Raw genomic sequence first — 72,089 nt, forward strand, 5'->3', positions numbered from 1 at the left:
TGAAAAAGCTTCATTTGCTTACTGTAGAAACTGGCTTAATAATATACTTTTATTTTTGTCTTTCATTCATTCTTTCTCTTTTTCTTTCTTTTTTTTTTTTAAATGTTAATCCCTACTTCCCTGCAAGGATTTCGCTTGCATATCTAGATTTGTAGAAAACAATAAGAAGAGATTTGGCCCCAAAATTGGTCTTAAAAATAAATCTTCATCTTCTGTAGCTGGATTTTCTAGCCAGATTGCATGAGCTGTTATACAGACTGATGATAGGATACCAGTCTAGGCATATTGTAAAATCACAATTACTAGTTACCTCATTGTGAAGAATTGTGTTTTATATGCATAGGGGGTATACTGGCTTACCAAATATCTCATTCATTTGAAGAATTTGGTGACAATAATATGGAGAAAATCTGACAAGCTGGCTGTATTTTGTTCAGCACCATCAATGTTCTGAAGGAAGAAAATAGTTTTTTTAAGTGAGCTAACCAGTGACTCAGAGACCTGGTAAGAAAGACCAAAGACCACAATGGAAGCATTTTTTAAAAGGCCTTTGTTTTCAAAACAGGATCTGCAATTAGGCAGAAAACCAATTTCAAGAATTTGGTGGAATGAAGTGAAATTATTACCCTAGGAACATGTATGACTGTACTTGTGGTGTGACTCTACATCATGTACAACAAGAGAAATAAAAATGTTGTACATAATTTGTGTACAATGAATTGAAATGCATTCTGCTATCAAGTACAGCTAATTAGAAAAAATTTAAATAAAAAGAATTGATTGTGACAATATCAAGGGAAGGCTCTATTCACAGTCACAACATGTCTCCAATGCTAAAACCAAGACACTATCAGGATGTGGGATCCTGAATCCTAACATGGGAACATCTGGGTAGATGCACTTGAGGCTATTGGAAATACACATTTACTCTTTGTTAGAAAAAAGGAGCCCTTTCTAGTCTTCAGACCTGACAGAACCATACTTGAGGAGAGAGAATGAACTGTGTTATGTAATCTCTCCAAGATAACCCATTTATCCTTTCAAGAGTTCTAGATCAATAAATTATGAAGAGTCTACAAAGCCTAATTGCAGAAATACTTTTCTTGCATTGAGGGGAAATATAATATGCACAAAATGATCTGGAAGCTAATAAGATAATAAATATTGACAAGAACTATGAGAAAATGTTTTGAGGTGTGTATGACAAAGTATCAGGCTAGTTAAGGGAAATTTTACTAATTGTGTTACTCATATGCAAATCAAGGTTTATATTGTTAAAAACATACTGAAATCCAATCTAAATGCACTAACTGGATATCTATATGAAATTTATAGAGAATGATGACTCATTGGAAATGAGGTTTGATGAGTTTCCTTGACAGAACAAGAGGAGAAAGGACTCAGAAATGTGAAAATGTTAAAATAAATTTATGTCTTAAATATAGAAAAACCACCAGCTGTGTTCCCCAAGGCATTCCAGAAAATTCTTCACTTAATCAAAAGAAAAAAAATGTTATTAAGGGGTTCCAAGATGGTAAGTCAGAAGGAGACAGCATCCTGTGCTGCTCTGTGACTTGGGGTTTAAGTTGTGAGAAGAAGGCTTCTCTGCAGGCGACATTCCTGCCCCCATGCAGGAAGCACCATGCCCTACAGGTCTCAGTGTCAGAGTAGGTCTCCCAACTACTTGCCCAAGCAGAACCACTGGACACCTGAGTGAGACCAGCAGCAGCAGCTGCAGCACCTGCGAAGAACTTTCGGCCACCCACTAGAGCAGAAATCATGGACATCGCTCCCATGGAGGACACCCAGCAGCTTCCCATGAGTAAGAACTCTGGCTGCCACCCCCATGTGGACCCCTTCTACTAATGTGGGGAATCCACTGGTCACCACCACCTTGGGACTCTGCAGCAGCGGAAATAATTCCCTAAGCTCAGTAGGCTGCCTGCACCTGGGGACTTCGCACAGGCTCTGAAATCAGCTAACACTGCAAGCCATAGAGTGTGCCACTAAACTCATCATCCAACACCATCACCCAGCTCCCCCAACCCAACCGGACACCTCACCACTGAAAGCAGAAACCTCCATCTTGGGTCACCTTCATAACCATCTTCCAGGTACCCAGTTTTTAACTCCCCACTCTACCCAGAAGCCACTAACCTAGCACATTGACACCCTGGTTACCTTTACCATTCTGAGGGTGGAGATACCAGCTACAGATGATCCCACCTATTGGATGAGAATGGAAAAAGGAAAGATACTGATAACCAATCAGAATAAGCCCTGTGTCTTCCTTCAAGATTCTCTCTCTCTCTCTCCTCTCTCTCTCTCTCTCTCTCTCTCTCTCTCTCTCTCTCTCTCTCTCTCTCTCTCTCCCCCTTTCCTTCTTCTTTCTTCTGCCCTCATATCCCCAACATATGTCAAACCAATTACTTTGCATGAACTTGAATTTTTAGGTCTGGAGCATCCGAACAGTATATTACATTGTGTTGTACATTTTTAAAATTATTTTTTTAAAATTTTATCTTTTCTTTTTTTACCACCAATTTCTGCTATTTTAACATTTTTAAAAAACAAATATATATATATATATATATATATATATATATATATATATAGGGTGGGTGTGTGTGTTTTATGTACTTTACTGTCTTCCCACTTACTTGTCTACACAAAGGTACTTCTTCTCCTTTGTCCTTCTACTAATTTTCCTGTTTAGATTTCTCTTTCACACTTCCTAAGATATAACAACTCTTTATCCTCCCCTCCTTCCTCCTTAGCATATCATCTTACTTCTCACCCCTGGTTCTTTATCTACCATCACAAACTGTAAATGCTTTTATAAACCTATTGGATATATTGTAGATAATAATTGAATTCACACTTTCTGTACTTTGTGAATTGCAAATGTCTTACTAGCAAATATTTGTTTTTATTAGGGTGTATATGTTTTTTATACTGGGGTCAGATAACATTGTCCTTCACCTCAAAGGAGAGGTATTGGATTCCTACAGGGGCACAATAAGCTTATAGGGTAAAATCTGTAATGCCTAGGATCCACAGTGCTAGAAGGGAAGACATAAAAGCAATATGAAGAGACAAAGAGAGAAAGTGCCCCAAATAAATCAAGATACACATTATTAGAATCCATGGTCACTACAGCAGAAGATAAGACAGAGAAGGAGTGGAGGATGTACATGATTAAAATGTTCTGTGAATTAAAAAATGATACAAGAGAGCAAATACACGCAGCAAAAGATCATTTTGACAAACAGCTACATAAACAAATACCGGAAGCAAAAAAAAATACTTTGATAGGGAGATAGAGGTTTTTTGTTTGTTTGTTTGTTTTGTTTTGTTTTATTCCAACAGATATCCTTGAAATGAAAGAATTAATAAAACAAATTAAAAGTTCAATTGAAATCATCACCAACAAATTAGACCACTTGGAAGACAGGACCTCAGACAATGAAGACAAAACATATAATCCTGAAAAGAATGTGGACTGTAGGGTTTCTGTGTTTGGGATTGGGGTTCCTGATGACTTCATGACTGTGGCATTTTACAGTAGATCACACAAATAAAAATGGTAAGAAACCATGAGCAGAACATACAAGAAATTTGGGATAGCATAAAAATGCCAAATTTAAGAGTTATTAAGAGAGGAAGGAACCTAGTTCAAAACAAAAGAAGTGAGCAATATATCCAATAAATAATATCAGAGAATTTTCCAAACATGAAGAATGAATTGGAAAACCAAATTTAAGAGGCTTACAGGATGCTAAATGTACAATAGATCCACATAAAGGCACATTATAATGAAAATGCCTAGCATACAGAATAAGGAGAGAATATATCCCAGACCCTGAAAGCTAGAAAGTCCTAGAAAAACATATATCAAGCTCTGGAAGGAAATGAATGCCAATCAAGTATCTTACATCCAACAAAATTAACCTTTAGATTTGATGATGAAATTAAAACTTTCCATAATAAACAGAAGTTAAAAGATTTTACATGTCAAAAGCCTGCACTATAGAATTTAGGCAGCAAAATATTCCATGAGGAGGAAGTGAAAAACAACAATGAAAATCAGCAAAGGGAGGTATTACACTAAAGGAAAAATGAATCAAAGGACAAATCAAGTCAAGTTAAATACCAAAAATAAACACAAATGGCTGGAAATATAAATAATGTATCAATAATTACCCTTAATGTTAATGGCTTAAACTTACCAATCAAAAGACATTGACTATGAGATTGGATTTAAAAAGAAGACCCTACAATATGCTGCCTCCAAGAGACACATCTCATAGGAAAAGACATCCATAGACTGAAGGTGAAAGGTTGGGAAAAATCATACCACTCACATGGACTGCGGAAACAAACAGGGGTTTCCATCCTCATATCAACCAAAGTAGACTTCAAGCCAAAGTTAATCAAAAGAGATATGGAATGATTTTACATACTGCCTAAGGGAACCATACACCAACAAGACATAACAAATATAAATATATATGCCCCAAACAATGGAGCATTATGTTCATCAAATAAACCCTTCTCAATTTCAAGAGTCAAATAGACCACAATGCAATAAATCTGAGTGAGTTTAATATACCTCTTTCATCACTGGATAGATTGTCCAAACAAAAGCTGAACAAAGAAACTATGGATCTCAATAATACAATCAATAACTAAGACTTAACTGACATATATTGAATATTTCATCCTTCAATGGACAAATACACTTTCTTCTCAGCAGCACATGAATCTTTCTCTAAAATAGACCATATATTATGTGATAAAGCTACTCTTATCAAATATAAAATAATAGAGATTCTACCCAGCATTCTATCAGCTCATAATGGAATGAAACTAGAAATAAATGGTAAAGTTAAAAAATAAAAGCTACTCCAACTCCTGGAGAATAACTAATGCACTACTGGATGAACAATGGGTTGCAAAAGACATCAAGGAGGAGATTAAAAGATTCTTGGAGGTGAATGACAGCACAGATACAAAGTATTGGAATCTCTTTGACAATATGAAGGCAGCACTAAGAGGAAAGTTTATTGCATGGAGTTCATTCCTTAAAAGAAGAAAAAGTCAACAAATAAGTGACCTCACATTGCCTAGAAAAAGAAGAACAAATCAAAACCAAAAGCAGGAAAAGATAAGAAATAATTAAAATTAGAGCTGAAATCAATGAAATTGAAACAAAATTTAAAATTAAAAATTTTGACAAAACAAAAAGTTGTGTTTTTTTGAAAAAATAAATAAAATGGACAGACCCTTAGCAATGCTAATGAAGAGAAGGAGAGAGAAAACTCAATTTACTAACATACATGATGAAAAAAATCACAACAGACACTACAGAAATACAGAAGAAAATTAGAAATTATTTGAAGACTTGAACTCCAATAAAATAGAAAATAGAAAAGGCATTGACAAATTTATAGAATCGTATGATTTGCCCAAATTGAATCAGGATGATATACACAATTTAAACACATCAATTGCAAGTGAAGAAATAGAAAATGCCATCAGAAGCCTACCAACTAAGAAACTCACAGGACCAGAAGGACACATATCTGAGTTCTATGAGACCTTTAAAGAAAAACTAATACCAATACTTTTCAACTTATTTCAGGAAATAGAAAAAGAGGGATCACTTCCAAACTCATTCTAAAAGGCCAGTGTCACCAAAATCATGGCAAAGACACAGCAAAGAAAGAAAACTTCAGACCAATATATCTAATGAACATAGATGCAAAACTTCTCAATAAAATTCTGACAAATCAAATACAAAGACATATCAAAACAATAGTGCACAATGAGCAAGCGTGGTTTATCCCAGGGATGCAAGGTTGGTTTAACATACAGAAATCAATAAATATAATTCATCATATTAATAGACTTCAAGATAAAAACCATATGATTCTCTCAGTAGACAGTGAAAAAGCATTTGACAAAATACAACACCCCTTCATGTTTTAAATACTAGAAAAACTAGGGATAACAGGAACATATCTCAACATTGTAAAAAGCTATCTATGCTAAGCCCCAGACCAACATCATTCTAAATGAAGAAAAATTGAAGGCATTCCCTCTAAAAACTGGAACAAATTAGGTGTGTCTTCTTTCACCACTTCTATTTAACATATTTCTTAAAAACTGGCCAGAGCAATTAGAAAGATGAAAGAAATTAAAGGGATACACATAAGAAATGAAGAACTCAAATTATCACTATTTTCTGACAATATGATTCTATATCTAGAAGTCCCAAAAAATTCCACCAGAAAAATTCTAGAACTAATAAAAGGAATTCAGCAAAGTAGCAGGATAGAGAATTAACACCAATAAATCAAAGGCATTCCTGTATATCCGTGAAAATCCTTTCAAAAAGAAACTAGAAAACCTACCTCATTTACAATAGCCTCAAAAAATTAAATAAATAAAATAAAATTCTTGGGAATCAACGAAAGAGTTGAAAAACCTCTACAAAAAGAAAGAAAGAAAGAAAGAAAGAAAGAAAGAAAGAAAGAAAGAAAGAAAGAAAGAAAGAACGCTAAAGAAGGAAATTAAAGAGACCTTAGAAGAAGGAAAGATCTCCCTTTTTCTTGGATAGGCAGAATGAATATTTTCAAAATGACCATATTCCCAAAAGTAATATACAGATTTAATGCAATTTCAATCAATATTACAATGACATTCCTCATAGAAATAGAAAAGGCTATCATGAAATTCATCTGGAAAAATAAGAGACACAGAATAGCTAAAGCAAACCTTAGCAAGAAGAATTAAGGAGGTGACATCACTATTCCAAACTTTAAACTATACTATAGGGCAATAGAAACAAAAACAACATGGTATTGGCATCAAAATAGACTGATAGACCAATGGTATAGAATAGAGGACACAGAGACCAACCCACAAAATTACAGTTATCCTATATTAGACAAGGCTGCCAAAAACATAGATTGGAGAAAAGATAGCCTCTTCAACAAATGGTGCTGGAAGAACTAGAAATCTATATGCAACAAAATGAATTTAAACCCCTATCTCTCACCATGCACAAAACTCAACTCAAAGTGGATCAAGGACCTAGGATTAAAACCAGAGATCTTGAGTCTCATAGAAGAAAAAGTAGGCCCCAATCTCCATCATATCAGATGGGGCCCCTACTTCTTTAATAAGATTCCTAAAGCACAAGAATTAAAATCAAGAATTAATAATTGAGATGGGTTCAAAGTATAAAGTTTCTTCTCAGCAAAAAAAAAAGAAAAAATCAGTGAGGTGAATAGAGAGCCTACAGCTTAGGAGCAAATTTTTTCCACTTGTACATCAGACAGAGCACTAATCTTTAGGGTATATAAAGAACTCAAAAAGCTAAACACCAAAATAACAAATAACTCAATCAATAAATGGGCCTAGGAAATGAACAGACACTTCTCAGAAGGTGATATACAATCAATCAACAAATATATGAAAAAAAAATGTTCAACATCTCTGGCTATTAAAGAAATGCAAGTCAAAACTACTCTAAGATTTCATCTCACCCCAGTCAAAATGGTGGCTATTAAGAATACAAACAACAATAAATGTTGGAGAGGGTATGGGGGCAAAGACGCTCATACATTGTTTGTGGGACTGCAAATTGGTTCAGCCAATATGGAAAGCAGTATGGAGATTCTTTGGAAAACTTGGAATGGAACCACCATTTGACCCACATGTGCCACTCCTTGGTCTATACTCAAGGCACTTAAAAACAGCATACTACAGGGACACAGCCACATCAGTGTTTATTGCAGCACAATTCACAATAGCTAAACTTTGGAACCAACCTAGATGGTTGGTGAAGCAATGGATAAAAAAATTGTGGTATTTATACACAATGGAATATTACTCAGCAATAAAAGGGAATGTAATCATGATATTTGCAGGTAAATGCATGGAGTTGGAAAATATAATGCTAAGTGAAGTTTGCCAATCCCCAAATAACAAATGCTGAAGGTTTTCTCTGAAATAAGGAGGCTGATTCATAGTGGGGTTGAGAGCAGAAGCATGTGAAGATGAGAGGAACTATAGATAGGGCAAAGGGGAGGGAGGGAAAGGAAGGGGGTAAAGGGTGTAAAAAAGTTGGTGGAATGAGATGGACATCATTTCCCTAAGTACATGTATAAAGACATGGATTGTGTGAATATAATTTGTATTCAACCAGAGATACGAACACTTGTGTTGTATATGTGTAATATGAATTGTAATGCATTCTGCTGTCATATATAACAAATTAGAATTAAAAACAAAAACGGTGTTTTTAATACTACCATCATGATTTAGGTTTGTAGTAGCTGATCTCTCTATGCGAGGCTTGGTATTTCTTTATCTCCAGAGACAAGATGAGCATAATTATCAGTGAGCAACAAAACCAGAAAGGTGACCCAGAGATATTGACCTTCACAGATTTGTGGCCACAGATTTCTCACAGAAGTCATTTTTTTCAGATTTAACCCATTTTTAAAGGGAAAGTTAGGAACCCTGAAGCAAGGACTGTACCATGCTGAAGCATGTGCTTAGAGTAGCAACTCAAAGGGAACCAAAATGCCATTATGCTTCATCACACAGCTAGAAAGGAACACATGGAGTCCAGGAGATAGAGTTTCAACTTAGGTCTACCTCAAAGCAATTTAAAGAGGTCTAAGAACATGATTTATGCTTATATTGCTCTTGGGGTCATAATGGGTTGTAGATATACATCATAGCTATCAGAGCACAAATTTTGTTTCTGACTTGCGTTAGAAAATCTAGTGTGTTAGAATGTTCAAATGGAAATTCCAGAAACCAATCCATAATCAAGATAGGAAACAAGAAGCAGTGGGAAATCTCAGAATGTCAGAGATTTATGTGACAACTGAAGACTTCAAACATACAGCACAATGGTTCCCATCAATACCTGACTAAGTACTGGTTATTTTTTTATTTTTAGTCATGTACATGTAGGAGTCATTCAATTGACTATTAATAAGATCCAACAATTTTTAGAAGTGCAATAAATATTCAAAATGGCTTTGTGTATGTCTTTTTACTTGCTGAGAAATAGTAAAATTTCTATTTGCAAGCATTATTTTTAACTGTGGTTGAAGTGAAAATACTAAATCTGTGAATTCAAGAGATAAGTGCCATTTCTGAAAATGGAAAATAGTTTTCTTTTGTAAAATCAAAATATATAAAAAATATTAAGCATGCGATTGAAAGTGTTATCTTTTTTTTAAGCGTTACACTTGAATAGAATGTAAAAAGTGATCAGTCTTCCTTTGAAGACCCAGAAACTGCTTATCTGTAGTTGACGTAAAAGCTAGCTATTTTTATATGCAAGAACTAGAGCTAGTGCAAATGACTAACAGAGGACCATTGTGTGGGGCTATACTTTTACAACTGCATTTTAACTTCTTGCAGAGTTCTTAAAGAAAGTACTATAATGTGCATTGCCCACGTAGAGGAAAAGAGCCTACTTCTATTCTTAGATGAGTGTTTCATAAAAGCTCTTTATTTTTCCTTCCTTGGAACAGTTTGTGGTGGCTGTACTCCAAATCAATTATGGGTGTAATGGTTAACTAGGCTGAAATATGTCATATGCCATTTAAAAAGTTCCTTTTTGATTCTTAAAATTGGACAATATTTTAAAAACATGAATTATGAGAGGAAACCTATACCATAGAACCAACAGTTCATCAGAAATGTACATTGTTACCTTTAGAAGAAGATGTAGCTGGCTGCCTCTTTTCTAGTAGAACCCTCGTTTGGCTCAGGTAACCATTTATCCATCTTAATGCCTTGTGCATCAGAGGAAGCCAAGCTACCACTAACTACAGATGAGGCCCCAGTGTTTTAAAGAAAAGCCCATTTGCCTTGATAGTATTGGGATGGGATTAAATTCTGATCAGTAAAACATGAGGGGAATTCTCCCTAGAGCATCTGGGAAAAGTTTTCTAGTTCTTTACAGAAAACTATATGAAGAGATGGTCTCCCGCTCTTGTCATCCTGAAAGGTGACTCTGGAAACAGCTTTAAATATTTTAATAGACTCCTAAACATTCAGCCAATATAGAGTATAACTCACAGAAGAGATGGAAAGACCAAGCAATTAAGCTTACCATATTTTTAATGTGTGAGGTAATATATTTTCTTATAATAAAGTTAACTTGGGTAGTCTGCTACTTACAGATAAAAAGAATCTTGCATGTCTAATAACTGCATGTTCTATAACAATATTTCTTTTTTATTTCCCTTTCTTATTTTCCATTATTTCATTTATTTCAGGTACTTTTATATTCACCTACAAAGTCAATAGTGTCTTGATGGCATTACAGCACACTAAAATGAAAATTAAAATCAGAAAGATTGTAATTCAATATTACCCAGAATCATTTTTCTTTTTGAAAAATAGTAAATACATGTCAATATTAATAATAATTAATGATTGTTGAACTTATAATGTACCATAAACTGTATTGGGCACTTTTCATATTTTATTTGTATTACATTATTTATTTATGTAAAAGATGCTATAAAGTTCATAGAAGTTAGGCAAATTGTTTAAATTAATCAGACTATTAAATGGAAGAACCAGGATGTGCTCACCAGTGTCATTCATTTGCAAGGCCATATAACTTCCTCAATGTAATTAATTAAGTAAAACTATAAAAAGATGCATTATTTTAAGATAACCCTTAACCATTTTGGTAATAAGAAATTTTTTTCCCTAACCTATTTGGGGAAGTAAAGTATACTTATCTACTGTGGCAAAAATGATAACAAGATTATATTTTCTGTATTTTGCTGCAATAACATTTCAAAGAAATTTAAATGTTTCATTAGCTTATAATAAGAAAGATTTATTTCTTGCTCAAACTAGCTTTTCTAAAATTAAAATTCTATGGAAAGACTGAGGTAGTTTTACTTTAGGCCACTGGTGAATCCAGATATGTTCTGCAGTCTCACTTTCAGGAATTAGCAGCTACCCAGTTCAGCTCTGTATATGGCAGATGGCAAAGCACAAGGCCCGAAAAGTTTCTTCATCTTTTAAAGCTGAAACTGAGAAATGCCACATTGAGGCAATCCATTGGGTAAGGAAAGTCACATGGAAGTGCAAATCAAAGTGGCAAGGACCTGCACTATATTTTTAGTAGTAATGGAAGGAATCTAAGAATGAAAAGTTGCAGAATAATAATAAATACCAGCTTTTCTTATATATATTAACTACTATTTCTACAAACCAATGATTCATTTGTATTCATTACTGAAATACATATTTGCTCATGTACATATATACAAAATGAAATATACCCCAAAAGCTATAATATAAAACCTAATTTTCCAATTTTCTAGATAAAATACTGATTTTTTTCATATTTATTTTTCTTAATTTATCTAAAAAACTATATTTATATAACTATTCAGTCTGTTTGAAAATATTATGTATTAATCTCTTGATTCCCAGCCATGAAAAGTGAGACACATGAACACTTAACAACTTCCTCTCTACTATTTATTTTAAAGAACAACAGCCACAGAAATCCAGTTTGTATTATGCACACATAATTATATGAGTTTAATAACTTGAAATTATGTTATTTAAGTATAGTTTATGCAGTTCTTATATAAAAATTCTTCGGTTAGAACAGTTAGTGTGTCTCTTCATTTCTGTCAAAAGAAAAACTTTATAAAAACTAAATTTAGCAGGTGTTACATCTCAAAAAACCAAGTAGAGTTCAGAGCGCTCCCTGCCTCTAGCACTATTTATAGACAGAAAAAGGAAGTGACAGAGTAACAACCTGATTGGTTGTAGTTTGGCATTTACTTTATATGGATATGATCTGAACAGTTGGCAGCCTGTGGTTAGCTAAAGCCTGCCTACTTTGTTTGGCTGAGACTCAACTAGATGTTATAAGAATATACTTTAGTTAGGTTGCAGTTTGTTTTTTACTAAATTAGGTTGCAGTTTTCTATATACAAAGGGAGAATTAGGTTAAATTTAGCTAAACAATTTTAAAGTCATCTTAGGTTATTTTCCTGTGCTTTTCCATCTTCACCTCTATTATTTCATGTGACTGAGTGGAGTCGGTGTGTGATCTTCTTGAGGATATTTCCATCCATTTCCATTTGTCTTGGAATCTTTTCTACCTGGACACGCTGGACCAGGACTTCCATTTTAGGTAGGCATGGCGTGATTGGAGGAGGTAGATATTGTCCTTTACTAAAACATAAAAATGAACTATAATAAAGGAACTCTGAAGCACAATCCAATAGAGTCAGGAAACATCCTTTTCACACCTTGGATGATTGCAAATGAAATTCTGTACCTAGAGAAGAAACCAACAAAAGATACAATGCCTAACAAGTTCCTGTAATTTTTGTGTTGAAATGTTTTTAATATTGGGATGGATAAAGATGCTTTTGCTATTAACCCAGACCAATTTGGTTAAAGGATGTTTGGAGGAAACAAATACAATACAAATTATTCTAGCTTAAAAACTGACATATGATTCCACTTGAAGTCAAAATGGAATAATATATGCATACAGAGCCTATGTGTAGATCCATTTTTTTTCCTTCTAAATTTTCTTTGAAAAGATAGAAAATGGTAGTATGTGTGGCTTACTTTGTACATAGGTGAACTGTTGCTGAATTTTGTGATAAATTTCTCAAATGATAGTTCAGTATTAATTCATTTCAACATCTGGATTAATATAGATACAAATATACTATACATTAGGACCTACTGAGTAGATTATCCTGAATAAGCCAATTAAATTCATTGTGCCTACTATATTATTGCAATAATTGAAATTTATTGTCAAATTTCATCCTGACATGTATACCAAAGAAGGAGATTTTAAAAACAAAATATGACAAGTAAGTACAAGAATTTAGACAAATAAATATAAAATTATCTCTAGCAATAATTTTTATTAGAATTTTATAATATACAGCAAAAAATCCACCTACTTATTCACATTTATGCTTCTACTAAATTTATTATTTAATTTAATTAACTCTGTAGCATAAGAATTATTTTAATAATCCCATTTAGACACTGTAAATCATCCTATAATTTTTATTAGGTCAAAAGAAAGAAAATATTTTCAGATTGTATTCATCTTTTCTAAAATTTATGTTATTTTGTACATGATTAACTACTTTTACCAGTGATACCCTGTCTTTTCATTTCTCTCTGTCTCCATCTTGCCAGGAATTTTAAATAATTCAAGATTAAAACAAGTAAGTGCTTCCTGGGAGATGGAAGGGAAGATGTGAAGTAGGGTGCACTTGTTCTCAGGAGGTGGAGGATTTTCCACACATTAGAGACCCAGATTCTGAAGTGTTAGGTAAAATATGTACATGTTGAAACCAAAACAATGTAAGGAAGTCCTGAGAGTGGGTAGTACAGAAGAGATCGATTTAAAGAAATTCATGCCTTTGCAAAAGGAGTCTTTGAGCCATCAAACACACACACACACACACACACACACACACACACACAAGTGTGCATCTATTCTAATAACAAACTAGATATGAACCAAGGTTCCCACAGAAGGATAGGGCTTTGGCAAAGGAGTTTAGAATTTGAACTTTAATTTAAGGCCTCTCTGAAGAAATTCTTCAGCCAAGCCCTGCCTATCTATCCAGTAGTCCATTCAAATTACTAATCAATCAAATGGATTTATCCACCCATAAGAGTACAATTCTCACAATCTAATCATCTTAACTGTGAATAGTACTGCATTGCTTAACACATGAGATTCTGGGGAGAACACCTCATACTCAAACTATCATAGTATTTCAGTACCTATAAGTTATCACTAGAACAATTATTCCCTCCTTTTTATTATTGATATGAATTTTAACATTTCAAACTATTTTTTAAGTCACACTCCATTGTCAATATATATTCAAGTTTTTTTCTGATTTCTTATTTTATTGTTGTTTTTAGTTATACATGATAGTACAATATATTTTGCAAGGATGGCATATATCTTATTCTAGTTAGGATCCCAGTCTTATGGATGTACATGATTTTTTTTTTTGAGAGAGAGAGAGAGAGAGAGAGAGAGAGAGAGAGATCTTTTTTGTAGATGGACACAACACAATGCCTTTATATGTGGTGCTGAGAATCGAACCCGGGTCCCACCCGTGCTATGTGAGCACTCTACCGCTGAGTCACAATCCCAGCCCAATGTACATGATTTTGAGATTCACTGTGGTATATTCACATAAGAACTAGGAAAATGATGTCACATTCATTCTACTGTCTTTCCTGTTCCTATCCCTGCTTTGTTCTGTTATGTCTTTCCCTCTTTTCCTGTGGTAGTGATTTTTTTACTTTCATATTTCCTGTTCAAACAGCTTGTTTAAATATCTTGGATCAAGAGATACTTCATGATGGTACTATTGACGTTATGAACAGATGATTCTTATTGCAAAAAAAAAAATGTTGTACACTCGATGATGTTTATCTCTGGTGGCTACCAGTTAGATGCCAGTAGCATTCTACTGATATTAGTTATCACTCAAAAGTTTCTCTAAATATTGCTGAATATCTTCTCCTTCAAAAGGGGCAGATATTTCTGTGCTGAGAACCACTGGTATATAATAAGAAGTTTCAGGATTATACTGATGTCAATTATTTTTCTCATTTTCCTATATTTAGGACCATCTAACTTAATTGGACATACAGTCTATGGACATATCATATGAGACTGAAAATGTTTGGCTGTGAAGTGACAGGACCTACTGAAAGGGAGAATGATCACTTGTGATTTTTATGCTTTTGTTCTTCCCATTAAATATAGGTTTTGCATGTCTAAAATAAGAACTTAAATATCACAAAATCCAATCATGTAAACTTCCATTGGGATCAAAGTCAAGTCAGTAATTAGTGGATGTCCTTTACCACTACATTTGAGAAACTTAAGTAGAGTAATGAAAATTATTCCAGAATGTTAAGAAAGTTCATAACCTTAGGCCTTGGTACAAAGCTTACTTCAGGCATCGATTTCCACTGATTTCATTGAATTTAATTCCCACCAAGTAAGGTTTCAGGTTTCAAAGTGCATTTCCATCTTTACCAGTGCTTCTCACAAGTAATTGCTATTTTTATAGGTAATTACCATTTATATAATTAGATTAGGAAAGCTGGTAATTTAAAAGATGGCTAGATTTGAACAGTGACATTCTAAAGAATGACACTGCCATCATGCTTCTGTCATCCTCTTAAACTTCTTGAAGGAGTAGAAAAAATGAGATTGAAGTTATGGAAACAGCAGTATGGTTTCAAAGAGCCTCAGCTTTAACATGGAAGTCCAATAATAATTTTACTTTGCAATTTGCTGAGAGTAAAACCCTTATATCTGAATATTCTGTAACTGTTTTTCAAATAAATATAGTATACATTAATTGTGATTGTATTTCTTTGTGGAATTATTTTTTTTTCTTTTTTTTATTGGTTGTTCACAACATTACAAAGCTCTTGACATATCATATTTCATACATTAGATTGAAGTGGGTTATGAACTCCCAATTTTTACCCCAAATGCAGATTGCAGAATCATGTTGGTTACACATCCACAGTTTTACATAATGCCCTATTAGTAACTGTTGTTTTCTTTGTGGAATTAATTGCCAGGCTCTAAATAAATGCGAGAGCAGCACTGTCCATTATGGTTTGTGTGCTGGCATCTGCCTGATGGAGCTCCCCTGTTGTCTCACCCACCTGTTCCAAATTAACATCCAAATGCTCTTTTCCCTGGGGTTTCTTTCAAAAATATTTGCTTAGAAGAAAGGTGATACCTACTCCACCTTTTGACATTCTTCTAATATCCTCACTGAGTTCTTAGGTCATTATATAGTCCTTTCAGTGATGATTGGGGTTGCTGTACTCACACTCCAGGAGTTTTCTGTTAATATATCCCCTTAGAAAATATAATGACACAAGATGTTCATATATATCCACACTGTTTATGATTAAATTTAAAAATTATCAATTAAAACTTTCATTCTGTTTTCTTCAAAGTATGTATTTCTAGAAATGTAGGATTGTAGGATATAACAGTGAAAAAATAAATGAAGGGCTTTATGATTTACATTTCAATAAATGAGATACTCATTCTAATTCAAGTGCTTTTTTGTCTTTATAGTGAAATTTGCAACCCATTCTCTTTCTGCTGAATGTATTTTCCTCTTAAAAAATTAAGAGGGAAATAACATTTAATCACCAGACTCTGTGAATCTAGCAAAATTTCACATTCACTCCAAGAAAGTTTTTAGTATACAGTGGTTGCTCAGTGACCTGCCTTCCATAGATACCAAAATCTTCACCTACTCAAGTTCCTTACATCAAATGTATTATTTGCATGTAACCTAACCACACCCTCTTCTGTTCTTCAAATCATCTCTATGTCACCTATAACTAATGCACTGTAAATGCAATATAAATAGTTGTTATACTGTATTGTTTAGAGAATAATGACAAGAAAAGTCTATTCATATTCAGTACAGTTGTAATTCTGCTTTCATTCCACCTCAGTTGAACTGAAGGTTATGGAATTCATTGTTAGATATCTCTCTCTCTCTCTCTCTCTCTCTCTCTCTCTCTCTCTCTCTCTCTCTCTCTCTCTCTCTCTCCCCCCTCTGTGTGTGTATATATACATATATATAGATAGATAGATATAGATACCTTTGTCTATCTATCCTATCTATCTATTGAGAGTCAGCTCTCTCTTTCTACACACACACACGCACACACACACACACACACACACACATTCTGTTGTTTTGGTCAGTCATTCAAAATGTTTTTTAACAATTGAAGTAATTATTGGCTTTAGTTAGATGTCTTACCTTTCTCTGTATTTTATAGGTCACCTAATTTAGTCAAAAGTAAGGCTGGTTTTATTTGTAAGTGAAATGTAAAGACAGATATAGGGTACTGATTAAAGAAACAGAAAATTTGCCAAATACATCAAATTACTGATGACCCTTAGTCCAGAATCACTATACTTAGTTAATTCATTTAATGTGAAATAAGCTGAAAGCAACTTGGAAACACAAAGATATTATAAAATTGGGTATATGCTAAATAATGTTCATTCTTCAATAGCAGGTTTAGATAAACATGTAATAATCTGACATTGATGGTTATTTTAAATTATTTTAAATTGTTTGAACAGAGGAAAAATATATTTCCACGGAATTTCTTAATTAAACAGAAAGCAAACCAAGGGCTTTATTGGCAGTTTTAGTAAAAAGATGGCAAATATTTACAATTTGTTTTTCTTATTTACCATTAATATTAAGGGACATGATTCAAGTTACTTAAGTATGAAACACAAGGTCATCTGACCATTCTTTTTGGCTTTCTATTAATAGAACATCACCAGTGAATCCACATATTAACCTTGTTTATTATGCCCTTTTCTCAATAGGAGGAAAATTAATTCCTGTGTTAGCAGTAGATATATCTATGAGAAACAGTATAATAATTACTTTAGATTCCATTTTTAAATTTCCTTAATAATATTGTAGAACAAATACAATTTTATGATTTAGACAAGTGATTTTTTATTAATTTTGAAAAATATATTATTATTTGCTACCTTTAACTGAAACTGTAACAAAGCAATATTATGAGAGTGTGTGCAAGAATATAATTATGCATTTATTAAAAGTTACATATTTTCTATTTATCAATTTTATATTGCCTTGTTCTTTGACTTTCCCACAGAGTCTGGCATTCTTATTATCTCAAGAAAGGAGCATAAGAAATTAAAAGATGGGTAATTTTGGGTCTTAAATTTTAAATTTTTGTGCTTAGAAAGAAATAAAATGGATTCAAAAGTTTAAAAAAATATATTAAGAGCAAGGATTCTGTTATTCTTGATGACTGCCCTCTTATACCTTTTCTCACACACCCAAGAAAACAGAAAGGTTTTCCTACACAACAACCAAAGTGGAAGGAAGAAACTGGCATGATATTATAGAAAATAGTCTTGTACCCCTCAACACACACACACCCACACACACACACTTTGTTTGTCAAATTCTAAGTAAATATTTTATATTTAAGCATAAAAAGAAACTGATTCTAAATTTCCCATGAAAAGCCACCAAGAGAATGGATTAGAAAAGAATGCATGATATCTGTAGGCACATAAGACCAAAAAATATTTAGAGAGTTTTTCAATGCATGAAAATTCTTTTAAAAAAGGATTGTTCACCAGTTTCAGAGAACTGATGTGACTGATGGTCACATCAGGAGATATTAGAATACACATGATTACTTAGACAATTATCTACTGAATGACTATTTATAGCAAATATTTTTATAGACAGTAAGTCATGACTGTGAAGAATGGTCATAGAAATCTTTGCTTTTGTGAGAATTACACTCTAAAACAGTTCAATGGTATTAAGAACCAGTTCTTCATCTCTAATTCTTTAGCTTGATGTAATACTTCCAGAACATAAATTCAACTGTCTAGTGAATGAAAATCTGTTAAATCATCTCAGAGAACGGACTGTGATAAAAGTAACATCAAACTTGAAGATAATATTACAATTAAGTTGTTACAGAAAACCAAGTCAAATTCACTGAACCATGCTGAGTTTGTGGGCAGAGGATTATATCTACTCCTGAATATGTGAAACAGATAATGTTTAAGAACTAGGCATATGGAACATTTCTCTTACACATTAGTTTACGTTTCTGATGTTGTTATTGATTATTGAAATTAACAATAAAAAGTATACAAGTATGGAAGGAAGAATTCAGTTTTCCAATGTTCATTAATTTCTTCAACTCTTAAAATAATAAATTCCCTCCAAATTATATACAATCAGATCAAATTGACACCATATTAGTTCTTCAGATTCCCCAAACCAATGAATATTTATGTAAAACAATAAGACACTTTAAAGTATAAATAAATCCTTCATATTTATATATATGCACATTTAGATGAGCTATTTTAAAGCATCATTTTCTGGTCATTTGGTGAGACCAATTATTATCTCCACCATAGAAATGATGCTAGTGATATTCTTTATTAGGAATCTTATATAAAATGCTTATTTTATTTAGTTAGTTGCACTGATGTTTGGGGCATACATATTATCAGTATGTCTTCCTGTTGGATTGTCTCCTTTACCAATATGTATTGACCTTTAATGTCTCTTTGTTTTTTCTAATTAAATTGGGCTTGACGTTTGCTTTATTGGATATGAGAATAGGTATTCCTGCTTGCTTTGGGGTTCCACTTGAATTTTCAGCCCATGGGGTTTCATTCCCTGTAAGGGACATTGTTGAAGGCAACATGTAGTTCAGTTTTTTATATAATTCAATCTCCAATATATGTCTTGTAATTGGAGAAGTGAGTTTATTTATCTTCCATGTTGTTCTAGTGATGTATGACTCCTCTCATTTTGAGTTATTTCTAATGTTTCTTTCTTATTTGCATAGTTATACTTTTTTATAATTTTCTTTTTGTTATAACTTCTATCCTGTTGTTGATTTTTTCCCATATCAGAGTTTTGTTGGCTTTCTGGTGAATTTAGAAATTATTGCCCAATTTTCAATTATTTTAACAAATTTGAATAAGATTAAAAATTGTTAAAATTTATAAAATTTGACAGTCCTTGGGTTTTCTTTGTGGGATCATTTTATGTACCACTTCAATATTTTTAGTTTATGAAGATTAGTTCTTTTCTCAGGATTGTATATTTCATTTATCTCTCTACATATGTATTTATTTTTATTTTAAAATGTTTTCATTAGTGCATTATAGTTTTATATAGTAGTGGGGATCATTTTGACATAATCATACATGCATGGATGTAATTTACTCAATTTTAGTCCCTAGTACTTCTTATTTCTTTTCTCTCCTCCCTTGTGCTGTTCCCTTTCCTCTATTCTATTTATTTATAGCTTTCTTAAACTGGTGCTTTACAGATATACATAAAAGAATCTGCTATGGTATATTCATATATGTAGATAACAATAGTATAATTTGGTCAGTTCCATTTCTTTTTTCCCCAGTGGTGTTGTTTTTTATTTATTAAATTTTAATATTTTTTTAAATACAAGACAACAGAAAAGTGCATTTCAATTGTTATTACACCTATAGAGCACAATTTTTGTATCTCTCTATATAAAGTATGTTCACATCAATTTATGCCATTATACATATAATTTTTGCATTACAGTTCTTAGTACACATATATACCACAATTTTTCATATCTCTGTTAGTATATAAGGAATGTTGACACCCAATTCAAGTCTTCATACATGTACTTTGTATAATGATGACCATCATATTCCACCATCCTTGCTAATCCCCTTCCCCCATCCTCTCCCTCTCACCCCTCTTCCCTATCTAGAATTAATCTAATCCTCCCATGCTGTCCCTCCCTACCCCACTATGAGTCACCCACCCCCCTTATATCAGAGAAAACATTTGGCATTTGTTTTGCAGGGATTGGCTGACTTCACTTAGCATTATCTTCTCCAGTGCCATCCATTTACCTGCAAATGCCATGATTTTGTTCTTTTTTAAGGCTGAATAATATTCTATTGTGTGTAAATGCCACATTTTTTTTTCCATTCATCCACTGAAGTACATCTAGGTTGGCTCCACAGTTTAGCTATTGTGAATTGTGCTGCTATAATCATTGATGTGGCTGTGTCCCTGTTTTTAAGTCCTTTGGGTATAGTCTGAGAAGAGGAATAGCTGGGGCAAATGGTGGTTTCATCCAAGATTTCCAAAGAATCTCCATACTGCTTTCCAAATTGGCTACACCAATTTGCAGTCTCACCAGCAATGTATGAGTGTACTGTTTTCCCCACATCCTCACCAACACTTGTTGTTGTTTGTCTTCATAATAGCTGCCATTTTGATTGGAGTGACATGATTTCCAACAAGACTTATTCTTTTTTAGATCTAAGTTGCTTTTATGCTCTTCTGTGTATAGGATTCTTTGTAGTATCTTTGGCAATGCAGACTTAGTAGTCATTAATTTACTTTATGTTTATCTGTATCAGTCTTAGTGATTATTTTCTTTCTGGGGGTTTTCTGAAACTTTAGGGGATTTACTGAGAAATATGATGTTTTTTTGATTGAATTTCCTCTCAGTGTGATCTAGCATCTCTTTCACTGAACTTTTAAGATTTTTCTAAGATCTGTGTTTTCGACATTTTAAATTATAAAGCTTCATTGAAATGTTCTTTGTTCATCTTTTCTATTTGGGTTTTTAAACTTTTTCAGAACCTGGATGTCCATGTCATTTCCACTTTTTAGAAATTTTTCTATTATTCCACTAAATAGGTCATGGATGACTTTAGCCAGTATGTGTGCTCCTTGCTCAATGCCTAATGACCTTAAATATGGTCTCCTATGTTGTGCCAGATTTCCTGTACATTCTGATCACAGGGTTTTTAAAATACTTTCTCTTCAGAGATTCTGAATGTTCAAGGCCAACTACAATGTTTCCAAGACCTGAGATTCTGTCCTCTACTTGATATAAGATATTGGAGACATTCAACTGAATTTTTATTTGTCTTATTGAGTCTTTCACTTCCAAAATTTCTGTCCACTTGCTTTTCTGAATTCCTTTCCCTTTAATAACATGCTTTTTCATATTCAGAATTTTCTTTTTTGATTCATTCCTTAGAACTTCTTTTAACTCACTGATGATTTTAATAATCAATGGTTTGGATTCTTTGCAATTTCATCTATTTTGAAAACTGTGGATTGAGTTATTGGGAGGTTCTGAACTTTTAAAAGCCATTTTCTGGCTTTTATGTTTTTGAGGGGGATTATGTTTTCCATATCTGTTGTGATGGGTTATTCTTTTTCTATTATATGAACGTTTTTGATGAGCAGTTGTCTCTTTACAATCTATTCTGAGAAGATGGCATACTGTAACATCAAAACATTCATTCAGTTTAATCAAATATCTCAGTTCAACCAGTACTACTTTGAGAAGGGAGAATAAATTCCAGTAATAGTCACAACAATAGCAAGCCATATATCAGTCCTTTGGTATCTTTGGAAAGGTGGCTTCCCAATTCAAACTTCTACTTTGAGGGTAAAGCAAAATAAGATGTACCCATATATCAAATAATCATTCTGCTTTGCTGGGTATAAGTGTTCTCCTAACAAAACCAAATAAAGTAATAATTGCCTTTTTTAGGTAAGACAAAAACAAAAACAACTTATATTATGATCTATTAAAAATGGAAGAAAATTAGAAGCAACTAATAAGTGGTATAGAGGTTATGAGCACAGATTCTAAACTTGGAAAAATCCCTGAAATAATACTGAGCTGCCAATAAGGATGCATGTTGACTTCTAATTTTTTTTTCTTTTTTTATTGGTTGTTCAAAACATTACAAAGCTCTTGACATATCATATTTCATACATTAGATTCAAGTGGGTTATGAACTCCCATTTTTACCCCAAATACAGATTGCAGAATCACATTGGTTACACATCCATATTTTTACATAATGCCCTATTAGTATCTGTTGTATTCTGCTACCTTTCCTATCCTCTACTATCCTCCCTCCCCTCCCCTCCCATCTTCTCTCTCTACCCCATCTACTGAAATACATTTCTCTCCTTGTTTATTTTCCCATTCCCCACACAACCTCTTATATGTAATTTTGTATAACAATGAGGGTCTCCCTCCATTTCCATGCAATTTCCCTTTTCTCCCCCTTTCCCTCCCACCTCATGTCTCTGTTTAATGTTAATCTTTTCTTCCTGCTCTTCCTCCCTGCTCTGTTCTTAGTTGCTCTCATTATATCAAAGAATACATTTGGTATTTGTTTTTTAGGGATTGGCTAGCTTCACTAAGCATAATCTGCTCTAGTACCATACATTTCCCTGCAAATTCCATGATTTTGTCATTTTTTAGTGCTGTGTAATACTCCATGGTGTATAATATATAATACATTTTTTTATCCATTCATCCATTCATCTTTCCATTCACCACCTCTCACTGCAGCCCTGTCATTTAGTTTTCCTTCATTATTAAGTGGGCAAGGCACTGTATATGATAATTGTGTTCTCAATGATGGAACCTACTCAGAACACATTTAGCTTTCTATCAGAGTCACTGTTCCTGAATTTTAACATGAGGGACTATGCATAGGTGTACATAGTGATTTGAACTTGCAAAATGAAGCTTTTATTTCTTGATATTTGTAAATCCAAAAAGCATTTTACAGGAAAGTAATAGAATTTTTATACAGCTTGTTTAATTATAGATAGTTTTATATTTTAGCTTTGCTAACAAGGGCAACATGTTAATTTCTGGGTAGTGATATTTGTATTCTCTGAATCCATTCCCTAAAAATTAAGATATTTTAAATACCACTAATGTCTTTATATTGATTTCTAATAATTTTCAATACATTAGAAAAAAAGTGCTTGAGACATTCCACCAAGAATTATATTTGATACATAGGGATATCTTAACCAAAAATTGGCAAAAATAGCACCATGGTATAAATAAAAGACCCAAGGAAAGTAACTTGCCTTTTGTGTGTGGTATAATTTTAAAAAATTATGGTGAGTTAAAGTTATGAATTTAAAATACAACCAGTTCATTTATGTTATTTTACATAAGTTGCCCAAAGTTTTGAGTTTATGCAAGTCTAATGTTTTGGGGATCCATTTTATTCTTTTCAAAGTCTTTATTTAAAAATGTTGTTTTCAAGTTGTTGTTTTTAACTACCTAAACAATTTTCAATAGTACAAACCATATATTGTTGGACAGAAGATTCAACTATGACTCAGTTGTTACAGCTTCTGTATTTCAGTGTAAGTTCAACAAAGGAAAGTTTTACAGAAATATTTGAATTTTGAATTTGAGGACAATAACAAGAGTATTAAATGTGCTTGGTTGCTATTAATAATATTAATTAACTTTGTTTCTCCTAAGTGCTATATAATCCTTTTTAGGATATGTGATAATCATTTTAGCATGTCTAAACGTTTGACATTTTAGAAGGTCCCATCTACCTATTGAGCCAGCAGAGTAAATTAGTACCTTCCCAAAGTGGGCATGGAAGCCAAAGAGAAGCAATGCAGATTGAAGACAAATCCAGTGAAATCAAGTTCTGGGTGAGATAGATATGAATCATTCAACTTAATAAGTAATTAAGACACTTAGGATTTATCACGTGCAAGATCCCACTTGTTTTTGTGCTCATTTATAGTCAGATCTTCAGGAAAATAATATATGAGTATATAAAGTCAATGCAATTAAAAAGACGTAAATGAAGTAGAAGAAAAAGAAACCTTTGAACATAGAATTTTTAAAAATGAATGGCTGAACTAAAGAGAATGGTCTTACAAGCTGGGCATTGTTCACTCCAGTGATACCAGAGACTGTGAAGGATGAGGCAGGAGAATCATTATTTGGAGGCCAGCTTCTGCAACTTGTTTGAGATCCTGTCTTAAAATAAAATGTAAAATAAGGAAAAAAAATAAAGACAGTGATGTAGCTCAGTGGTAGAGTAGCTCAAGTTCAATCTCTGGTATCACTCCAAAACCAAAAGAGAATGGTCATAGTAAGAACTGGCACTGGAAAAATTAATTGTAAAATATATTTCAAAGAACTGATGAAAATATAAGACAGTTACAATGATAAATGAGAAATAAGCAATTAGAGGAAATGGTAAGACTTTTTTCATCTGTGTCATCAGTATTCATACCATAGATTACATAGTCATATACTTTTCTTCCTTTCTTCAGTCCTGAGAAAATGCAGTACCTTCCTCAATTTGCTACATAGGTTTCATATTTTCTGTTGTGCAATATTTTGTTAAGGCAATATATCATAAGTGATGTTTTTCTTGATTTATGGGTGGCATAACATTTTAATAAGTTTTACTAATCCTATTATATATATACATTATGCATGAAATTATTTTTCTATTTTACTAATTTAAAAATTGATTTCAAAGTGAGGATATAGTCAAAAGTATAACAATAATTGCGATTTTTTTAAAAAAATGTTATATAATGCTATATTATTTTTATAAAGATCTGACAATATAATGAGAAAGAATATGAGAGGGAAAATACATGTGATAAATGTCCAATGTCTTAATTTTATATTGTTAGAAGTTAAGACCATTGTTAAGACCAAATGTCCATTGTCTTATTTTTATATTGTGAGAAGTTAAGATCATTCGATGAATGATCCAACTATACTTCTGTTTATTCTTGGCAGATTGGACAGAAACACTAGTTCCTTGCATATGAGTCAGACTTTTTAACAAATAGTTCAGAGTTATGATATTAACATTTGCTATGGAGTATATATGACTTGTTCCCTAAAGTTTCATGTACCAATGCAATATTATTAGAAGTTATGGAAACCTTGAGAGGCTATAATACCTTTAAAAACTATTGGGAAATAGTAGGAGATGATGATCCTTGGGGGATCACTCCAGAAGAATTAATGCCTGTCATATGGTGTTAGTGGGTAAGGACTAGATTGCAGGACTGGATTGTTGTCACCAAAAGGTGAGTTGTGATGAAATTGAGTTCAACCTTCTTTGTCCATTCTCAGAAGTTGCCCCTTTGGGAGTGCTACCTCTACTGGGTGTCATCTGCTACATTAGTACTGAGTGTGAGGCCCTGGCCAGACACTGCTGGCTGATTTTGAACCTCCTGCTTCCAGAACTGTTAGCTAAATACAACTTTCCTTTACATTGCACCAAGATTCACATATTTTGCTTTAGCAAACAATGCAGACTGAGATAACATGATTATTTCATGTGCAGAAAATGTACTAAGAAAATCATTTTGGAATAGTGTTGATCACAAAAAAATCCATTGATAGGAGTGAATAATTCACATTTATTAGAACTTGGTAGAATTTAATTTAATTGCTTTTATATATTATGGTCTTATTTACAAAAGTCCAAATAATACTGCAGGCCTTGAGGGATATATATTCTCTGTAGAAATTTCTTATCATTTCTACTATATGTTGAAAACAGCTATAGATAATATATATTTTTAATTGGGCATAATCATCTTCTGATATGTTAAAATTTTATATACAAATATAAGTAGTGGATATATTTTATCAAGACAGAATATACAATTTCTAAGAGATAAGTTGTTTTTAAATTATTTTCATGAAACTGAAGGGAAATTGAATTCCCATTTATTGTAAATGGAAAGAATTATTGTATAAATAAGCATTTGCAATTGTAGTTATTATCCCTCAAGTTATTTTTTCTTATGTGACATTTTTATTCATTGATTCACTCACTCACTCATTCACTCATCCAACATTTTTTGAACATTTATTTTGTCCTAAGCCTTGTGATCAACATTAAAATGTAAATGAATAATCTGTTCATAATTCCTATCCACAAGGAGCTAAAATTTAGGGAGACATAAATACACATTTAAAAAATAACAAACCCTCATCATTTCTTTGTGACAAGAACTTTCAGAAACCTCTCATATCTATTTTGAAATATAGAAAGTTATTGTTATTGCAATCACCCCACTATGCAAGAGAACACAAGAACTTATTCCTCCTGTGTAGCTATGACTTTGTAGCAGTTTTACCAGTTCTGCTCATTTCCACTCCTTTGCTCTTTCTCTGGTGACTATTATTTTACTGTCTATGATTATTTTGTTATATGCTAATAAATAAAAAATACCTAAAAATTTAAAAGTTGCTATAAGTGAATAAAATTTTTGAATAAATACAAATAATCAGTGGGTATTAATTGAAACATTCTACCAAAACATACAAAATTATAAGGTCCCATGTAGGGATCAATGAAAATTAATAAGGTCATAGTTGTTTGAAACCCTGTGCACTTATATATAATCTCATAAACTATATTTAGATTTTAGTATACGGGAATAAAAACAGAATTTTCTACTACAAAACACAACATGCTTGGGAAAAGGAGGATTATAATGAATTCATGGTTTTAATTTATTTATGTTACCTTTAAATTGCCAGAATTACTTTCTTTATAAATCTTTTCATTTTATACCACTATTACAGCATAAGTTTTGGGGAAACTTGAAAGCCAAGAAAAATGTAGACTGGTGTTCAAATCTATAGTTATTAACCATTTTACTGGCATTTCAATTTGCCAGTATTCCCTCAGGTGATGCTCCAGCATGTGTATACTGTATCTCACCTCTCATTTGACTTTTGACTGAGTCAGTTCTTTTCTTTGTGTGCACAGCTCACGTGTTGCTCTGAATCAGCAGCAGATGATAGAAGGTAACTCATGAAAAATAATCCATCTGATGTACTATCTAAGTTTAAATGTGCCAGTGGACAATGAATTTATTTGGTATTATATAAAATACAGTCATATAAATCTCCAAAGAAAAAAAATGATATCTGTACTCTAATACATTTGCATTCTTCTGGCTGACTGAATGGGAGGAGACCTCTCTATATTTAAGATGCTCTGCATTAACTTCATTGCCTTTCTTTGTAGTTACAGTTCTCCAATATGTATTAAATAAGAAAATTTGTATACAAGCTTTTTAGAAGAATTATATTATTTTTAAGTCCCCATATAAATGATTCATTGTATTCTCGATTTTTCACTTCCCATAATATACTGGAAATGTTGTTAATTTCCATAAATTAAATGTAAATACTTGGAAAGTAAAAACTGCACATAAAAGAACAAAATTATCCTTTATCTTTCATCATCTAGAACAGCAGGAAGAGACTACAAATAAAGTAAAATGAGAAGGCCCCCTTAGAGAGATATAATATTTCTAAGCCTTAGTAAACTCAATTACTGTCAGTCAAATGAGGCAAGTGGGCAAAGTCACTGTAAATTCTGTTGTCTCTCAGTACTGTAGCACAGGAATCACAGCTGAATAATGGTTTATATCTAAAATATTCAAACATACTTCCCCTGTCAAGAGTAAATAAGAATTTATTTTTCTTTGTGTTTGAAGTCAAGCTTAATTTGAGAGCTGAATGTGCCTGGCTTCCTAAAAAAAAGTCTTAGACATTAGAAAGAAGCAGCATGATAAAATTTTAAAAAATTAGTAAAAGATTAACTTTGATTCAAATCTTAGATTAGTCATTTACTAGTTACTTGACTGTAAGACAAGATGATTAATCTTTTTTTATTCCAGTTTCTTCAAATAGAAGGAGAAAGAGAAAATCTAATATATTTGAAGCTTTTTGAAGAGACTGAATAATATGTTGGAAATAAATGTTATTGAAGCGATAATAATAAAATATGTTATAAATAAAATACCCACATTTAATATGCCTAGTAATATGTGCTTATGATTTCTAAACTTTATCATCATTTTATAATTTTATGATAATGAAATATTTTACTTTCGTAAGTATGTTTATTTTTCCAATCCATATGCAAATATTTTAACTCTTTAATTATTGGTTATGATTTCTCACCATATTTACTTATTACATTATTCTATTTATTTACTCTTTTCTTTATATCTTGTAATTACTTGACTAATTCAGCAATTATTTTACTTGTAATTACACAACCCCTTATCATGTCCCATTCATTGTTCTAGGCAATGAGACATATTAATAATTATTAAAGGAGCATTGAAGTTTTGGGCTTATTTTTCCCAATGTCTTTTTCTAAGAAATGTAAAACTTTTGAAATATACCGAAAATTATAAAAAAAGTTCACCTATGTTCATTTACCCTCTTCCTTGCATTAAAATGTGATAATGTTGTTTCAGTTGATTTAACTATATGCATACAATCATAATACATGCTTATATATTCAAATCATTTTGAAAGTAGCTTATAGACATCATAGAAGAAAATTTTAAATATTGCAGTATGTATCACCTACAAATTTACCAACAAAACAACTTTTGGAAAAACTAACCATAATTCCGTAAGATTTTCTAATACCTGATCTATACTTCAATTTTCTCCAATGTACCTAACCTACTTTCATATATTGCACTTTTCACATGAGAATCAAAATTACTTAACCATTTTTTGCTGAAAATATTATACCTAGAATTTACGCTTAATAATAAAATACATTTTTTGTAAGGCGATCTGAGTATAACAGGCTATTTTCCCAATTATAAGATTGCTTCTTATTTTATATTTATTAGTCTGATTTCTATTCTAAAATTATTTTTACTACTTTTCCTAATATCAGTAGACAATCACTGACTTTTTGAAGAATACATACTCTCTGCAACTTACTGAATTGTATGGTATGAAATTTTCATAGCCTTTTTATGTATCTGAATTATTTCAGCAGAACATATTTCACATAGCAAATTCCAAAGGAAGGTTTCTTGATAATGTAAGGATAACAGTCGAATTAATAGGAGGATTTTTAAAGTCATTATTCTGCATCATTGACTTAAGTCTTTACTAAGGGTTTTAATAACTTACAAATATGGACACAGAAGTCCAGTAACAGTAAAGAAAGTAATAATTACTACTTATACAGGAAAGGGTAACCATGTGTCATATTACCTTCATTTAACTTAAACACTGGACAAGAAACGACTTTTGTGAAAGCAGGTTTCAGCACATTCTAATATTAAAAACTATAATTGAAGACTGAAAGGAGAAGAGGAAAATATGGAAAAAATATGTGAAATATTCTCAGAACTTAGAGAATCTTACACCTCATTTGGACAAACCCCCAAAGTAATAGAATATTGTGTGTCTATAGTTGATGTATTATTTTTTTATAAGTCCCTTCTGCATTATCTGTGTTATTTTTCTGTGTTAAATTATGATTCTTTTCCCATCCCCAGGATGACAGGGGGAGTCTATATGTCTATATATATAAACTTACCTATACACATCTATCTATCTATCTATCTATCTATCCATCCATCCATCCATCTACCCACATATCCATCATCCTGCATGTAAGGTAGGCCCTAAGTCACATGGAAGTGCCATCATAAGACAAGGGCAGAGGCACACCAAAAACAAGACCGTGATGTGGGAAGCAGATAATGGCCAAGGGACAACTGGAGCCTGCAATAGGCCAAGGGACACCAGGGGCCACCATAAGCTGGAAGACATGGAGGATTTGTCCCTGGAATTTCAGTGGAAGAATGGGCTTGGTAATATCTTGACTTTGGATTTCTGGCTTTCAAAACTGTGAGAGAAAAGCTTTCTGACACTTCAAGCTACCACAATTTTTGAACTTTGTTAAAGCAATCTCCCAACACCAGTATAGCCATGGTAACAAATATTTTATCTACTTAAAACAATAAGAAAAATACATCTCTGTCATGATATGGTGATCACAAAACTCTAAAGTACCATGATACTTCAATAAAGTATATTAATCCATGTATAAATTATTACTGCTCTTGCATGTGGAGAGTTTATTTTTCATATACAAAAATTCAGAAATTTTTATGTTTTACTTTTTTAATACCCACATTCTCTGATATAGATTTTTTAATTGAGATATAAAATTTTAATGTTTTTATATGCAAATAATTATTAAAATAACTGTTAGTATCTTTAAAAATTGGAGGAAAAGAAATATAACTCATTACTGAAATCTTCTGATCTTTTATTGCTCTTAGTTAAAGAATAATTAAAAGTACATGATATTTTCCAGTGCTTTATAAGGAGAAAGGACAGAATGTTGTATAATTTTTATGATAGCCAATAATTATTTGATTAATATAATAAAAACAGATAGTGGAATACTGGAAGGCACAATGTGCTATGCCTTGATGAGGTCCAAATGCTTACAGACTGGTCATATATGCATGGTCAGTTAAACCTCATCAAAACTTGGAAGATTCATAAGAATATATAATATTTTAAGTCCATGTACACATTATGAGCACTATTTTTGATAAGATTTGAGCAGGCTATAAAAATTCTTATACAAATATGTATTAGTTCAAATTCATTTCTTATTTTTGAAACTAATACAAAAATAGTTATATGTAATATTTCTGATAACTATATTGTTCAGGCTTCACACTTGTTTATTCTTTTCATTTGTCCAAAGTATCTCTTCTGTCTTTGTAAAATGTTCTGTGAATAAAGTATTCTGCCTGATGCAAAGTCAGTCATTCAAAAAAGTTACTTTCTCAGATGATGGAACAGCTCATACAAAACCACATCTCCTGCCTTATACATATCCACAATCTTGAGTAAAATGTACGAAGCCCTGTTGTCAGAGTTTGAATATCCTGCAGGGCAAGACAATGATCCTCAGGAGAAGTATAGTCATGAGGCAAGTCTCAACATTGCTGTGGCCCTTGGCCTCTCTTTTCTAAAATATGTCAGGCACAGTAGTATCTATTTGACCAAGCTATGAGATTCTTTTTCCTTAAGTTATCTTCTGTTTTCAAATAGTTTTGATTCTTTTCTTTTGCTCTCCCATGTTTTTAATCTTCTGCTCGACAGTATCTTAGTTCTCTCCTCAGTACTTGACACATCTTTTAACATGTATATCTGTTCTTTTCTATTCCATCATTATTTGAATTAATTTTCATTAGAAGGGTCTTTCTGAAATTTATGTCTGAGGTTGATGTTCTTAAGCCTTTCATTGATACCTTTTTTTATTGAGTGACAGGTTGTCTATTTTTGGACTTCTCCTTTTAATTTGAGTTTACATATTTTATAATTACTGAACTTACCTTGATTATAAATGGTTGTATTTTGCATGTGCTCATTCTTCTATCTGTATTACAGTTTTTAAGCTTCTTACCACTATAGCAAATATCAGACATAGTTGATTTAGGAAGAAACAAGCTTTATTTTGGTTCAATACTTCAGAGGTTCCATTTCATGATGGATAGGCTCTACGGCTTTGGGCCTGTGGTGAAGCAGCATATCAGGAAGGAAACACATGTCAGAACCAAATCACTAACCTCAGAAAATGAAAAGAAGAAGAGACAGAGGTCACACAATGAACTTCAGGGTCACACCTAAAACCTAATGACCTAAAACCTCCCACTAGGGTACACTTCTTAAAGGTATCACAGACTGGCAACTAAGCCTTAAGACATGGGTCTTTGGAGGACATGAATTCATCAAAACTGTAGTACCAACCTTCTGCCTATACAGGCATTCTGTTGTCTCTTTCAGGCCTTTTTGGAAAAGGTAACTCCTACTTAATTATATGACAAAGAATCCATCACATGCTCTTCATATAGAGTTGTATTATCTAAGGGTAAGCTATAGTACAACAAAAAGGCAACAGACAAATAACAAAGTTTTTTAAAAATAAATGAAAATATTTTCTATGTTTTTATTTGATGTGTGTGTTCCAGGCATCAAAATGTTTGTCAAGGGAAACATAAAAATTTAGTTAGCCTTATTTTTCAAATATAGTATAATAAATAAAAACCTGATCTCAGGAGTTTCACAGTCTAAACTGAAGTCCAGACTCTGCCTCCTATTACCTAATTACAACTGTCTTCAATTCCTCCAAAATAAAAATATTTGGAATAGTGCTAAGCACATTACAAGTGATAAATAAGTATTGCTGCACTTATTTATAATTATTAGAAATCATTTTAATACTTCAGTTCTTGCTTCAACCTTGTACTTCATGACCATGTTTTATGTGTTGGTCCTCTGATAGACTCTGACATCATCAGAAATGAACTATTTCATGCTCTGTTGCACTTATCTGTTTATTAATTTAATTCCCGCCAGATTATGAGAACCTTGAAGGTAAGAATTCTGACTTTGATCAATTTCATTGTATATCTTTGCTTTTCCATAAGCATGCATCTAACCATTTTACTGATATGTCCATTGGCAGACTTGAAGAAATTCTGAAATGGAGGATGAAACAAACTTACAAGAGATAAAAGAAATCCAGAAATGGGTCCAATATAGAAAAGAGGTAAATTCTGAGATTGAGGACAATGTTAATAAATATTACAACGTGGAAGAAGTTAAGCAAGAGAGGGAGAATTAGTATAATAAGGAAAGTTTTATATAATAATGCATTGATTCAATTTTACTTTATCAGTATAATTTGTCCAGTCATAGACCAGTTCTGATTGCTAAATATACTATCTTCACTTATAGATCTCCTTTAGTACAAAGAAGTATACCATGTAGCCATAGATATTCATTAAATGTTGATAATTATATTAAGAAACAGAATTCTTAAATTCTTATTTCTCCAGCATTATCTGCTATATCCAAAAAAGAAATAAAACCTTTATTTGTTGTTGTTGTTAACCAGGTACTGAACCCAGAGGTGCTTAACCACTGAGGCACATTTTTATTTATATTTTAAGACAGGATATTTCTATGTTATTTAAGACCTTTCCAAGTTGCTGAGGCTGGCTTTTAATATGTGATCCTCCTGCCTCAGCCTCCTCAGTTGTTGGTATCACAGGCATGATCCACCACCACCTTTCAAGTTTCATATCTTATATATGTATTGAATTCTCTGGCTTATCATCAAATACTCCACACCTACTTGTCCCTTATTGCTATACTAAGTCCCCTGCAAGAGTGCATTTTATCCAGAGGATACAGGTCAAAATGAATATGCAAACTTGGTAAAAAGAATATTAGCAGAGTTTTTTAACAGATTTTGAACAGATGTTCATATTGTATAAAATATGAACAACTAAAAAGCCATATGAATTAATGTTTTTTAAATTGCATAATGAACAGTAGTACACTGAGTAAAAGTCTGTGTACTATAAATTAATTTATTTTAATATACTTGATTTAGAAAAAATAGTATGTATAAAAATATTTTAAATTTACTTAGAGTGTATTATCTTCAGCAACTATATTGCAGTATAAATTGCTCATTAGCTTTTATATTTTTCTAAAATAAGAAGCAAATGTGTCACTATTACCTATATTTTAATACTGTCAATATTTAAAAATTTCATGAGTTAGTTAATCGAAGTTATAGCCTATACCACTTTTGGAATTTGTGATCAATTGTCAATCTTAATTCCATGTGGGGCTGTTTTTTTTTTTTTACCTTGCACACAATCTAAATCCAATCTTCACTCATAACCTCAAGAAAAGAGAATAAAGAGAGATTTTCTGATAGTAATTTACAGAATATAGTACTTAGCAAAGTGTCAGATATCATGTTTGAATAACTGTCATGTTTCATTATCATCAAGGACATCTCTAAAGTTCAAGTATTTTCATTGACAACACATTGTGAGATGCAGTGATTAAGCCTTAGTATTATGGTTTAGACACAATGTGTTCCCCAAAAGCTCATGTGTTAGAAAATTCAAGAAAGTTTAGCTGAGGTAGTGGCACATGCCTGTAATTCCAGTAGCTCAGGAGGCTGCAGCAGGAGGATCTTGAGTTCAAAGCAAAAGCAAAGTGCTAAGCAATTCAGTGAGACCCTATCTCTAAATAAAATAGAAAATAGATCTGGAGATGTGCCTCAGTGGTTAAGTTACCCTGAGTTCAATTCCCAGTACCCCCACCCCCCAAAAAAGAAAGATTGGTAGTGAAATAATCAAATTATGAGAGCCTTAACTTAATCAGTGCACCAATTTAGTTGAATAGATTAACTGGGTAGTAACCATAGACATGTATCATGTGGCTGGAGGAGGTAGGTTATTGGGGATGTGCCTTTAGAATATATATTTTATCCCTGATGTAAACTGTGCTCTCTGCTTCCTGGTGCCATGTACTGGGCTGCTTTTCTCTACCACAACCTTTTGCCATACATTCTGGATCTTGGGTCCAGAGCAATGGAGTCAGCCCTCTGTGAGCTTAGACCTCTGAAGGCATGAGTGTCAAATAGATTGTTCTGCCTCTAAAATTATTCTTTGCAGGTCTTTTCATCATATTAACAAAATAAAAACAAAACTAAAACACATAGCCATATATATTTTGAGAAAAACATGATTCTTCTGTTAAGGAGTTGAAAAAAAACTACGTGTTAAACAAAACAAAGGTGATGATCCATATGAACCTTCCTATGTTAAGTCTAAATGAACAAAGACACGAGATCTCCAAAGATGCTGATGGTCTACGTAATATCATTACTGAGCTTTGCCTCCTCTGATAGAAAAGATGTTTGAAAAGGAAAAAATGAAGAAGATTTGGTTTTTGTAGTGTCTGATAAAAGTCACAATGGCAAGTACAAATTACTCCTTAATATATATTGATAAAAGTATGAGTATCGTTTATAATATATTAAAATTTGAATACTGCAGAGAGAGCTAAAATGGGAAGGTAAATTGGAACACATAAAAATAGAAGCAGTAATATGTTACAAATGATTTTGTGGAGTTATTGAAAGAATTTAAATCAAAGACTGACAAGAGTAAGGCAATGGTTAAGACAAAACACTATCAAAAATATCTTAAATGCTATCCAGGCAGAGGGGTACATGACTGTAATCCCAGCAGTTTGGGAGGTTAAGACAGAAGGATCGCAATTTCCAAGCCAGCCCCAACAATTTAGTGAGGCCCTAAGTAACTCAGCAAGACCCTGTCTCTAAATAAAATATAAAAAAGTGCTGGTGATGTGGCTCCGTGGTTAAGTACTCCTGGGTTCAACTCCGAGTACAAAAAAAATAAAAAATAAAAATAAATCTTAAATGCTATAATTATTTTAAAATAAATGCTCATTAAAACAAAGGTACCTTGAAATTAGATTAGGAAATACTGGAGTCAGGACTATGCCACTGAGTAGACTTGTAGTTGATGACAGAAATCTATAGCAATAAGGAAAAACCAAGTAAGCTATAAGTGAGAGATGGGTGTTATATTTTACAGTGCAGGAGAAGATGAAGTAACAAGGATCAATTTTTCACTTTGAGACTAACTAGTAATGGAGAAGTGAGCACATACCCTCTATGGTGGGAAAAGTTGACAAAATTGATGTTAGATCATCTTAAGGCACTTAAGTAGACCAGGAAACTAGTGAAGGGCCTAATGGGATCTCCAGAGGGGTAAGAAGGCAAGAAATATGAGTGGACAATCTGTATGACTAGTAATTGTTAACACAAGAAGAAACAAATGAATTTGGCATCTTTTATTGACTTCTACATTTACAGTTAGTGACTTCAGAAACTACAAAAGTTGTAGGCATAGAAATATTATAAATATTTACTTTAATCTTATGTCATAATTTCTGTTAATAATAACTCACAAAATTTAGAAGATCATCTTAACAAGCTCTACAAACAACTAATTAAGATACATATTGTCTCAACACTAGACAATTACAACTTTTCTTCAATTGATTATTCATATTTTCTCAGCTACTCTAAGGTGACCACTAGGAAGCATTGCACAATATCCCAAGGTTTCAAATATTAATCATATTAAGAATTATTAATATGAAGAAGAGAGATGGTGAAGCCTAAAGAAGACAAGAGCTATTAGTAATGCACTCGCCTTAAACTTTATAAACATGTCTTTATTATATATCTGTTTAGATGTGTTCTGAATCTGTTTCATAATTGCTCCTTGAGATCTTGTATCAAGTATTTTTGTTAGTAAATTCCCATTACCAACACACTATATAAAAAGAATGAACTATCTCAATTTTGTTTTTATTTTTGTCATTAAATTACGTATGACAGTGTGGTCATTGCATAATTAAAGTAATATTCTGGGACATCACAGAAACCACTGGAGTAGAGAAAGACAATATTTCAATTCCTTGTCATTCTGCTTCAAATTCTCCAGCTTTGTTTATCCTCATTCCATGCTAGGCGTTAGTCCTCTTGACCAGGTACAGAATTTATCTTTTTACTTGTCTCTCTATATTTAGCACTCTTCACTACCAGTGAGAGGAATCCATGCTAGAGCCTTGAGGGCTTATGAGGTAATGTTAAAGATTATAAGATGCCAAAAATTTGACAAGGATAAAATGAGAGGGTCTCTCCTAGGGCAAAGAAAAAAAAAAGAAAATGAGAAATACAACTGGGAAGTAATTTTACCCAGACTTTCCTGATACTATTCCTCTCACTTTGCCACCCTTTACATTTAATAGATATTATGTCAGGAGGGGTTGCACTTGAGAGAAGTTTGTTTAATATTCTAGCAGGGCAAAGTTCCTGTGAGCTACACACTGGAGTAAGTTTAGGACCCAGTGTGTATATTTCTATATAGGGAAGATAAAATCATCCAAATTAACCCTTGCCAGCATTAGTTTAATTTAAAAATATTTCTTAGTTTAAATGGTATAATGTTTTAAAAAGAAAGTTTCTATTACTAGTAACCATAAATACAGGCATATGCATATAAAAGGGTTGCATATATTAAATTCAAAAGTACTTGTTTCAGAATCTTAGTATGGGGAAAGAAACAATTTTTTAAATCTGCATTCATGATTCAGGTACATTGATCTAAAAATATTTAATGCACTCAGAAAGGTAAAAATGAGAAAATTAATTTATACCATAAATTATTATTATTCACATAATCTCAGCTACCCTAAGGTGACTACTATTCTTATCATATTTTAAGTTATTAGACAATGATAACTTGACTTTATATATAAGAAATAACTCAAATGTGTATATATATATATATATATATATATTATATATATGTAATAGTTTAATAATTGTTGTTACAACAGCTACATCCCTATAAAAATTAATGTGACTGATAAAAATGATTTATTATCTATTACATTTCATTTTATACAATCCAGTCAATGAAAATGCATTTATAAAATTTCTTCATCATTATGATTTTTTTTTTTGTACTGTAGATTGAACTAAGGGACACTCAACCACTGAGCCACATCCTCATCCCTATTTTGTATTTTATTTAGAGACAGGTCTCACTGAGTTGCTTATTGCCTATTTTTTGCTGAGGCTGGCTTTGAACTCCCAATCCTCCTGCATCAGCCTCCTGAACCATGGGGATTACAGGCATGTGCCACCATACCCAGGATCATTATGCTTTAAAAAAAAAATTCAAACAAACAAACAAACAAAAAACTTACGAAGGGTCAAACAGTTGTCCAGGAAACTTAACAAGAGACATAGGCTAGTAACCTGGATCAAAAAAACAAATCCAACAATATGCTGCCTTCAGGAGACTCATATGATAGGAAAAGACATACACAGGCTGAAGGTAAAAGGTTGGGAAAAATCATACCACTCACATGGCCCTCGGAAGCAAGCAGGAGTGGCCATACTCATATCGAATAAAATAAACTTCAAACCTAAATTAATCAAGAAGGATAAAGAAGGACACTATATACTGTTAAAAGGAACCATCCACCAACAAGACATAACATTTATCAATTTATATGCACCAAACAATGGAGCTGCAACGTTCATAAAACAAACTCTCCTCAAGTTCAAGAGTCAAATAGACCACAACACAATAATTATGGGTGACTTCAACACACTGCTCTCGCCATTAGACAGATCCTCTAGACAAAAGCTGAATAAAGAAACTATAGAACTCAACAGCACAATCAATAACCTAGACTTAACCGACATATATAGAATATATCAACCATCATCAAGTGGAAACACGTTCTTCTCAGAAGCACATGGATCCTACTCAAATATAGAGCATATATTATGCCATAAGGCAACTCTCAGTAAATATAAAGGCATGGAGGTAATACCATGCACCATATCTGATCATAATGGAATGAAACTGGAAATCAATGATAAAAGAAGGAAGGAAAAATCCTACATCACATGGAAAATGAACAATATGTTATTGAATGATCAATGGGTTACTGAAGACATAAAGGAGGAGATGAAAAAATTCTTAGAGTCAAATGATAATACAGACACAACATACCGGAATCTATGGGACACAATGAAAGCAGTTTTAAGAGGGAAATTCATTTCTTGGAGTTCTTTCCTCAAAAAAAGAAAAAAAAACCAACAAATAAATGAACACCTCAAAAACCTAGAAAAGGAAGAGCAAAACAACAGCAAATGTAGTAGAAGACAAGAAGTAATTAAAATTAGAGTAGAAATCAACGAAGTTGAAACAAAAAAAACCATTGAAAAAATTGATAAAACTAAAAGTTGGTTCTTTGAAAAAATAAATAAGATAGACAAGCCCTTAGCCATGCTACCAAAAAGAAGAAGAGAGAGAACTCAAATTACTAACATACGGGATGAAAAAGGCAATACCACAACAGACACTACAGAAATACAGAAGATAATTAGAAAGTATTTTGAAATCCTGTATTCCAATAAAATAGAAGATAGTGAAGATATTGATAAATTTCTTAAGGCATATGATTTGGCCAGATTGAGACAGGAAGACACACACAATTTAAACAGACCAATAACAAAGGAAGAAATAGAAGATGCAATCAAAAGACTACCAACCAAGAAAAGCCCTGGACCGGATGGGTATACAGCGGAGTTCTACAAAACCTTCAAAGAAGAATTAATACCAATACTTTTCAAGCTATTTCAAGAAATAGAAAAAGAAGGAGCTCTTCCAAATTCATTCTATGAGGCCAACATCACTCTGATCCCCAAACCAGACAAAGACACTTCAAAGAAAGAAAACTACAGACCAATATCTCTGATGAACTTGGATACAAAAATTCTCAATAAAATTCTGGCAAAATGAATACAAAAACATATCAGAAAACTTGTGCACCATGATCAAGTAGGATTCATCCCTGGGATGCAAGGCTGGTTCAATATACGGAAATCAATAAATGCTATTCACCACATCAATAGACTTAAAGACAAGAACCATATGATCATCTCGTTAGATGCAGAAAAAGCATTTGACAAAGTACAGCATCCCTTTATGTTCAAAACACTAGAAAAACTAGGGATAACAGGAACTTATCTCAACATTGTAAAAGCTATATATGCTAAACCTCAGGCTAGCATCATCCTAAATGGAGAAAAACTGAAGGCATTCCCTCTAAAATCTGGAACAAGACAGGGATGCCCTCTATCACCACTTCTATTCAATTTAGTTCTCAAAGTACTAGCCAGAGCAATTAGACAGACAAAAGAAATTAAAGGCATAAAAATAGGAAAAGAAGAAATTATATTATCGCTATTTGCGGATGACATGATAATATACTTAACAGACCCAAAAGGGTCTACAAAGAAGCTGCTAGAGTTAATAAATGAATTCAGCAAAGTGGCAGGTTATAAAATCAACATGCATAAATCAAAGGCATTCCTGTATATCAGCAACAAAACCTCTGAAATGGAAACAAGGAAAACCACTCCATTCACAATATCCTCAAAGAAAATAAGATACTTGGGAATCAACCTAACAAAAGAGGTGAAAGATTTATACAATGAAAACTACAGAACCTTAAAGAGAGAGAGAGAAGAAGATCTCAGAAGATGGAAAAATGTACCCTGTTCATGGATAGGCAGAACTAACATTATCAAAATGGCGATATTACCCAAAGTTCTCTACAGGTTTAATGCGATGCCAATAAAAATCCCAATGGCATTTCTTGTAGAAATAGATAAAGCAATCATGAAATTCATATGGAAAAACAAAAGACCTAGAATAGCAAAAGCAATTCTAAGCAGGAATAGTTAATAACAATCAACAAATGGGCCAAGGACCTGAACAGACACTTCTCAGAGGAGGACATACAAGCAATCAACAAGTACATGAAAAAATGCTCACCATCTCTAGCAATCAGAGAAATGCAAATCAAAACCACCCTAAGATACCATCTCACTCCAGTAAAATTGGCAGCCATTATGAAGTCAAACAACAGTAAGTGTTGGCGAGGATTTGGGGAAAAGGGTACACTTGTACACTGCTGGTGGGACTGCAAAATGGTGAGGCCAATTTGGAAAGCAGTATGGAGATTCCTGGGAAAGCTGGGAATGGATCTACCATTTGACCCAGCTATTGCCCTTCTCGGACTATTCCCTGAGGACCTTAATAGAGCGCACTACAGGGATACTGCCACATCAATGATTATAGCGGCACAATTCACAATAGCTAGACTGTGGAACCAACCTAGATGCCCTTCAGAAGATGAATGGATAAAAAAAAATGTGGCACCTATACACAATGGAGTATTATGCAGCACTAAGAAATGACAAAATCATAGAATTTGGAGGGAAATGGATGGCATTAGATCAGATTATGCTAAGTGAAGCTAGCCAAGCCCTAAAAAACAAATGCCAAATGTCTTCTTTGATATAAAGAGAGCCACTAAGAACAGAACAGAAAGGAAGAGCATGAGGAAAAGACTAACAGTAAACAAAGACGAATGTGGGGAGAGAAAGGGAGAGAGAAGTGAAAGCATATGGAAATGGTAGGAGACCTTCAATGATACACAAAATTATAAGAGGTTATGAGGGGCAAGGGGGAGGGGAAAAAAGGGAGAGAATTGAACAACAGCAGAGGAGGTAGAGAGGGAAGATGGGAGGGGAGGGGAGGGGAGGGGGGATAGTAGGGGATAGGAAAGGTAGCAGAATACAACAGTCACTAATATGCCATTATGTAAAAATGTGAGTATGTAACACATGTGATTCTGCAATCTGTATTTGGGGTAAAAAAGGGAGTTCAAAACCCAATTGAGTCAAATGTATGAAAGATAATATATCATGAGCTCTGTAATGTTTTGAACAATCAATAAAAAAAACATGATAGCTAATAAATGTACAAGAATTACAGAATTAAAAAAAAAATTTTTGATATATTTAAATTACATTTTTTTACTTTTTTGTGTGCTGGGAACTAAAATTTTAATATTAGTAATATTCTGCAGGATTTTGACCTCTATATACAAATTAAGACAAAGGTAGATTATAGTCATAAAAGTTGCTTTAGGAAATAACAAATATATTTTAAATAAGCTAATAATTACATATTTTTACTTAAAAAATATCTCACTAGCTTCATAGTTAGTGGATAAGTATGTCATGTACTTGGATTAGAAAAAAATCCAAAGTTAAAGTAATTAAGCATATTAGACTATATAAGTATTTATACTCAGGCATCAGGATATAAAATACTATATGCTATTTTTTTCCAAAATAATATGTCCTGTAAACATCAGAAAGTATAAATTTAAACAAAGTACTAAGTAGTATGTTCTAGAAGCAAGTAAGGAATCATTCTATATTTGACTATTTAAATGAGCTATTGTGTTTAACACTTTTCCAATCAGTGATATCACCATTACATACTCTAGATCCCCCATTAATTGTCTGGAATGCACAGTTTACTTTATTTCATGGAGCTACCTGCATAAAACCAAGGGGCACCACCATGGTAATAACACCACTACAAATGATCTGTTATTTTTGCATAGAAATTGTTCTTAGGTGATGCAAACTCATCTTGTCCCTTTGCAACATGAATGTATTCATGTTATTCTTTACCTGATGCCCTAAATTTATGAAGTATGTTCATTTTTCAAGATATTAAATACCATCTCTTCTGCTGTAAACTGTTATCACAAAAAGAGTTCATTCAAGCCATAAATTGCTTATTTGTAAGCAAATGGAGCAGATTCACTGTTTTAGCAACTGCTTTGGAATACAAACTAAATGAACTCTTAATGTTTCCAGGTTCCTGTAAAATAGAGTAGTATAACATTATTGAACAACAAGAAAGAAAAAAAAAACTATAAAGGAAACAAAGTACAAAATGCATTACATATGAAATGCACATCTGCCTCGAGGTAAAATGGGGAGTTGGTAAGAAGGAGCTCCATGGTGCTATATACCTCTGAGAAGATTTTTGAAAGTCTCCTCTAGGTTATGTAGGACTAGATAGAAAGAGATTGTAAAGCGATTTTGGAAATAAAAAAGAGGAAATAGCAGAAGAATGTAAAAAATGAGAGGACTGAATGAGAATAAATTAATGATTTATAAACGGTGGATTACATCTTGAAAATCTTCAAAGCTTTTAAATTGAAAATAGTCATGCTTGCTATTAGGACATATCAAAAGTGGGGGCTGTATTACAGACACACATAAGATATGGAATGTGACTTCTGCTTTCTACTAATTTTCTCCATTTCTGAGAAGGCATGGACAAAAGAATCAAATGTGAAAGCACTTTTTGGTGTTTTGGGATTGTTTTTGGTTTTACTTTGTTTTCAGTTGTGTTTTCTCTTATGTAAGAGAGAAATCTAAGTTATACAGATAACATGATGAGGAATTCCAAGGCTATTTATATACCTTCTTCCTCTTGATTGAAGTGTCTGTTAATAGTATATTTAGCATAACAGTACATTTATTTAAATGTATTTAGCATGCAAAAATGTTTTTTTTTCCCTTGGTCCTGCTACATCTCTTCATATACTGGATGCCTAATAACATGTCCTCTTTTTACCACTTCCCTTATGCAACATCAGAAGACATGTGAAAACACACCTGATACACATCAAGTGTTACACACTTTGGGAGAACAATGTGATGATGTTCAGTGTACATTTTCCCTCTTTCATGAAGCCTGTTTGCCTAAAGAGAGTAAAACAATTCCCTCCAAGACAGTCCTTAAATGCCCTACCCAAGTGTACACATGCAGCAGGAGTACCTGTGAGTCTGTCAGTGAACTTATACAATTTTAGTATCCCGTATGAAGTAGTCCTTTCCTAAAAGAACAAACCCTTTCTCAACGCCTTGGCATACTCAGTGGTATTATTGGTATATAGATTTAAATTTAATCTTTTGTCTGGCTTTTTAAACTGTCATATAATAAACCTCAAATATTCATCAATTAAAATTTATTGGGATTGTACAATTTTGAAATGTACAAAAATTATGACAACAGACCATCCATTATACACTTAAGGTTCTGTACTGGTGCCGGTAGACAGACAAGTAGTTAGATAAAGATATGTAAAAATTAAATACTCAATCTCAAAAGTTTATTTTTAGGTGGGGTTGGCATAGTCCCTGATGTGCTAGATCCTTTTTACCATGACAAGGACATGAAGCTCTTTCTAAAAGTATTCACAGCGTGATGGGAATATAAGTAAGAAATCGCACATTCCAAATGATGTATGCTATGAGATACAAAGGAGAACATGTGAAGAATAGCGAGCAAAGAGCTAGGGTATATGAGTGAAAATAGTGAATGCTTCCTGAAGGAGTGTAATATCTAAGCTGCCAATTCAAGTTGTAGGGTATTAGAGGAAATGCTACAGAGAGATAGTAAAATGCCTCGAGCAAGTTCTCTTTATTAATTAGATTTTATACATATCATACATTTGGCAGAGAAATTAGGATTAAGAAAATTAGTAATTACTGGCCACACATGCTGGAACATGCCTGTAATCCCAGCTGCTTTGGGAGGCTGAGATAGGAGGATCTCAAGTTCAAAGCCAGCCTCAACAAAAGTGAGGTGCTAAGCAACTCAGTGAGACCCTGTCTCTAAATGAAATACAAAATTGGGCTGGGGATGTGGCTCAGTGGTTGAGTGTCCCTGAGCACAATCCATAATAACCAAAAAAAAAAAAAAGAAAATTAGTGATTACTAAAATCAGTGAGAGCGAAATTAATTGCAAATATCAGTATCTTCTATTCTTTGAAGAAAAAATATAGAAAAGAGTTAAAATAACTAACACACATATAAAATCACAAGGTAAAAAGCATCATGAATCTTACCAAACTTCCATATGAATGAATGGTTGTGTCACAAGGATTCTGGCAGACATTGGGTGTATTCATAGCACAATAATTAAAAAAAAAAAGATAAAGTCAACTGTAAATGGTTTGAAGAGGAATTGGTGAAGTGGAGGGAGCAATGCCTGAGGCAGGGGAGAAGTGCTGGGAACTGAATTGGAGCAGATCAGGTTCCATGCTTTGGTAATTATGTCAAGATGTATTCTGGTGTTATATCACAATAAAAAGATGGGGAAAAAAGGTATCATGAATAACCAAATATGTGGCATGGTGCCCCAACAGAAAAGGTAAGACACCTCTTTGCCATCTGGAAGCTTAATATCTAACTGTTGAAACAGAACACACAACTAAATTAAATAAGTCTAGGATTATTTAAATAAATGCCACTCTGCCATGCATGATTAATCTACAAGGGAAATGGAGAGATAAAAACTCTTTGGGGAATTTAGAGAGAGGAAATTGCATCGGACTGTGTAGGTGAAACAGAGCTTATTGGAGGAACTGAATCTTAATAGTGTTCTGAGCCAGACCTTGAATAGTCATATGCCTAAGAATGGTTTAAGTTGTGCAAGTATTTAACTATTATTATGACTGATTAGAGAATCAATAAAACTGTCTTAAAATACACTTTATTTTTTATTAGCCAACTGTTAAAATTAATCTCATGTACGTTACTTGATTTTTATTTGATTCATTGAATCAAACTCAACCTTTTGTGAGTCAATTTATTTTCATTGGCAATGATTTTTTCACAATACATGCATATGTTTGTTTTCATTCTAAAAGTTCTCATGTATGATACAAGAAGTCAGATCCACTGCTCCCTGTTCTTCAAGAGAGAGGCATGAATACAAAAGGTAGGTTGTTAACAGAACTCTTTAACTATAAACTTTTTTTGAAACATGGATTTTTCAAAGAATTGAAATCCATTTGTATGAGGAATAGAAAAATATAATACATTTTTTTCTATTCACATTTCACAAGTTATCAATTTTAACACTATTTATTTGAAATATCTTCTAATACCACTAATAAGAAAGCATATCTAGATGCATTTTTGATCTATTTATTCTTAAAGTGATATTATGTCCATATATAGACTTAATAGAAAGTACCATGCTGACAATACAAATTTTCTATTGCCTCAGGAAAGTTGACAGATTTTATGGACATATTACCTTGTCAGACATTCCTGTGTGCTCTATTTATTTATTTTTACTACCTTGGTTGATAACCATCCTGTTATTTATAACACTGAAGTTGAACAACTTATTTGATAACATCTTCTTTAAAGACACCTGGTAAATCTGGATAATTACGTCCAATAAAAAGAGTCCTTGGAATTGATAATTTACCATGAGCCATAGTAATAAAGATTAATGTCAGGAATTCATTAAAACTGAAGACAAATTTGCCATTTTACTTAATTGACTTCTGTTCTTGTATTATATAATGAAACTCTGGTTAGTATCTGTCCTAAGTTTTGCAATATTTTGAATGATAATTTCAATATCATTACAATTCATTTTTTCTCAAAAAATGAGTCAAATATAATGATATTGAAATTATCATTCAAAATATTGCAAAACTTGTACAAAAATACTTTGTACAAGTTACATAATTAACATAAAGTATTTTTGTCTAATGAGAAAAGTAATTCTGAGAAAAAATAGAGAAAATCCAGGAATGAACCTACATATATATGAAAATAGTTTTATGACAAATATGCTTCTTAAGTGGATTTAAAAAATAGTCTTTTTACAAATGATGCTGCATTAACTAAATATTTATGGAAGAAATTTCCATTAACATCCCAAAATTTCCATATGATAGAAAAACGTTGTATCTATTTCAATATGGTAGCCATTACCTACATGGGGCTGTATATGATTGTGATGATAAAAATGAATTTTTAACTCAAATGAATTTTATTTTAAGTAAGTTTATGTAATGAAAGCTGCTATATCATGTACCATTGTTTTACTTTAAACCATAAATATGGTTATATTAAGTAGATAGCATACATAAGTGAGGAAGCAGAGCATGGTGCTAATTTTCAATGCTAAATACAACACAGGAAAATACTGTAATGTACTTGCACAGGCAAAAATCTTTTAAACAGAAGAAAATATTATTAACCATAGAGAAAACAATGATAAATAAGAATTTAATTAACTTAAGACATTATGTTTATTGTAAGACACCAGTAATTTTAAAAATATAAGTCAGAGCTATAAAAATTATTTCCAAAACATATATCAAATATTGATAATAAATAAAATATTTAAAAATCTTCATGTAAATATGAAAAAAGAGTAATCAAATAAAAATGGGGAAAATATTGAATGAGCAATTTTTATTTCAAAATTTTAATATTAAAGTGCCCAATAAATTTGTGCCATTTTCTTTAACGTCATCCAATATCAGAAAAATGCAAAAATCATACCATTGACTACTATATATATACCAGATGGCTAAAATTTAGAGGAAGCTTTTGTTACTGTTTATAGTGATACAGCACAATTGGAATATTTATATACTTCTGATGGAAGTTTAAATTGCACAAATCATCTTGGAATTCTTTGTCTTTTTCTATTAAAATCCTTCATGGTTTGGTAATTTCAGTTTTAAATTTATATAACCAAACCTCGTCAGTAGTTAGGACTACAAGTGTATACCAGCTTAATTAGCAGCTATTTTTAAAAGTTCTGACAAAGACTGACAGATTCAATTTAAATTAATTAGAGAGGAAAAGCAACCACTTAAACTCAATGTACAATTGAAGAGTGCCTGGCTTTCCTCAACAATCTACCTGATCATAAGGCATGCTTCTGCATCTGCTCTTCCCCAGTACCCTCTGCTCAGATGCAGCCAGGGAGAACAAAGCCTGAAGTTGGGGGACCTGAATATTAACCCTGGGTTGTTCCATGTGGCCCTAAGTAAGGTGCTTTACCTCTCTGGATTTTGGTCATATTATCTAACATATTAAAGGACTACAACTGGTTCTTTTTGATCATGAAGATTAATTTAAATATCACCTTTGCCTTGAACTATAAATTATAAATCCACATTCTTCAAACTAGGGAAACCGTCATAAGCAAAATTTTTCACTTAGCATATATTCAGATTAATGATGATTTTCTGAATACCAAGCCTTTATAATTACTCCCGGGGACACAAGTGATTCAAACATCTTTTTATCCACAGTGTCTGTAGTGTTTTATCTGGAAAAGGTTAACTTGAGACTTTTATAATGCTAGGTATCCTGCCCTAGAATGTGCATACCCCACACAGATCTCTCCATATAACCCAATTTTATAATACCAGTGAGTATTCTGGAACCAGAGAGAGATATCCTTTCCTTCTAACCAAGCAAACTTGTGGAAATAACCAAAAAGGAAAAGTAACCCTGAAGTTAATCAGCCAAGCCAGACAAAGTTGTTCTCATTAATTAATCAAACCCCATGACACTCAGTGTCTACCTGACGTCCACTCTAAATCCATCATTCATTAAACAAATATCAAGTGTCTGATGAGTAAGTAGCAGGTATGGGAGTCTCAGGGATGGATCCAGGGATGAATAAAAACAAATGGAACTACTCCCTTAGAGTTTAGGTCCATGAGGGAAGGTGTGAGGAGCTGCTCTTAAAGCATTTCAATGCCAACAGACACATCACTTAATTTTTCAATGAACTGTGGAAAGGAATACATTCATACTATCCTCCTAAATCCTGTATTCAGATCATCTTTTTGCACTTCATCTAAATTAAAAAAAAAAAAAACATTTGACTATTTTTTCACTTTTTTTTTTTTCCTGACTGGGAAAACCCCATCAGAAAGGATTATCATTTATCCATGCACATGACTGTGAACACCACAAGAGACTGTGAACACCAGAAGATAGTATCAATGTAGAACAGGGCTCTGGTAAATGTCTATCAAATTAATATGCTCCGTGGAGGCTTAGAAATACACAGTCTTCTTTCCTGCTTCTCTTGCCAGCCTAAGCCCCACATCACCTCACTCAAATTCTTAGTACTGGACTATTCCAGTCCATGACAAGTAGTACATCAGTCCTTCTCTTTTCCTCCTGGGAGGAGGGTAGCACTTCAGAACCATCCAAGAAGTTTGCAAGTCTGCTTAGGAAAACAAAAGTGCCCATTCACAAGAATGTGTGAATAAATTCAGAGTTTCACAGGACATCTCTGGATATCTGTGACCCTTGGGTTAAGAACTCCTGTAGTAGATCGTTAAACATTAGACTTAAGTTAATAACAAAATCCTAACAAAGTTGTTTATCTGGCAAAAAAAAAAAAAAAAAAGATCAAGGAACCCATACAGATCTGGGTTTTGATCCGGGTTTTATCATTTGCTAGCTGTGTGAGGTTAGAGAATTAAACTTGCCTATCAGTTTCCTCCTCTGTAAAATGGGTTAACAATAGTTGCTAATTCTGAGTTAATGTCAGGATGAGATGACAAACACATGACATGCTTGGCACATTGCTTGTATACAACACAGGCTCATAAATGGAAGCCATAGATGCCTTCCTTTTAGTCTACAGACTCCACACTTACCTCCCACTCCCAACTTCATCCTTATTCCGAATTATGCTAGTAAGTTCCATGAGATCTCAGAGTACAAGACAGAAAATAGGAGACTCTAAGAATTTATAAGGTCACAAAATACAGCCCTAATTCTTCCTCCAAATTAAATGCTTGGCTTTAACCCATGAAGGCCCATTTGACAAGACAGTCAGCAATCCCTTCTGTGTAAATCCAGGTCAGCTGTCAGCATGTAATTGTTCTATTAGGCCAAGTCAATTTTTAGAGGCAGGCCTGTTAGCTCAAAATGGAGATGAAAAGAAAGTATTTGATCAAATGCTAACCTGCAAAAACCACACTGACAGGGAAACAGGCAGAGGAATTCATTTCTTAAAATTATTTTCTGTGATACTTTTAGTTTAACAGTGGATATTTAAGGACTTTAATCAGTCTTTTTTTTAAATACCTTTATTTTATTTTTATGTGGTGCTGAGGATCGAACCCAGGGCCTCATGTGTGCCAGACGAGCACTCTACCACTGAGCCAGAGACCCAGCTCCTTAATCAGCCTTTTTAATCTACCACCCAGCTCTCCTTCCACCGCTAACAGCTGAAAAAACTGATTTAGTTCTTAATGTTCCCAGCTTCAAATCTGACCTAGGGTCCAGAAAAGTTGATTTTAAAGTTACACAGAATATATCATTCTGATTCCTTCCACAAATGAATTTCTAAAGCATTTCTAAATATTTGACTTCAAGGGGAAAAAAATGTATTTCCACTTTAAAACAATCTTTCATCTCCAGCAATGCAAATTTTCTTTGTTTGTTTAACCAATCCACATACCACTAGCCAGTGTTTAATAGGGCCTCTTTATTTAACACCATCAACCATGTGGGTTCCATAGCCAAGTCTAAAAGTTTCAGATAATGATCTCATTAACAGCAACAAATTGGCTCAAAGATGAAATATGTATCAATATGTCTAAAAAACCTTTAAAGTGCCATGCTTCAGAACTACAGAAGTGTAATTAACTCCTCCAGCTCTCCAAATGCATGCTGACACTCCTACATGCAAATAGGCTACATCATTGCATGAATAATACAAATAATTAATGGAATTTCATACCTACATAACTGTATTCACAATATATAAATGTGTATGTACAAATACATATATATACACACATGTATACATACACACATATCTTCACACTGACTATACTGTTGACCTTGGGATAGTTATTTAAGCCTAAAAGTGCACAAGGAAGAACCAATATTCCTGGTGACTAAATCCCAAGGTTTGAATTACAATCTTCTCTCTCTCTCTCTTACACACACACACACACACACACACACACACACACACACACACTTCTCCATACCCTAACCCATGCAAATGACTGAAAAAGTACTCTAATTATAAATAGCTGGGCAAGCCAGACTATGATAAGGTATCTACTGTATAAACACAGAGATATTTTCATTGGTATATAATAGGAAAAGAAAAAAATAATAATACAAACCAATTTCTTATCTTAAAATTCTTAAAGGAGAGAAATTTTCAGGTTTTTTTTTCCCCTCTTTTTAACCAAGAACAATACTGTTATAGAACCCCACTGGATATTAAAAAAAAAAAAAAAAAAAGCAAGGCTATAGTCCTACTATTTAGCTTTAGTTATTGAAAATAAACTATGAAGATCATAAAACATTAAATGCAAATCACTAAGTATTTTAAGATAGTACATAAAAGGTTTTGAAAAGTTCAGAGTACTTAAAAAACATGAATAATCTGAAGCTGAATACCTATTTGTTTTTCCTATTCATTCCTTTTTTTAAAATTTTTTTTAGTTGTCAATGGCCCTTTATTTTATTTATTTATATGTGGTGCTGAGAAGTGAACACAGTGCTTCACACATGCTAGGCAAGCAATCTTCCATTGAGCTACAACCCCAGCCCTCTCACAAAAAAAAAAAAAAAAAAAAAAAAAAAAAAAAATTCACAGCCAGTAGACGGGGATCACAACAATTTCTTCCACTGCATAATATTCAAAGAATAAAAGCATACCAGCCTTTGTACACACATAGCCCTAAAAGCCACACTGCACTCCATCTAGGGACACAGTTCAACAAGTTGGCCACCACAATAAAGTTATTAAAGATATCGGATGCACCAAGGAATGGCTGTTCAGATAGCTCAGATAAGCCCACCAATATTATTGCACTTATAAGGGAATTAAGGACACCTATTAGTGTTTGCTTAACAGGTGAACTTATTAAATGCCACTTATGTCATTTTTTCTTAGCAATTGTTGACTTAATTTTTCTTTTTTCTTTTTTCTTTTTGGCTGAGCTAATGGACTACAAAGAATTAGATAAGCACTTCAAAAAGTTTCAAAAGAGAATAAATTCCTTCTGCCAAATTTACACATTATCTCTCTACTCACAAGGATAAAATAGTTACAAATGGTGTGTTTAAACTGCTAATTTTGTATTAAATGGTGAACCCAAGATTATCTCCTAAGCACAGCACTACTCTTAATGGATAGCTAGCCAAACTGCTGTGAATAAAGAGTATAAGTTAAAACGCTGGAGGTAAAAATCACAAACTTCAAAAGTCTCCTCAAAAAGTGAAGAACCACGTTAATCCCCCTACTCGCCACCCCAGCCTTTGGAAAGCTGTAAATCAAACAATTTCCAAAGCCATCAGGACACAGTGAAAGCCTCAAAGAGAGGCAAGAAGTCACAAGGAACAAGATTTAAGTTCAACTATTCTTGAAGGCAGCAATAGAGATGTTTAGGGATCGTCTGCAAAGCATGCTCTCTAAAGCTTTTATATTAAGAGATGGTAATGATAATATTATAAAGAAAAAAGTTCAACAGTTTTTAAAAACTGTCTGTAGTCACAGAACTCAATCAACGTGTTTTGCCTTCTATTTATCAGATAGAAGTTGAAGACAAGTCAAGAGTCCTGTAAGGCAATGCTGATTAATCACACCATAGATCCATCCTCCCTCTTTGTAAAGGACACACCTCTAAGGAGTCAAGCTGCATGCTTGCAGTCCTAGCGGGCTGGGCTCTGAGTCCGCACCAGAGAAGAGAAAGGAAGAAGCAATCTACACTCTAGGCAGCTATACAGTCAGTCCGCATAGCCCCCTTCTCTTTATAACTCACCCAAGACTAAAGGCCCAAAGTTTAGGCCCTGCAGCGATCCCATCACCCCAAAAGGCTCAAAGACGTGCCAACCATTTCAAATCACCCCCACCAGAGGCGCGCCTATTAACAGCCATAAGTGCGCTAGCCCTCTACTAACAAGTTGATAAAATCATGTCCAAGGAAGCGTGAAATCTATCCCGCTAACCACCCGCAGAGACTTCAGGGAAGAGTCCCTCCTTCAAACCATGGGCACAGTTTAACGTTCCCCCTAGCTAGCTTCCTTTGGAACGCAAACCTCTTTCATTTGCAGTAATGTGGAGGCCCTGTCAGAAAGCGACCCTGGGTGGCGATTTGCAAGCCTCCACATTAGTCCTTGGCCGAGGGGCGGGCAGGCGGTCTCCCTCCGGTTCAGTGTAATCTGAAGCACTCGGCGACGGCTGCCTTCCACCACCATGGCTGGGCACCCCCGATCCCCACTCCTCCGCCAGGTTTCCTGCATGCTTGTCCAGAGCCCTGCTGGAAGGGTCAGCACTCAGGTGAGGCTGGCGGCAGGTTGCAAGGAAAGAACCTGATGTTGTGCAGCCCCTCAGACAAACCTGGGCGTTCCCAAGAGGAGCATGCATTGGCTGGAAAGCACAGCCTACGACCTGTAACAAGCCACCAACTCCTCAACACTTGTCTTTCCAAAGTTGGCATTCAACAGGTAGTTCCTGAGACTTCCACCTGAGGCAGACAGAAGTACCCAATGGGCTCCGGGGGCCGCCGGAGAGTGGGTGTCATGCCCAGCGGCTCCCTCCCCCACCCCGGACCCTCGGCAGGTCGAGCCCCCACGTGCGCTGGACCCCGCTGCAGTGCCCCGGAGGCCGCGTCCCGCCCACCCGGGCGGGATGCCGCCGGCCTCCTCGCCGCCCCTCTCGCCCGCCAGTCAGCCAGCCCGCGGCGGGGTCGGCGGGCGCAGCCCCCGGAGCCATCTTGTGGAGGCGGCGGCGCGGGGCCCAGGCAGCGGGCAGCTACCTGCACGATCTCGCCCTCGGCGCTGAGCGTGGCCCCGGCACGCGAGAAGCGGCCCGTGAGGCCGGTGGTGTAGGTGGTGTAGTCGCCACTCGGGCTGGACTCGAACAGCACCACCTCCACAAACGCCGTCTACTTGGCCCGCGCCGCGCCGGGCCCCGTGGCCGCCAGCAGCAGCCCGAGCAGCAGCGGCGGTGGCGGCAGGCGGGGGCCGCGCGGGCCGCGACGGCGGCGGCGGCGGCCCTGGGCCCCTGGGCGCCCGCCCGAGCGCGGCCTCATGGTCCTGCGGCGGGAGAGCGCGGAGGGCGGGCGCGGCCCGGCATAGTCGCGGGCCGGCGGAGGACCGAGCTAGGGCGGACGCCTCACAGCCCCATCGCGGCGGCAGCGGCTTTGTGGGTCGCAGGCTCCACTCGGTTCCCCCGGCCGTCGCGCCGCGGCCCTTTCATCTGCTCCACGTGAGGGGTTATCCCCGCCCCGGCAGCGTCTTGACCCGCTCTCCCCGCCCTCCCCGCGCTCGGCCGCAGCCGGCTGTCGGGGAGCTGGAAGGCGGGGCGGGTGCGCCTGCGGCGGCGGGAGGCGGAGCCCTGAGGCTGAGCACGCCCCGCCCCGGCCTCCGTCTGCGATCCTCCCCTCATCCTCGCTCCACCCCATCGTCCTCGCTCCGCCCCATCCAGCCGTCTTGCCCCGCCTCATCACCCTCGCTCCGCCCCCTCTCAGTCTTGTTCCGCCCCCCTCGTCCTCACTGCACCCCAGCCGGCCTCCTCTACCCCGCCCCTTCATCGGCGCTCCGCCCCCTCACCCGCGCTCCGCCTCCACCGCGCTGTCCCTTCAGCGGCCGACATTTCTCCTGGTGGTTGCTACGGTTCGGCGGGAACCGGGACCGCAACCTGCTCCTGGACTATGCACGTTTTGCCTGCGGGCCCCGCGTGTCCTTGTCTAATGCAGGAATTAGAGCCATTCAGACGTGGAAGGCCTCGTCCTTCCCTGGTCCCCCGAACCTAAGCCCGAGTTCTAGTAGAGCTGGACACCACCACCGGGCGCTATATCCCCACCCCCACCTCGGTGATCAAACGGGAAAGGCCTCCGCGGTCAGGGGCTGCTTGCCTCTGCTGTGCCAGGATGTGTCCCTGTAGCTCAGACAGTTCCTTTGCACCAAATGAGTAAGGGCAGGTGGAACAAACTTTGAGGAAGTCATTTGGATTCTCCTGGAGTTATCTTTCTACAGCCCCAAAGACGTAATTGATACACCTCCCTCAAAAGAAGTTCTGAAACCTTGAGGCTCATCTGTGCTGAAGGGTGAAAGAGTCCAACACCTTTACTGCAGATTGATGGCTGCCAGATTAACATACCAACCACACGTGCTCAAGGGCCCCAGGGTTCTCATTCACCAAGAAAAACTTTTTAACTCCCTACTCCTCTTTGAGCAAGCCTTTTCTTTCCACATCTAATTAATTAGAATGGAAACCCTCCTTCGAAAGACACACATTAAATTCCTACTTCCTCCATCTGCCTTCCTTACCTGACTAGAATGGTTTGTTCAGATATTTGCAAATATTTGGTTAAGATGATCTGCTTCTACTTGATACCACACCCAAAATATTAAAAAGACCAAAAGAAAACTCATTGGGAATTCTCTTGAGTAAACAACTTACCAAGGTTACATTTTAAAAGTAGAAAAAATACTTCAAAATGTGAACTGGAGGGGATGGATCTGTAGCTCAGCAGTAGCGTACCTGCCTGACATGTGTGAGGCACTAGGTTCGATTCTTTTATAAATGAAATAAAAGTCTATCAACAACTAAAAAAAAATAATAATGTAAACTAGAAAATACACTTGGGAAGATATCCCGAAATTTGTTACCACATTTGGATCACCCAGAGCCTCAGCTCAGGAGAGAGGCACCTGGGAAAGTAGGCTCTGTGAACAGCCGCCTCTTGGCTTTCTGAAACCAAACTTCTGATGCTGACTTCTCAGCACCCTCAGTTCTGATTGTCCCCATTCTAAACCTCATGGCACCATCTAGTCTTTAAGGGCTAGGGCAATCACAGATGCCCCTTTATAATATTTAAAATTCAAGATGGTGAGGCATTCAGTTTGATCCTCAGCACCACATAAAAACAAATGGTATTATGTCCATCTACAAATAAATTTTTTTTTTAAATTTCAAGGTCATCACCAACTGATGAATGTGTAAACAAAAATGAAATACTGATATATGCTACATTCCTGGATGAATCTTGAAAAGAAACTGAGTGAAACATATGTATGCTTCCATTTATGTGTAATACACAGAACATGTAGAGACAGAAAGTAGAATAGTGGGGGGTGGGCAGGGAGTAGGAATGGGTAGTGATGGCTAATGGGTTATTTTGGGGAGTAATGAAAATATTCTGGAATTAGACAATGGTGATGATTGTACACTTTGTAAATATCCAAGAACCAATAAGTTGTACACTTTCAAAGGGTGAATTTTTTGCTATGCAAATTGTATCTATCACAGTACACCTATAAACATAATTACGCCTTTAGCTGGGTGCGTTGGCATGCGCTTATGTTTCCAGCTACTTTGGAGTCTAGGGTGTAAAGATCAGATGAGCCCAGGAGTTTGAGAAGATCACCCTGGGCAACACAATATAACCCCATCTAATGGTAGAGCACTTGCTAATAGTGCGTGAGACCCTGAATTGGGTTAAAAAACAAAAATGGTCCTCAATTGTATTTTCATACATGTGCACACATACACACAAGATACTATATAAGGAAACCCTCTGTTTTTTACTTCCTTGTCTTAGATCAAATCTTATACCCTCACCAAAGTCTAACCTGACTAATTAAAACTGCTATGTGTGCCTTACCCCCCACTCACAAACTCCCTTAGCCTCTTACCATTCCTATGGCATTTATCACCTTCTAACATACTAAATAATTTGCTTACTTATTTTTGTCTCTACTCCCACGTATACACATGCCAGAGAATGAAACTATGATGGCAGGGACCTTTGTCTCTTGTTCACTGAGAGGCCAAAACTGCCTGGCCCAGAGTAGGCACTCAACAAATATTTGTTGCATGAATTAATGACTAAATGAATGAGTGATAAGCTCATCATCATATATCCCTCCCATTTTGCAGACATTTGGAGCAGCTTATTAACAGCTGCTTAGGAGTACTGTGCTTCATGGGACCAAAATAAATTCTGAGTGTGGAGAAGAACAGCAGTACTTCCCTCAAAAACTGGATGAAAATCCAGATGGGAGTCAGAAAAGAAACTAATTCTGATTTTTTAAAACTCGGCTTAAAGAAAGATGGTTAATGAGACACAGGCCAGCAACACAGAGGTAACAATGATTCATCTCTCAGCAGCATGAAGCTGTTTAGATATTGAGGTTTTTAACCAGCAATGAAGTTTCACCAGAATCTAGCAGACAGTAAAGGGAAATAAAAAATAACCTCAAATAAATAAGAGATAAGACCCGTCAGTTAGAGGGAAGAATGGGATCAGCAAATTGATCAAATGATAGGAAAGAATTGATCAAATGACAGGAAAAGAAGTGATGGACATTCATTATCTTGTGTGGCACATCCCTAGTAAATCATCCTGGTCTTAATATATTCCTTTCTGTACTTATCAGGCCACAGCTCAGATGAAAATAACTGAGAACAGGTGCATTAGCATCAGTTAGAGTTGCTAGATCTTTGGTAAATCTCACAAACTCAGGGCAAACACCACACAAAGCTTTGGGAAATTTTCTACCATCAAAGTTCTATTTGTGGCTGAGCATGGTGGCACATGCCTATAATCCCAGCAATTCAGGAGGCTGAAGCAGGAGGATCACAAGTTCAAGGCCAGACTCTGAAACTTATCACCATCCAGTATCAAAATAAAAAATAAAAGGGGCTGAGGATATAGCTTAGTGATATAGCATCCCTATCTTAGCTCAAATCTCACACCCTCACCAAGGTCTACCCTGACTATTTAAAACTGCATCGTGTTTTACACATACACCATGCAATGTGCTTTACATAAACACCATGGAGGTACTCAGCCTCCTATGCCTATAGGACAAAAAGGTCCCATTTGTATGACCAAATATGGAAGTGCAGGCATTTCAAATCCATAAATATATGCGTTAGTACCTAAATAGACTATATCTGTGCTAAATAAAAACAAGACATGGATATTCACCTCAGGAATGTTTTTAATAATAAAAATTTTAAAAAACCTAGTTGCCCATCAATAAGGGTTTAGTTAAATAAATTATGGTGCATCCATTTAATATTTTATTTTTTAAAAAATTGAAAACCCAGGCTGGAGTTGTGGCTTGGCTGTAGAACACTCGCCTAGCATGTGCGAGGCCCTGGGTTCAATCCTCAGCACAACATAAAAATAAATAAATAAAATAAAGGTATTGTGTCCAACTACAACTAAAAAATAAATATTTTTTCAAAAATTGAAAACTCTATGAACTTTTATGGAATGATCTCCAATATATATAGCTAAGTGCAAAAAAATGTGCAGATGGTAGACTATAATGGAAGGGCAGGTGTGGGCAGGGAGAAAATAGACTAGACACAAGAAGTTTTACAGATATTACATATGGAAGGAGACATAAGAAATAAATAAATGACTGTCTCTGAAGAGGTACCTGGGTGACTGGAGGGCAGGAAAGAGAGGGAGATCTGCTTTTCCGTAAATATCCTTTATACTTATTGAATTCGGCACTATGCATATATATTACCTACTCAAAAATAAGAAAATAAACTAATGTGCTAAATCAACATATGATAACACTTGTTTTCTATATGCAAACACATTCATTCAATAGACTTACTGAATAACAATATTTTGTACCATGGAGAGACATGCCATCAGAAGATGAAAAGGAATTGACCTGTAGTTACGGAAGATGTCACTTTTGCAGGAAGCTAGGTATTGGGTACACGGTTCCTCCTGTACTATTTTTGTAACTTCTAAATATTTAAAGATAGAAATTAAACCACACATGGTAGCTCATGCCTATAATTCCAGAGACTTGGGAGGCTAAGGCAGGATGATCACCAGTTAAAGGCCAGCCTCCACAACTTAGTGAGACCCTGTCTCAAAATAAAAAATGTAAAATGAGATGGGAATGAGGCTCAGTGGTAAAGTATCCTCAGGCTCAATCCCCAGTACCAAAAAATTATAAGGTAAGAAGTCAATCTAAAAAGAGATCAGTCAGTGCCTGTATTCAAGTAGTTTCCTTCCTTTTCTTTTTCCTGCCTTCTGCAAACATTTATTACTATATGAGACTGACAAAGAAGTCAATAAAAGATTTCAGTGAAATGTAAGTAGACATTAACTATTTTACAAAATAATTTAAGACTTTGAATCTCATCTTGCTTCTTTAAGGTGATTCAAATTTAAGACATGCTAGAATTCTTCCACAGTGTTTAAATCTATTTCTGGAAACTTTCATTTATTGTATTTAAACATCATATAATTCTCTTGAAAGGTACAATAGTTGTTATACAGACAAGTAGCAGCAGTTCTTTCAAAACCCTTAGAAGTTTCTGTTCTGCCTTTGAAGTACACCATCAATCCATGTCTACTTTGAGCCTTAAGGCAGAAGGCTTAATTGAGACCCCACTCATCAGTGGTTTAAACCTTGCTTCAACCTGTCCCTGATTTGCAATGGCCACCCAACCAGGAGTCACAAACTCCTCAAACAATGCTCCAGGGGCCAGGCAGAGAATGTGAGTGAGTGAGGTGGGCCAGGTGTAAGCAAAAATAACCTGCAAATGAGGTGGGAAATGGCACTGGGGCTTCAACTGGGAACACCTTTGGGAGCATGGCCTGGGGAACATTTGGCTGGTCTAAAGGGCTATTTCAGCATATGGTTGCTATGGGTAACGTGGGCCCAAGATTCACAGGTATTCTGATTTGTTCAAAAGAAGCAAAACTCCAGGTTTATTTGCAGCATCGACTGGTTCTTCAGTGTGTGCAATAGTTTTTAGAGATATGTGTTAGTGTGGGAGCTAAATAAACATATAAACATATCTACAGACCAATTTTGGCCAAGAGACAGAAGAGAAAACTAACAGTAAATATGGATTGCAACAAGTAGTTACAATATCTGTCTCTTCTAGGCTGCCAAGGTAGAGGCAGAAAAAGCTATAAGATCCCAGAAGTATAAATACTGTAGTGTCTATATAGGAGACAGTTGTATCTGTGGGCAGCACCCTTCTCAAGAGGCCCATGTCTCTAGAATGCAATATTTAATTGAAATAGATTTGTAATCCCAAGCCTATTTGACCAAGAAAGACCAATGATGGATGAGGGGTCATTAAACCTTTGAAAAGAGATAAGTCAGGTTGCTTTTACACTGATTATACTTCTATTTGAAGATAAGAAAAAAAGGATTGGGAGAAAACACTAGGAAGAAATAAAGGCCAATTACTTGCTTTGTGCAACTCTACTGGACAGGATGGCTTAGAACAGAAGTGAGTTAATAAGAGAGAAGAGAGTTTGGGTGATAATGTAGAAATGTACACTCCATTAACAGAGCCTGGAAAACATCAGTTTGAAGGCATGTGGTAATGAACGGGAATTATTTACTCAGCATCTGTTCTTATGGGTAAACACCCCCTCCCTGCATGACTGTCAATCACAGAGCTCAACATTCCAATTTAGTTGAGCATGTGACCCAGAATAACCAATCACAGTGTTCCATTCCCCTAACTCTAATGATTGGTTTAGAGATGAGCATATAACCAAAGCAGGGCCAATCAAAGTCTTCTCTGAAATTCCATCTACTGCAACCTAGTAGGAAGATCTGCTTTGGGATTTAGAACTGCAAGGATTATGTAAATTTAAACCGTTCATGGATCTTTTCCTCAATCACATAGAAAAAGCTTCTGTGGATGAAAAGACCAGCAGAGGCAAACTAAGCTGAGACAAACAAGAAGCGAGAGCACTGGCTGCATCCATTGAGCACCTGAATCCATCCTGGAACAAAAGGTTACTCATAAATATAGCATTAAATCTGCCTAGTTTGGGCTGGGAACGTGGCTCAAGCGGTAGCGCTCTCGCCCGCTCGCCTGGCATGCGTGCGGCCCAGGTTCGATCCTCAGCACCACATACAAACAAAGATGTTGTGTCCGCCGAAAACTAAACAATAACTATTAAAAAATAATCAATCTCTCTCTCTCTCTCTAAAAAAACTGCCTAGTTTAATGACAGCTGCAGCAGCATAGAACAAACCACACACACACACACACATATACCATAAAACCAAAGAAACTCTGAGGTTGACCAGCATTAAGAAACCTGAATTTTCCTGGACGGGGTGGCGCTCGCCTGTCATCCTAGCAGCTCGGGAGGCTGAGGTGGGAGGATTGTGAGTTCAAAGCCAGCCTCAATGGGGAGGCACTAAGCAACTCAGTGAGACCCTGTTTCTAAATAAAATGCAAAACAGGGATGGGGCTCAGTGGTCAAGTGCCCCTGAATTCAATCACCGGTACCCCCTGCCAAAACACACACACACACACACACACACACACACACACACACACCCCTAAATTTTACTAAAAGTAATAGACTCAAACAGTTTCATTTCAAGATCTCTAGTATTAAAAAATCTTTTGTGAAACAGAAGGACAAAGAATTCTAAAGCAAAATACCTAAAATAAAGAAGTGCTAGATATATTATTAAGTGAATGAATAAATACATAAAGTTTCTTATTTCAATTTGAGGACACTTATAAGAAATAACTATATAGAAGACAACAAAAAGGGGCTGGGGATGTGGCTCAAGCGGTAGCGCGCTCGCCTGGTATGCGTGCGACCCGGGTTCGATCCTCAGCACCACATACCAACAAAGATGTTGTGTCTGCCGAGAACTAAAAAATAAATATTAAAAATTCTTTAAAAAAAAAAAAAAAAAAAAAAAAAGACAACAAAACTGTAATCTCCATATGTAACATGGAATTTAGGTAGGCCTCATATTTTATTGCTGAAAGACACTTTAAACATCACATAATTTTATTTTTGTTGCTGTCATTTGTTTGACAGATAAGAAAACCTTCTAGAAGATGCAATGAACTAATAGACCCATAGGATTATATACCATGGGGGGCTGGGTTGTAGCTCAGTGGTAGAACATTTGCCTAGCACAGTTGAGGCCCTGGGTTCCATCCTCAACACCACATAAAAACAAATAAATAAGAGTTAAATTTAAAAAATACACACACACACACACACACACACACACACCATGGAGTACCCAGCCTCCTGTGCCTTCTCTTCTATACGCAAATGGTATCTAGCAACAGTTAAACACTGAGTTCAGCCATGACATGGAAGAGAGAACCTACAAATAAGCTTAACTGGTTTGTATTTGGAGCACTGACTTAAAACAGCCCACTTTCTCTTGCCCAGTTCTTCTAGGCTCCTAGGTCTTCTGGTCCAGGTCTTCTTGAGGCTCTTGTGAGCCCCAGCCACCAGGTCCCCAGGAATTGATGACAACCCCCCTCCAGGAATGGCCAGATAAGTAGCCTTCCTTCTTGCTCTTACTTTTCCCCTTCCTCTGGGCATCTTGTCTCTTTCCATCTAAGATAGAAGGAAAAAGAGAAAAATCAAAAACAGAAACTTGAACTGAAACAATGAGAAAGATGTCCAAAGAAGCCCAAGAAGACGGGCAGGTGCAGTGGTGCACACCTGTAATCTTAGCAGCTCAGGAGGCTGAGGCAGGAGAATCCTTAAGTTCAAAGCCAGCCTCAGCAACTTAGTGAGGCCCTAAGCAACTCAGCAAGACCTTGTCTTAAAATAAAATAGGAGAAAGGGTTGGGGATGTGTTTCAGTGGTAAAAAGTGCCTCTGAGTTCAATCTTTAGTACCAAAATAAAAGAGGGGGGCAAAGAATTGACGATGCAGAATAGGAAATAGGATATCTCCTTTGAAGGACAATCTGACAAAATCGATCAGATTTTAATCCTTTGGATCAAGCAAGCCCACTCATGTAAACTTATTTTACAACTGTCTGCAAAGATTTATTTACAGGAATGTTCATTGTAGCATTGTTCATAGAAACCAGAGAGTGCAAACAATCTGCATCCACCAAGAGAGAATAAGGTATGGGATGAATGAGGTGAGAGCCTAAATTTGCTTCAAAATAATGCAATGGGGGAAGGGAGAACAGATAGAGGAAAGGTGAAGCAAGATTGGGCAGATGTTGCTTATTATTGAAACTGAGTGTTAGGTTCATGAAAGTACATTCTACCATTCACTGCTTTGTATATGTGTGAGATTATTCCAAGATAACATTTTTTAAACTTTAAATTACAATACATCCATTAATGAAACACTCAGCAGCGGTTAAAAATAAAGTAGACCTATATGTGCAAGAGTATATAAATCTGCTTTATAGACTGATACAGCAGGAGTTCCAGCACATTACTTTACACATCACAACATGTATAGAATTTTCCCAGTGTATTTTTCTCTTTGAACCTCTAGTGTATAAAATTAGATTAGTCATGGCACACTCACATCATTAGTCCATGTAAGATCTGCTATTATTTAGTTAGTTCATTAGTTTTAACAATATAAGAAACAACCATGATTTCACCATCCAAAATAAAAATTAGAAACTACAATGAATACTCCAATATGGCATATACTAAATGTGAAGAGAAGAATTATTTACAAGAGCAAAAACTTGGAGATAGCCTAAATACCCATAAACAGAAGAATGAAATGGATGAACTCTTAGATATCTATTTAATAAAATATTACACAAGAATTAAAAGAGATGAACCTCATGCAGGGCATAGTGGCCCAAGCCTGTAATCCCAGCGACTCAGAATCTGAACTGGGAGGATTTTGAGTTCAAAGTCAGACTCAGCAAAAGGGAGGCCCTAAACAACTCAGTGAGACCCTGTCTCTAAATAAAATAGGAAATAGGGCTGGGGATGGGGCTCAGTGGTTAAGTGCCCCTGAGTTCAATCACCAGTACCAAAATAAAAGAGATGAACTTCAATGTCTCATAATGATAGAAGTATTAGCAGTAAACTACTAAATAGAAAAATTGAGATCCCAAAAGATTTTATTCTTTATGTTACTTTTATAAAATTAAAAGCACCTTGGGGCTGGGGTTGTGGCTCAGTGGTAGAGCACTTGTCTAGCACTTGTGAGGCCCTGGGTTCAATCCTCAGCACCACATAAAAATAAAATAAAGGTATTAAAAAAAAAAAAACTAAAAGCAACTAAAATGAAAAAAATAAAACTTTTAGTATTACATGTAAACATTGGGATTCAAGATGATGGATAGCTCAAGTGGAGAAGGACTGGGCCATGAGATAAGGGAATCTTATGAAGGGTCCCTTTTTTTAAGAAAACAAAAACATTTATGTGTGTGTGTGCACATGTGTGTGTTTAAGAAGAAAATTGTCCAAATTTTTTGGAAAAAAGGAAAAGAAAAATTGGAAGTTTGGGATGGGAAAGAGCGGGAACATATTGAAAGGCTTTCACTTATGGTGACAGAAACCCAAGTTACGCAGGGGCCGGTAGCGCATGCCTGTCATCCCAGCGGCTCTGGAGGCCGAGGCAGGAGGATAGCACGTTCAAAGCCAACCTCAGCAACAGGGAGGCACTAAGCAACTCAGTGAGACCCTGTCTCTAAATAAAATTTTAAAATAGGGATTCGGGGGCTGGGGTTGTGGCTCAGTGATAAAGTGCTCACCTAGCATGCATGAGTCACTGGGTTTCATCCTCAGCACCACACAAAAATAAATAAATAAAAAAAGGTATTGTGTCCATCTATAACTATTTTATTTATATATATATATTGGGATGTGGGTCAGTGGTCTAGTGCCCCTGAGTTCAATCCCAGCACCAAAAGGCGGGGGGTGGGGTGAGGGGTGGTTAATGGTTCTATAAAAGTATAAGGTGCAGGGTTAATCCTGGGTTCAGACACAGCTAAGTCCAGGGCTCAAAGGATGTTATTAGGTGCCACTTCTCTTGGGCTCGAGGTTCTGCTTTTCTTTGGAATGTCACCCCCCACCCCCCGGTTTTATACGGGTCTCCTCTCTTCTAGGCTCCTGTCACCCAACCCTGCCAACACACCCTGGGAAAAGACAGCTCCCCCCCCCCACCCAAGTCATGAATTGTCTCTCCCGGGCCGCACCTGGTTGATATACACCTCAAAGAGCCAATCACCATGGCCAGAGGGATGGAATATACTGATTTTTTAAAAAAATATATTAGTTTTAACAATATAAATATTTTATTTATTCATATGTGGTACTGAGAATCAAACCCAGTGCCTCACATATGCCAGGCAAGTGCACTACCACTGAGGCCCAGCCTCAGCCCTGGAATATACTGATTAACTAGACCTGTTTCCTCTGCCTTTCTCTGAAGATAGGGACTGATACACAGGACTTGGGTCGCCCTCAGTATGGACTGAGACTGGTTGACTGTTTCCCCTTAGGATAGGGGACATGAATACTAGGCAGGCAAAACCCATGAAAGCAAAAACAGATTCTGTAGTCGCCTCCTGAAACCTATTCTCTGGATTCGCACCCTGGGTGGACGCGTGCCTCACCTCCTGTTCTCCCTCATCAGGCTGTGCAGTCACTCAGCTGTTCCTGTGCTCTTCCCTCCTACTAGACCACTTCACTCCTTGAGGACAAGGTCTTTTGCTTAGATAGGTAATCCCTGGCAAAAAAAAAAAAATCAGATACAGTTGGCATACAAGAAATATTTGCTAAATGAATGAATGACTCTTGATCCTGTGCCAAAACCAAATTCTGGCATTCAGAGCTTTTCCTTGATTGGGCCCCAAACCACCCAATCTGCCTCTTCTGCACCTTCCACAATCTATACTAGGCCAGCATCCACCTCAAACCCACCCTTCCCTTTCCCCTCTTCATCTTGCTATCCCTAGACTGACCACCCTCTCCCATCTCCTAAGGGCTCATGATGGAACGATCTAGAAAGATTGGCAAACCAGTTTTCTGATCACAGACCCTGCAGTTGAAGTTTCTATAAAAGAAGTCTTTTAACTAGTTTGCTCAGCTTCTCGTTTTCACTTTTCTTTCATCTAATCCACATACACCGAAGACTGTGTTCAAATGAAAGGACCCACCTCTTTCCCTTGCTAAAGTTGGGTGCTCTGGTTGGAGAGGTCAGAATTGTGGTCCTAGTAAGTTGATGGGTGGTGCTAAGCTGGGGAGGGCTGGGGAGGCTGTTGCCCAACATGTGGAATGATAACGACGACTCGTGTTTATTGAGCATTTATTATGTGCCAGGCACTGTGCCAAGGGCTTTGTACATGCTTTCCCCTTTGATTTCTACTTGGGGACTGTAGTATCCTCATTTTACAGGTGAGGAAGTGGAGGGAAAGTGGGCTTGCCTGAGGTCACAGAGGTAATAAATGGTGAAGCCAGGACTGGCACTAGATTTGACGCCAGAACCCTTATTCTTACCCCCTTCCCTGCCCCCAAGTAGAAGGGAGAATAAAAATAAATGTTCAATAAAGAAGCAGGATTGGGAGACTAGGTGGTCCTGGAAAGAGTCAGACATTTGTTGCCTTGCCTCCCAATTGCTTTGCTGCCCCTGTCATTTAGAAGGCCCAGCTGTGTTTACTGCCCATATATTCCCGAACACACCCTTGAACTCTATCAGTCTCCTCTTTTTGCTAAAGCCATCTCCTGCTTATTATCCTCCACCACTGACAAGCTGTGTGACTAGGACAAGTTGCTGTTCCTCTCTGAGCAAGGAACCTATGAAGTGCAGTTGTCCTAGCAGGTGAGCACGGGAATCACACGAGATGATGGACAGGTCACGGTGGGCGGGGTGATTGGCACAGGGTGCCTATGATGTCTGTGGGCTCTGATTTCCCCACCGCTGAGCTGAGGATAGGTTCTGATGGTCTTTATATACCTGTCCTCCGCAGAACCTGGTGCCGAGACTTGATTATAGAAGGTGCAAACGTTTGCACACTAGCCTAGGGGAGCCTTGAGTGGCGGGCACTTGTGACAAGCAAGGTTCTTCACATCCCTGTGGCTACCCAGTCCCGGGGCTGGAGATATGCCCTAAACTACTGTTTGTTTCTTCCGCCAGTTAATGATTTACCTCCAGTGTTTAATTTTGTTTAAACAGACTTGACCCCATTGGTGCCCAAGGCTCTGTCCCTGCCAAAGTGGCTCAGAGATCAAAGAAATCTAAAGACACCAGAGCCCTCCCACTGCCCTGTCCTGGAATTGTCCTCTAGCCTGCTGGCAGCCACTCTGCACCATTGCCCCTTGACCTTGCCTGCAGCTATGCTTTAGTGAGCCCTTCTCTGTGAGGTTAGTCTGCAACCCTTGGGGGAAAGCCATGTGCCTGCCACCCCCTGGTGCTCCTGGGGCCTCCTAGGACTTCCTCCTCCCTCTTCCCACCATGGATGAGGCATCTAGAGGTGTCTGAAGTAGCTTCATTTGTTCCATTGAGGACATTGGGAACCAAAGATCCTTCTGGTTTGGCTCTGTCACTTACACCCGCTTCATGGCCGCTGTCTGTCCTCCCAGGCCTGTCAGAAAGAGGACTGCCTCCTGCAGGCTGAGGCTTTGAATGTGACTCATCCCACACCCCCTGGTCTTCTCTAGTCTTGCAGTCTGGCCTCCCTGTCCATGGCTCTGCCAGCTCCCTTCTTTACTTTCCTGCCTGTAGTACTTTCCCAGGGTTGTTTAAGCCTGTGGTTAAAACAGCTGGGCACGGTGGCGGTAATGCCAGCAGCTCAGGAGGCTGAGGCAAGAGGATCACGAGTTCAAAGCCAGCCTCAGCAACTTGATGAGGCCCTAAGCAACTCAGCGAGAACCTGTCTCTAAATAAAATATTCAAAAGGGCTGGGGATGGGGCTCAATGCTTTCGCGTCCCTGAGTTCAATCCTCAGGACCAAATTAAATAAATAAATAAAACCACAGAGTTGTATTCTCTTACAGCTTGAAAGCTGGAGAATCTAAATCCTGGTGTCACCAGGGCCCTATTCACTCCAAAGACTCTAGGCAGGATCCTTCCTTCACTGTCCCAATCTCTGGGGGCTGTCACTCTGAGGGTTCCTGGGGTTCCTGAGATTTTGACTCCATCACTTCAGCCTCTGCTCCCATCTGCACACAGCTGTCTCCTTCTCTTTGTGTCTTTTCCTCTTCCTTCTATCATGAGGCCACTCGACATTGGATTTGGAGTCCACCCAGGTAAGAACCCAGGAGGAACTCATTCTGAAATCCTTAACCTAATTACATATGCAAACACCTTTTTTTGTGAAATGAGATCACTGCAGGTTCTAGGTGGGCCTATCTTGTAGAGGTTCACGGTTCAACCTGTTACTAGTGAGAAGGAGTAATGCCAGGAAGTGAAAATAAAACCAGCAAAGGCTCCAGGCAGGAGAGAGCCCAGCCCCAGAGAACCGAGGCTCCCTGTGGCTGAAGAAGACTGGTGACAGGTGAGGGGGGCTTGGGCCGGTTCCTGCAATATTGAATATACCAAAGCAAAGAAATAGGGCTTCTCCTCATGGACTGAGAGCCACTGGAGGGTTTTAAGTAGGGGGAAGGGCACTCACTAATTGTCATCAATTATTGAGCATCTAAGAAAGTGACAACTTTTTATTCAAGTAGAAAAAAGCAGGGGGGAGGGGGGTCCGGCATCACAACGTAGACACAAAATCAATGCCAAGAAGATTGAAGTCTTCAACTTGAAAGGCAAAACTTCAAAGCAAGGAAGGAAATAGGAGCAAGTACTGTTTTGACTTTAGTGTTAGAGTAGTTTTTGTTTTTTAGGGTTGTGTGAGGGGGTCTGAGAATTGAACCCAGGGCCTGAAACATGTTAAGCACATGAGCTACACCCCCAGCCCTGGTGAATTTTTTTCTTTCACTCTCTCTTTTTTTTCCCATTTTTAATTGTAAATAGACACAATACCATTATTTTATACATTTATTTTTTACGTGGTGCAGAGAATCAAACCCAGTGCCTCACATGTGCGTGGCAAGCACTTTACCACTGAGCTACAACCCCAACCCATCTTCCTCCTTTTTTTTTTCTTTTCGATTATTTTTGTGGTATTAAGAGGTATTGAACAAGGGGCCCCACCAATACTGGGAAATATTCTATCACTGAGCTATACATCTCCAGCCCTTTTTATTTTTTATTTCAAGGCAGCTCTGCTAAGTTTTTCAGGCTGGTCTCAAAACTGCAATCCTCCTGCCTTAGCCTCCCCAGTAGCTGGGATTACACGTGTATGCTACCATGCATGACATTTTTTGTGGGGGGTGGGGTGGGGGGGCGTGCCAGGGATTGAACTCAGCATATAAGGGATTGACCATTAAGCCACATCCCCAGCCCTATTTTATATTTTACTTAGAGACAAGGTCTCACTGAGTTACTTAGCAGCTCATAGTTACTAAGGCTGGCTTTGAACTCACGATTCTCCTCTCTCAGCCTCCTGAGCCACTGGGATTACAGGCTGTGCCACTGTGCCTGAATTCTATTTCAACTTTGAGAAAGGGTCTCACTGATTTTCCCAGACTGGCATTGAACTTGCAGTCCTCCTGCATTAGCCTCCTTACTAGCTGGGCTCCCTAAAGATTTCTCAATGAAGTCATATCATGAAGGAAAAGAGCGAAATAAAATTTTAAATCTTCAGTTAAAGGCTGGGGTTATGGCTCAATGGTAGAGCACTTGCCTGGCACATGTGAGGCACTGGGTTTGAGTCTCAACACCACATTAAAAAAATAAATAAAATAAGGGTATAGTGTCCATCTACAACTAAAAACATATTTTTTAAAAAATTCAGTTAAACAAAATGCATCATTAAAAAGGAGAACATAAGTCACAGATAGGAAGATTTTTGCAACATGTCATTAACAAAGATCAATATTGGGAATACGTAAAGAGCATGTGTCAATACATGGTATAAACATAAGCAACCCAATAGAAAAGCAGGCAAAATGTAATTGGGCAAACCTGAATGGGCAATAAATGCATGAAGAAACTCACTCAGAAACAAGGAAGAAGCCTGGCATGGTGACACATGCTGACAGTGATTCAAGAGACTGAGGCAGGAGGATTGCAAGTTCAAGGCCAGTTTGAGCAAACTTGGTGAGACCCTCAGTGCCTTAGCAGTATCTTGTCTCAGAAGAAAAAGGACTGGGACTGTAACTCAGTGTAATATAAAAATGCCCTTACAGGTACCAAAAAAACATGAAAGAGCACATTAAAATCACAATAAGATCCAGTGCACAGTAACATTGGAAAACATTACTTTATAGCAAGTATTGATGAGGATGTGGGCCGTGAGAATTCTCATATAACTGGGAATGTGTAAATTGTCATGATTATGGCTGGGGTTGTAGATCACTTGCCTAGCACATGTGAAGCACTGGGTTCGATCCTCCACACCACATAAAAATAAATAAATAAATAAATACAATAAACATATTGTGTCCACCTACAACCAAAAATATATTTTTTAAATTGGCATGATGGGTTTGGAGAGCAATTTCATAGTTCAGGTTGAGTATCTCCATCTGAAAATCCAAAATCCAAAATGCCCCAGAATCATAACTTTTTAAGTGTGAAGATGGTGCCACAAGAGGAAAATTTTATATCTGACTTCATTTGACAGGCTGCAGTCAAAACACAACTGCACTAAAAATTGTCTAAAATTACCTTCAAGTTGTGTTTTTAAGTATTTTTATGTGAGATATAAATGAATTTTGCACTTAAATTCAGATCTCACCCCAAGATGTCTCATTAATGTATATGCAATTGTTCTAAAATCTTCAGTTAAGGGGTGGGGTTGTGGGCCCAAGTATTTTGGGGGGGGGGTAAGGGGGGATGCTGGGGATTAAACTCAGGGGCACTCAGCCCCTGAGCCAAATCCCCAGCCCTATTTTGTATTTTATATAGAGACAAAGTCTCACTGAGTTGCTTAGTGCCTCACTTTTGCTGAGGCTGGTTTGGAACTCACAGTCCTCCTGCCTCAGCCTCCTGAGTCACTGAGATAACAGGCGGGCGCCACCACACCTGGCCAAACATTTTTAATTTTTATTTATTTATCTTTTTTTTAGCATTTTGGATAATGAATATTCAACCTGCATCTGCTAAAGCTGTTGATGCACACACCAACAACTTCTCATTCCCATTCTTACATTTGTATACTTACAAAATCCTTGCTCATGCACACAAGGAGGCAGAAACAAAAAGAGGAGTATTATTTTCAATGGCTAAAACTTGGAGAATAAATGATCATTCACCAGAGAGTGGACAGATATGGGACAGTCACTATGAAGTAGCAGAGAGCCAGGAACATGAAAACTTGGTTGATTCATAAATGCTAAATAAAATGTAAAGAACACTCAATGTAGGATTTCATTTAAACAAGCTGTACAAACATCCAAAACAATACCACTTCTTGTTAGGACATACATATCGATGTAATAAAATTATAAAAATTTTTTATTATGGGCATAAAATCAAGCTGGGAATGGTATTTACTTTGGACAGGAGGAGATGTGATTGGAAAGGCCCATGGGGATTCTGGGGGGGATGTTCATTAATTTATTTATTTACTTAGGGACTGCAGATTGAACCCAGGGGCCCTTTACCCCTGAGCCAGCCCTTTTTACTTTCTAATTTTCAGACAGTCTCACTGAGCTAATTAGGGCCTCACTAAATTGCTGAGGCTGACCTTAAACTTGCAATCCTCCTGCCTCAGCCTCCCAAATTGCTGGGATTATAGGCCTATACTGCCATGCTTGGCTATTTATCTTCTTTCCTTTTTTTTCTTTCTTTTTTTTTTGAGACAGAATCTTGCTATGTTGCCCAGGCTGGCCTTGAATTGCTGGGCTCAATCTATCCTCTGCCTCAGCTTGGGCTACATGCTACCACCCCTAGCTTCATGATTTTTTTTTTTTTTCCTGTGCTAGGGATCAAATCCAGGGCCTCATGCTTGCTAGGCAACCACTCTATCACTGAGCCACATCCCCAACCCTGGCTCCATGATTTTTTAAAAAATTGTTTTTCATAGTTCTAGGGAACCAACATAGAGAAAAGCACTCTTCCATTGAGCTACATGTAACTCCAGTTCCTTGATGTTTCAGTTTTTAACCTGTGTGGTGGAAATTCATATATTTATTATATCATCTTTTTTGTGCGGGGTATTTAACTCAAGGATACTCAGCCACTTAGCCACATCCCCAGCTCTATTTTGTATTTTGTTTAGAGACAGGGCCTCACTGAGTTGCTTAGGGCCTTGCCATTTCTGAGGCTGGCCTTGAACTCAAAATCTTCCTGCCTCAGCCTCCTGAGCCACTGGGATTACAGGCGTGTGCCACAGCGCTCAGCCTATATTATCTTTTATATCTTTTGGTATGTGAAATATTTTATACAAAGAGGTGATAACAAAGCTCAAGCAAGTGAAACAATTCACTAAGTCATTAGCTGTCAGGAAATTGAAAATCAAAATCACAATGAGACATTACTTCACACCCACTAGAAGGGCCATGATCAAAGAAACAAAATAACAAGTGTTGGCAAGGATGCAGAGAAACTGAATCTTGTGCCTTGCTGGTATGAATGTAAAATGGTGCAGCTGCTATGGATATCAGTTTGGCGGTTCCTCAAAAAGTTAAACATAGCCAGGCACAACATCCCACGCCTGTAATCCCAGTTACTTGGGAGTTTGAAGCAGGAGAATCACAAGTTGGAGACCAACCAGGACAATTTAAGGAGACCCTGTCTCAAAAACTAAAGAAGACTGGAGATGT

The sequence above is a fragment of the Urocitellus parryii genome, chromosome 10, assembly GCF_045843805.1.
Source record: "Urocitellus parryii isolate mUroPar1 chromosome 10, mUroPar1.hap1, whole genome shotgun sequence".
Classification (NCBI taxonomy): Eukaryota; Metazoa; Chordata; class Mammalia; order Rodentia; family Sciuridae; genus Urocitellus; species Urocitellus parryii.